The 67,677-nt window shown below is 35.1% G+C and overlaps 6 protein-coding genes across 10 annotated transcripts; 4 read left to right on the top strand and 2 right to left on the bottom strand.

Moving 5' to 3' along the window:
• The first annotated feature begins 473 nt into the window (after positions 1-473).
• On the top strand, positions 474-4,921 carry LOC112281837 (uncharacterized). Of its 4 annotated transcripts, none has more exons than XM_073533466.2 (7): positions 475-987; positions 1,331-1,367; positions 1,657-1,797; positions 2,379-2,462; positions 2,801-2,999; positions 3,307-3,580; positions 3,979-4,921. In XM_073533466.2, exons 3-7 carry the CDS (start codon positions 1,773-1,775, stop codon positions 4,195-4,197), a joined length of 801 nt encoding a protein of 266 aa, XP_073389567.1. In that variant the 5' UTR covers positions 475-987; positions 1,331-1,367; positions 1,657-1,772; the 3' UTR covers positions 4,198-4,921. The 4 variants fall into 4 exon arrangements, with proteins under 4 accessions (XP_024374543.1, XP_073389567.1, XP_024374544.1 ...); XM_024518776.3 differs by having other exon boundaries at positions 1,657-1,806; XM_024518775.3 differs by lacking the exon at positions 1,657-1,797 and having other exon boundaries at positions 474-987.
• An 11,595-nt stretch (positions 4,922-16,516) lies between these two features.
• LOC141045315 (uncharacterized) lies at positions 16,517-20,662 on the bottom strand. Its single transcript, XM_090250178.1, has 6 exons — positions 20,607-20,662; positions 20,360-20,498; positions 19,623-20,266; positions 18,851-19,343; positions 18,336-18,480; positions 16,517-17,945 (listed from the first exon to the last, which is right to left on the bottom strand). Exons 1-6 carry the CDS (start codon positions 20,660-20,662, stop codon positions 17,095-17,097), a joined length of 2,328 nt encoding a protein of 775 aa, XP_090106304.1. The 3' UTR covers positions 16,517-17,094.
• Positions 20,663-21,859: 1,197 nt separating this feature from the next.
• Positions 21,860-23,544, top strand: LOC141045297 (uncharacterized). The gene is made up of 3 exons (XM_073533347.2): positions 21,860-22,916; positions 23,015-23,084; positions 23,220-23,544. The coding sequence occupies exons 1-3, from the start codon at positions 22,743-22,745 to the stop codon at positions 23,333-23,335; spliced, it is 360 nt and encodes a 119-aa protein (XP_073389448.1). The 5' UTR covers positions 21,860-22,742; the 3' UTR covers positions 23,336-23,544.
• Positions 23,545-25,765: 2,221 nt separating this feature from the next.
• LOC112281301 (small ribosomal subunit protein eS1y) lies at positions 25,766-27,995 on the top strand. Its single transcript, XM_024517659.3, has 6 exons — positions 25,766-25,869; positions 26,036-26,141; positions 26,412-26,549; positions 26,771-26,956; positions 27,263-27,463; positions 27,754-27,995. The coding sequence occupies exons 1-6, from the start codon at positions 25,811-25,813 to the stop codon at positions 27,853-27,855; spliced, it is 792 nt and encodes a 263-aa protein (XP_024373427.1). The 5' UTR covers positions 25,766-25,810; the 3' UTR covers positions 27,856-27,995.
• A 2,581-nt stretch (positions 27,996-30,576) lies between these two features.
• Positions 30,577-35,247, bottom strand: LOC112281300 (uncharacterized). The gene is made up of 4 exons (XM_024517657.3): positions 35,205-35,247; positions 34,276-34,660; positions 31,285-34,067; positions 30,577-31,009 (listed from the first exon to the last, which is right to left on the bottom strand). Exons 2-3 carry the CDS (start codon positions 34,649-34,651, stop codon positions 31,504-31,506), a joined length of 2,940 nt encoding a protein of 979 aa, XP_024373425.1. The 5' UTR covers positions 34,652-34,660; positions 35,205-35,247; the 3' UTR covers positions 30,577-31,009; positions 31,285-31,503.
• A 17,009-nt stretch (positions 35,248-52,256) lies between these two features.
• LOC112280795 (nibrin homolog) lies at positions 52,257-58,128 on the top strand. Of its 2 annotated transcripts, XM_024516634.3 has the most exons (14): positions 52,257-52,564; positions 52,837-52,890; positions 53,032-53,296; positions 53,452-53,537; positions 53,798-53,928; positions 54,046-54,095; positions 54,265-54,385; positions 54,651-54,741; positions 55,059-55,229; positions 55,610-55,698; positions 55,944-56,633; positions 56,858-56,925; positions 57,413-57,512; positions 57,705-58,128. In XM_024516634.3, exons 1-14 carry the CDS (start codon positions 52,528-52,530, stop codon positions 57,747-57,749), a joined length of 1,998 nt encoding a protein of 665 aa, XP_024372402.1. In that variant the 5' UTR covers positions 52,257-52,527; the 3' UTR covers positions 57,750-58,128. The 2 variants fall into 2 exon arrangements, with proteins under 2 accessions (XP_024372402.1, XP_024372403.1); XM_024516635.3 differs by lacking the exon at positions 52,837-52,890 and having other exon boundaries at positions 52,379-52,564.
• The last annotated feature ends 9,549 nt before the right edge of the window (positions 58,129-67,677 follow it).

The following is a 67,677-nucleotide window of genomic DNA, read 5'->3' as shown; positions in this document are numbered from 1 at the left end:
AAAAATAATAAATTGGAGGTTTTTTTTGTAGGTTATGGAGGACTTTTTATTGGTTAACAATTAATTTGTTAAATAGACCCATACTTTTACTAAATAGACGCACCCTTGATGAAGAATATGATAATCATTATGAATGTGGTTGGTTTTTATTGGTTGCATATAGAATAGTGGGGAAACAAATATTGAATTCATTATTTGTTTTCATGATGGGTGAGTCTATTTAACATTCCCGTGTGTATATATATATATTTTCTCTCTTTCTATACAACATCTGAACAAATTCAGTTAAAAAAGCACACGAAAGAGACAAGCAAGAAAAGCAGAAAAACTATGCACTGACTGACACCAGAAACCTTTTTAGGAGGTGGTGACTCAGCAAGGCCTCCACGTGGATGGTGCCAGCTCAGCCGCAACCGCACGCCAGGCCAACGAGGAATTCGATCTCCATCCTTCTTCCTTCCCGGTTGAGATGTATAGATAGATAGATAGAAAGCTTTGACCGAGCACTTCATGTCGGTGCTTTGTTTTGTGGAGAGAGCGATCGTCACGTTGCCCGTCCGTTCGTCTGTCTGCTGTTGTGTGGTGTCTGCGCGGGGCATGAGCGATCGAGCTAATCCTGGGCTATCAGTGCGCGATTTCTTGTCCCGAACTTCATACTTCAACAATTCATCTGAGTGTGTTTTGGTCGATGCGGATTTCGCTGGAGATGCTTTTGCTGCGGAACTGGAGACAATGGATGCCATGAATCTCCAGAATTCCTCACTTGGTTCGGTTTAAGACGCGATCGTAATTTTACCCGTCCATGCCTGTCGATCCGAACAGCGAGTACGGGAATGTGAATGGTTGTGGAGATTTGGAAGTGAAAAAGAGATTTCTTGCGGTTTACGTTTCAGGAGTTTTGTCGGACCATTTTTAGGGTTCCAAAAGAGCGTTGCCATGGCAGGCGCGTATGCAAGTCTTGCGTCTGAAGCCACTGGCACTGTTCCGGTGCGCGTTTTCCTTCCCATTTTCTACCAATGTCTCTTCCCGCTGTAGTAAGAGGAATTCTATGTGATCGTGTTTGTGACAACAAGGCATATCTGAGAACACTGTGTAGAGCCTAGTTAAGGCTATGTTAGCTTTATTGTTTGGTTGTTTTTTTGGTTTTCATGTATGTTATGCACTTCAGCTATTTTCGAAAAAATAAATGTAGACGATTTTATGTCTAAAGAGGCAACGACTACAGGATTAACTTATACGCTATGTCGGACGTAGAATCGTGCAATTCTGATTTGAAAATAAAATTCACAGAGATCAACTCTTAATTTACTCCGCACTTCTCGTTTTGTAGGCTGCAGTCGAATCTGATCACGTCCCTCATTTTCAAGGTGGGTTATTAAATGTCATTTTCTATCTAGCCACATTGAATTGAATCTATGCTGTGGTTGTTATGGCTTGGCACAATGTGCGCAACAGAGATTTTCAGACATCACCGGGTCGTTCTGCCTGTGGAATTTGTTTTCTGATATAGAAACAGTGAATGTGTGCAAACCTGGAGAAATCTATGAATATTGTAGAAAGTGTCTGAACTACCAATAGCATGAGGGAGTGTTTTTGGATTAATGTGAAGTTTCCGTCTGTGATGTATGAAGCTAGTTCTTGTGGTTTTTTATGCAGTATGAAGTCATATTTTGAGGTGAGGGAATTAGAGCTTATGAACTCAGATAATTTCGTGATCAAGATAACATTATCTGATATTAGTCGCTTCAAGATTTTCTGGAAGAGACACTGCTATGACAACGCGGTTTGTAATGCCAAGTACTCGAAGTATTTCATCCTTTTCACACTTAACACTTATTGGTCATAAATTGCTGTATTAAGGTTAAGCTATTTGTCGGACATTTTTCGAGAGGGGCTTCGAACTGCCTGAAAAACCCTTACATGCCTAAAGCTGAAAAGATGTTTGAATTGGCCTGTTCATGCTTTCAGCGGTTGATGTTCGTGTTTCTTAGTTGATTCTTGACACGTATGATAGCTGACGTCAATATGGTAGATTCTGGTAGATGTCATAGGATAACAGTATCTGAAAATTGCCGAAGATAGTGTAAACACTTCAGTGATAAAATTCTGAAAAAGAATTTTTATTTCTGATTGGAGAAACGAAAGTTTATCTTGTGAACTGGGAGGTAAGGCACTTTGAATCAAATGTTATCCAAACGTGCCAAATATAGAAGTATGGGAGTGTGGTCTCATACATTAATAATGCGGCGAAGCAGCTCAAAATCTGTAGTCGAATATAAGTAGGGGTCTAAAAATGATTCTCTATCTCTGTCTGTACCCTTTGTGGGTTATCAGAAGTGTTTTGACACTTCTGGTCATGGGGCCATGCGATCATGCAGATTCAAACCTGCAAATATTTCCTCCTGCTTATGACACAAGAGAAAACATGACAAGTTTATTTCGGCCTCCTAATGATGCTGATGGTATGCATTTGCACATGAAGAACTTTTTAACCGGCCATGTCTTCATGCTTAATAGTTTCTCTTACATTAATATTAGTATGGGAGCCCACGACTTGTGCTACCTTTGGATTCTGGAGCACGAATGCTGATATTTTACTGTGTTGAAGTACTTCTTAATAATTCATGAGTTTGAATATTTGAAGAGCGAGTTTGAGTCGAGGTAAGAGCTTGCTCATGTGTGGTGTTACAGTAAGGTAAGGTGCTGTAAAAATATCTCTTAGAGGAAGGATTATGTCTAAAATGGTTACATTTACGCTCTCATTAGCTTATTTACGGTTTCCTATTGTTTGCGGTCACAGAGACGTTTTCTCAACCAGGACATGGTGGGCAAGGCGGGCAAGGAATTCCTGGACCAAATCAAGCTTGGCAGGGTTATTTCAATGTTTTATCATACCGCCCATACTTCAATGTTGATACAGTGGACGTGACCGATCGTATAAAGGATTCATTGAAAGTGGATGTAGGCTTCGTCGAGAAGACCAGCCAAAATCCTGACATGTAAGTTACCAGCGGTTAATGGCTTTTCGGGCCAACGCTCAGTATACATCCAATAGTCGTTTAGAATTTTAGGCGTATATTGTTTCAGTAATGCAGTGTTAGTGCACTCATTGGAGTTTCATCCTCCTGTTTCTGTAGCTTTTTTGATGTTAACATTCCTCACTAAGTTCTGTAATACAGGAAGTGATGCCCACTATTGACATACACATGTAATAGAAGCGGTACTGACTTATTTTTTCAGGCGAGCTGTGATGAGTGTAGCAACATTTCACTTATGTTACGAATGCTTGACGTCTTGCATATGCAGGTATGGTCCTTTCTGGATTTGTTCGACCCTGGTGTTTGTTACGGCGTCTTTAGGGAACTTGGCAGCTTATCTGTCTTACAAATCAAAGACTACAGGAGGACATTGGCATTATGACATCAACCTGATGTCCAGTGCAGCTCTGGTGTTCTATGGATATGTTGGCTTGGTGCCTTTGGCTTTGTATTTCCTACTAAGGTACTTGGGGGTGACATCAGGAGTTTTTCAGCTGTGGTGTTTGTACGGGTATTCACTCTTTGTCTTCATTCCGGCCTCGGTAAGAATTTTCACAACTTGATTTTATCAATTCCATTTTCCTGCTGGAAACTTTACATCTTGTGTAATGTCAGGCAATTTAAAATATTTTATGCTTTAGAATACTAATGCTCTATTCTGCGCCTTCCCAAAAATCATGCCACTTTGTTAATTCTATTCTTTGGTTGTCTTTCAATTGAGTGAGAAGGTAAAGTTGAGTCCAAGTTTGCTAGCCTTGATGCCTCTTGTAAGACTGATCGGTTCTTTCTTTCGATTTAATACTCGTTACAGTCTCTCAATATTTGAACAGTTCCCCTGAAGCCCATTTCTTCATTGCCAGGACTTCCTTGCTTCTTGCGATGCATTGAGTTACTTGTTAGTGTGCACGTTGCTTACTTCTCTGTTGGTGTTGCATTGCAGTTTCTATCCGTGGTTCCATGGGAGATAGTGCGATGGTTAGTTGTGGGTGCCGCGAGCTTCATGTCAGCAATCTTTGTGGGTGGTAACATCCGAACACAGATTAGAACTGCTAATGATCGATGGTTGGCCATTGTGATCGGCACTGTCGCTACACATCTAGCTCTGGGTTTGGTGTTGAAGTTCTACTTTTTCACTTATTTCCAACATGACGCACTTTAAGTCTAAAGTGATTTAGATACTTTTCTTTCTGTATACAAACGTATTCATAGATAAAGGCGACTCCAAGCGTAGTTAAACCCACTATTTCCAGGATTGTAGAAAACGTTGTTCCACAATTGATTTCGCTCCAAATGCGAGAACTTGCTCTTCTTTGCTACTGTAGGACTAGCTTCTTTCAAAAACTTTAGCAGACGATAACTCCAACAAGGATTGTGAAGGTTGTCTATGGCATATTATTGACTCTTAGTGTGTATTCATCCGGCGAACTGGAGAATTTTTGGAGGGTGGGTGTGCCTTCAGTCTAAAAATGGAGACAGACGGCTGAGTGATTTACAGCTGGTTCAGAGCGTGACATTGTTAGACCATGGGACAATGTGGCAGTGGTAAAAAATAGCCCGTTTGTTCTGCGCACAAGCCTAGGATGTCACATGAGGTGACTGGCCAACAGCCTGAATTTTGGGGAATTTGTAAATTGTGGAGATATCATCACATGGATAATTTTCAGAGAATTTATTTTCCTTCGTGTCGAGTAGAACAATTTCTTGAACCACTCTGCAGTTAGTTTAGGAAGCAAAGAGAGGATCCCTTTACGCCCCTCCCATCCATGCCAAGAGAACTCGCTTAGTAGAATTTTGGACCAATATAGGATGGAATTTTCCATCCCAATCTTTCTTGGTATTTGTGGGTGGTGTCCATGTGATCTAATAAAATTTTATTTAATGGAGATTGGGTTTATGTTTTTGTGGAATAAAGTTTTTTCAAGTCATCTTCTTTCTTGATAAAACCTAATGAGGAAATATTGTGCAGTGCATCCATATCATGAGTGTGTGTAGTATTCAGTTTTCAAATTGTTTTGGTCAATATCGATCTTAGCATGGCTTGGTCTATGCATACCTTATCATTGTCTCCACCAATAGTATTTTCTAATTTATAAAATAAATTTATTCTTTTATTATCTTGCAATTACAAATTTAATGAAATGTCTGGAAAAGAGGTATTACTAGCACATGTACGATATACTAGTCATTTTTGAAGTTAAAATTTATTTTACAAGTTGATAACACTTGATATTGTACATAAACCACCTGACATTGTATATGAACCAAATAATGTACACTATGTAGTAATTGGCTTAAGAAATACATGAAATATGCATAAAGAAAGAAAGAAAGAAAGAAAGAAAGAAAGAAAGGTTATAATTTTACAAAACCATATACACAAATAATATTATAAATTACAAGTTCAAATAAACATATACTTTTTGAGTACATGTGTATATCTATGATATAAGAAAGCTTGGGCATAATACAAAGAGATAAAGAAGTCTTTTGATTAGCCATGAAGAAGGGAATATGGAGAACTTAGAAAACTAGTGAATATGAGAACATAAGAATCAAGGAACCATAAAACATGAAAACCAAGGAATATGAGAATGTGGGAATATAGGAACTAAGGAACTATAGAACATATGAACATGAAAAAAAAAAAAAAAAAAAAACATAGGAATAAGGAAGTGTAGATCAACAAGGGAATGCATGGATGTGCTACAGATTGTAGTACCTGACGACACATGTTTCTCCAAATATATGTATATATATGTATGTATAAATAATCATGTGATATGTCTTCACCAAAATGTTATAAGATATTAAACAAATTAATTCTTCAAATTAATTATTGTTGTTGATATAATTTTAATATTTAAAAATAATTATAAAACATACTAATATTTAAAAAGAATTATGTATAAATATAATATATAATTTTTTTCTATTAATCTAAAAATAAAAATATCATAAGATAGAAATTAAAGATAAATTAATAAAAAAATTATTATTTTATTAAAATATATATAAATAATATTTATAAAACTATATTATTTTTAGATATTGAATATTTAAAATATCTTAAAATTTCAATTTATGAAAATTATATATATATATATATATATATTTTAAATAATAATTTCTTTAAAATATTTAAGTAAATAAGAATAGTGGATAAAATAATTAATAATCACCTATTAAGGATATGAACTAAAAGATGATGCATAAACCAATGAAATCCATGTTAAAGAAAGAGTAACAAAATAGAAATAAGGAAGTACGTATATTAAAAGGAAATTGAAATGGCTTATTGCCAAAAAACAAGAAAACTTGAGACTCTTGAAATTAGACTAAAAGTAAGAAAAGAGTTGACAAAAGTGAAGAAGGCTTCATTCTTGTTTCTATATATACTATCTAACTAGGGACTACGTGGCAATATTCTATAAGACCTCTAATATGTGTTGACTTTGTAGGACACATGCCTTGATTTATAAGGCAAGTTTTTCTATCTGTGGGCTACATAGTTAGCTTGGTCTTCTAGCTAACAACATCTGTGGTACATGGCTAACTTGTTGACCACGTTTTTAATCCAAAAAGTCAATTAAAGACACCAATAAAGTCAAAGCAACATCTATGAAGCTTCTAGAAAGCTTTTATAGAAGATATTCTATAGAAGACATTACGCCCTCTTTTAAGGATGAGTTCCACGAGGAGCGGTCATCATATGTTGAAAAAATCTATGATGCAACGAATTATATTTGCTACATACTGAGATCTTTGTTCTCTTCGAAGATGGTTGATAGGGCCTGTCAACTATTGATAGTATCCCATACTAGGGTGGCAAAACCACTATGTTATCTGATTGTTGTTGAGGCCTTCATAACTTCCTTCAAATAAAATATTTGGAACACCGTCAGAAGTTGTTTCTACTTCTAATAAAATTACCAAACATCGAGAGTTTCTTCCAAGGTCGTGATATCAAACACATTGTATCTTGTCATCCATTTGAGGAAAAACATGTCGTTCTTGAAGATCTTTATCTCAATTGCGTCAGCTTGAAGGTTGTCACAATTGCAATGTCTCATTTGATAGGTCAGCAAACGAAGGTTCTTTAGTTGAATTTGCTAGTTGTTGGTTCTCCATCTTCTTAGCGTCACAACTACAAAGAAGCTACAAACAAGAATTGAAAGTAGAATGTTATCTTGCCTAGATTTTTTTTCTTTTATAAGAAAGATTTTTTATTTTAATTTTGATGGATGTTGTCGATGAAAAGCCTCCACCACCTTTGTTGCATTTACAAGATTCTTTGTTGGCTCCCATGTGCGTTCACTAATATCATATCCATGCCAATGGATAAGATATTCCAATTTATTTTGGTGCCGCCTTGAATCTAAGACTTCTTCCACTTTGAACACTTCATTATTGTCCACTTCTATAGGAGGAAGTGGAGCTTATCTTCTTCTTGGTATGTTCATTGTCTTGTATGGTTCAAAAAGAGACACATGGAATATTGGATGGATTTTCATTGACTCTGGTAGGTGTAAATAATATGCAACTGGATTGATTTGTGCAGAAATAGAAAATGGTCTGAGCCTTTGATAGTCCAACTTGTTTTAAAGATGAGTGGTCTTGATATTGCAACAAAGTGACTATACCTTGTCACCCATGTGAAATGGTGGTTGTTCCTTTTGATAGACATCCACATTGAACTTTTGTTGTTCTTGAGCTTTTTTTAATTGTACTTTCATTCTTGCATGTAGCTCTAACAAATAATTTGCCAAATCTTTCGCAGTAAGATTATCAGCTTTTGAAAAGTCAAAAGTATCAAGTCGTGGATGATAACCATAATTGACAAAGAAAAGTGTTTATTTTGTAGAAGAATGTACCATGTTATTATAAGCAAACTCTGTCAATGGAAAAAGAGTTGTCCAATCATCTTATTGGTAGTTGATGGTATATCTGAAATACTTGATTAATAGGCTCCATTTGTCCATCAATTTGAGGATGGAATGTCAAAGATTGTTATATATCTACTTTTAGAATCTTAAAAAGAGTCTCCCAAAATCTTGATACAAACTGAGTTCTCCTATCCGATATAATATCTTTGGATAATCCATGATAGCAATAGATGTTGTCAAGAAAGAGATTAGCTATTTCTTCACCTGTGATAGATTTTGTACATGGTACAAAATAAGCCATCTTGGTAAAATGATCTATTATCACAAATATAGAGTCATAAGAATATGAGATTGAAAGATCCATGATGAAATCCATAGAAACAGAAGACTATGGTTGTTTTGGAATAGATAATGGTTAAAGAAGTCCATAAAATTAATGATGAGGAGTTTTTGGTCTTGAACAAACATCGCATGATTGAATAAAGTCTTTCACACCTTTTTACATTTGTAGCCACCAAAAATCTCTTGATATAAGTTCCAAAGTCTTGTTGTACCCAAAATATCCTACTGCTGAAAATTTGTGACGTGCTTGAAGAACACGTAATCATGCTTCTCTGTTTAGAACATATAATCGACCTTCAAAATAGAGTAGGTTGTTTTTGAACTCAAACTTAGAAATATCTTGGGACTTAAAAGAAGGATTCTTGATATTGTGAATAAGAGGATCAGAAGACATACTTGATTGGATTTGTTTTATAAAGATCGAATCAACAGTCAATGTTGATTTCATTACTCGAAGATGAAAATGCTCTGGCTTTAAGAGAATTATTCTTTGTTGATCAAAAGATCTGTCTCTTTCTTTTGGTATAAGATAAAAACGTCTAAAAAGGGCGTTTGACAAACCTTATTGTTTTTTGGGTTGATATGTGATCTTGAAATCAAATCTTGATAAAGACATGCTCCAATGGACTTGGTGATGATTTAAAACACGTGCTCACATGAAATACTTGAGATTCTTGTAATCCATATATATGGTGACTGGATTAGAAGCACCTTCTAGATGATGATGCTATTCTTGAAATGAATCCATGATTGCAAGAAGCTCTTTGTTGTGGATTTCATAGTTAATCTCGGCTGTTGAAAATTTTCTAGAATGAAAAGCTATTAGATGAAGTTTATCATCTGCTCCCATTTGTGATAATACAACAACCAAAGCAAAGTCTGATGTATCTGTTTCTACAAAAAATGCCTTAAAAAAGGTGACACGATACAAGATTGGTGCAAAAATAAAACTTGACTTCAAAATTTCAAAAGATGCTTCAACTTCTATACTCCACTCAAGTTTTTTTTTACAAATCAAACATGTAAGTGGAGTTGCAACTTGAGAAAAGTCTTTGAAAAAGATATGATAATAGTTGACAAAGCCCAAAAAGCATTGGACATCTCTTACCATTTTTCGAATCTTCCAATCCATAATTGTTTGAACTTTCTTAGGATCCATCATAAGTCCATTATTTAAAATGATGTATCCTAAGAAGTCAACTTAAGTGATGTGAAACAGACACTTTTAAATCTTGGCATAGAGTCTTGCATCTCTTAATTTTTGTAACACATGACAAACATGAAGTTCATATTCATCTATGTTCTAAGAATAGATCAAGATGTCATCTCACATAATAAACAACAAAATCATCTAAAAATTCTCAAAAAATATCATTCATTAGATCTTGAAAAGCTGCCGATGCATCTGTCAGTTCAAAAGGCATGACATTGTATTCAAAATATCCATATTTAGTTTGAAATACATTCTTCCATTCATCTTCTTCTTAAATATATACTAGATTGTATGCTCTCTATAGATCTATTTTTGTATAGATCTTAGCATGAGTCAATTGATCGAGAAGTTTGAATATCAAAGGTAGAAGATATCTTTTTTTCATAGTGAACTTGTTGAGTCCTCGATAATCAACCCACATCTGTAATGATCCATCTTTCTTCTTCACAAATAAGATTGGAGCTCTTGCTCGTGATTTGGAATGGCATTGTCATATGGCATGATTTGCTATCTAGGAATACACTAAGTATCCAGCTATACAGATTTTAGCTTAAATCTTTATATGAATCTTTTCTTAGCCTCTCAAAACTCCTTTATTTTGCATAAAACTCAAAATATAATAAAATCCCTTCAAAACATATTTTTCTCGCCAAGGATTTTCTTATTCCAAACTTTAAAAATTCATAACTATTGATCTACCAATTTAGTTTGTTTCAAATCTATAGGATAGGTAGAATTCACTCTTAACTTTTATGACAAAAAAAATCAATTGTAAATTCACTATCGATCTTTTGACATCTAAGAAACCCTAGTAGATGCTCTAAATCCTAATTTACAAGCATTTGAGCTTTATTTTCTTAATATCTTAAGAATCCAATACTCAAATGTCATAAAACTTATGTAAAAAGTTTATCAATATAAAATTACACATTCTCTGAAATTTTGAGCCAAAAACTTGTCAAATTGCTCAAGATATAGCTCAAGACACAACCACTAATAAATTGGGTCACTTACTACCCTTAGATTGCATGTGCTGACTTCAAAATCTAATAACTCTTTCACTATAACTTGGAATACAAGAAGTGTAGCCGCAAAAGTGTTCTCTCTAGTCGTTGTCGCCGATCCTCAATTACCCTTTGTACGCATGTGTTATGCCAAAAAGAGTGACAGTAGCTCCCAAATCAACACCTTAACTTTGAGCGCCTATATCTCCTTCATATAAACTCCAAATAATACAAAACTTATACCAAAACTATAGCCAAAAATCTAAAATTGTTGAAACTAGCCTTCAAAGCTCAAATGGCTCTAAAAAACTAACCCTAATCTCCAATATGGCCTTAAGTAGCCTCCTCAAAGCTATTGGTCATGATTTTTGACCAATAGGAATGGCAATTTTCATCATCCATTTCCATTCATCTACATTGGTGCCCTAATTACTCCCTTTGCTACCAAAATCCTTCTTCAATTCTTTTTTTTATAAGATTTACATAATTTATGCCCTAAACACCAAATAAAAGAACCAAAATAAGTTTCTAAAGGTCACCAATGTCTAACAAAGGTGACTCTAAATATTTAGAAGTTACTATCAACCAAAACCAATCTTAAAAGCCACTATCAAAAGAAAATTAAAGTTATACAAATTCTATAGTAATATTTTTAAACAACCTCTTCTCAAAGTAATAATCAAATTATATTCTACAACCAACTAAAATCTACTAACATAGCTCTCACCATGTTATTTAATAAATTATATATTAAGTACATAATTACATAATTTTCATATAGTAGCCGAACTACAACATGACAACGTATAAAATGCTTGGCTAGATTTTCTTTAATATATTCGTTGAGTTCAGCCAATTCATTTAATGATAAATTATAGATTGGTCCAAATGGCAATTATGCTCCTTCTTTAAGATCAATTGAGGAGTCATAGGGACAATGTTTTCGAAGAGTATTTGCATTCTTCTTCTCAAATACATCTTGAAATTCTTGATATTGGCTGAAAATGCAATTTGAAGTCTTTGCATCACTAAAAACAAGTGTGGCGTAAATGACACAAGGTGATCTTTCTTTTGCAGCATGTAAGAAAGCTCTTGCAGCTAGAAATATAGATTTAATTATACTAGACTTATGACTTTCTACTAGATTAATTTCACTCTTAATTATGCTTTAAGAAAAGTCAAGGGTATGAAAAATCTAATCTATGCAAGGATTATATTTTTCTAATCATGATAAACCTAAAATAATTAGATTAGAGGAAGATCTAATTATATTAAAGATTATGCAACTACTATGACCATTTATTACTACATCTATAGGAATTATTTTATGACTAACATCTCCAGAAGACAACGGATGACCATCTATGACTTCTACATGAACAGGTTTGATTTTTTGTATTAATGGTATTTTATGACTTTTAACAAATTTTACATCTAAGAAACAAGTTGAGGCTCTTGAATTTATTAAGGCGGAGACTTTATAATTATTAGAACCTAAAAATACATCTATTACAAAACCAGGAGAGGATTTTGAGGAGAGGATAGGTCCTTCATTAGAAATTATATAAGATTCTAGCCATACGGTCCCTATTGTAGTTGGACAAATTTATTTTTTGACACATTGTCTTTTTTGAGAGATGTGCTCATCATTTTTTGATTTTATCACTTCTTTGGAAAATATTGAGTAGTATGCTTATGTTCTCCACAATATAAGCACAATCCTTCTTAATGACAACGAGTCTTTTCTTACCTAGTAAGAGGTTTAAAATATACGACATCAATTTGCATATCTTCTAATTCTGAATGTAAGTGTTGAGGAGATGTTGGTCTTGCCATCGAATTTTAGTAACATTGAGGTGTATTTGTATAACTTTTAGATTGAAATTCAAAAAGTCGATTATCAAATTTCATAGCAAAGTCAATTGCTTGACTCAATGTTTGAAGATTAGGTAAGTTGAGGATCAATTTCTTTACTTTGTATTGTAATCCATAGAAAGATTGGCTAATAAGTGTAGTATCATCTTACTTGATATTAGTTGCAAGTTATTAAAACTGTGAAATATATAACGTTACAAATCAATTGTCTTGTTGCAAAATATGAATCTTGTTAGTTGCAACATGAGTTGCATCATGTTTTCTATATATGGATTAAAATTATATCAAAAATACCTCTAAATTATCTAATATTGGATCTTATCATTCAAAAAAAGATGAAAACTATGATAGTGCTGAACCTGAAAGTAGTGTATTAATGAATCTAACTTATAATCCTGAAGTTGGATAGCTTTGAGGTTGAAGTTCAATCATAAGTTGTACTGATTGATAAATCCTCGAAATTTGGATCTTGTACTATCAAACTTTTTGGACGTGGTAACTCTTGGTTCTCTAGCACTTGAAGGATGTTCCACCATGGATGCAAGGACATGATTTGGTGCAGATGTTGAAGCAGCTCTAATCATCTCTATATCCACACTTCCTACCATTCTTGTTGATCTTTGTGGTGGTAAGCTAAGTTCATGCATTGCAACCATCAACTCCGTCAATTGCTCTTACATTTGTGCGATTGCTTTCTTCATTTCAATAAGCTTTGCCATAATAACATTCAAAAAAATATCTAATATCACTCAAGCGAAGTAGAAGAAAGGACTTGAGGACAAAGAAAATATTAAGAATAATACTTGTTTAGAAGAGGATAATCTGTAACTTCTAATATGCTTATGTCTTATCATGAGAAAGAGATAATCTACTCTTAATCAAGACAAGACAAAGCTTTGATACTATAAGTGTACTCTTGTCAATCTGTCAAGGACATGAACTAAAAGATGATGCATAAACCAATGAAATCTGTGTTAAAGAAAGAATGACAAAATAGAAATAAGAAAATACATGTATTAAAAGAAAATTGAAATGGCTCATTGCCATAAGACAAAAAAACTTACACTCTTGAAATTAGACTAGAAGCAAGAAAAGAGTTGACAAGAGTGAAGAAGGCTTCATTCTTGTCTTTATATATACTATCTAACTAGAAACTACGTGGCAATGTTCTATAGGACATTCAATATGTATTGACTTTGTAGGACACATGCCTTGACTTACAAGGCAAGTTTTTCTATGTATGAGCCATATAGTTAGCTTGATCTTTATGCTATTATACAAGACATTACAAGATATTACAAGACACTACAAGATATTATTACTATTATAATGTGAAAATATTATAATTACTTATTTGCATATATTATTTATAGATGGTTTTATTAGATTGAACTAAAAAAAGAATGGAAAAGATAGATATTAATAATCTGCAAATATATATATATATATATATATATAATCAAAATAATTATAATTATTAATGTATATTAAATTTAAATTAAATTAAATTTTAATTTAATTAAGATATAAATATAATTTAATTTTTTGAAGAGCTAATTGTACTTTATTATACAATAAAGAATCAAAATTTTATTTTAAAATTCAAATTATTATATATATGTATATATTTATTATTATGATTATATTATCTTAAATAAATTAAATAAATATTTTTGATACTTTTAAGCATCGTTTAATTAAATCTTAATGGAATATTGTAGAAGTACTACTTTTTTTGCAAATTCTTTAAAAATTTAACTAGTAATTTTGTTTTATAAAAATATAAAATTTACTTGTGTTTTAGGAATTAAATAAATTTAACATCTATTTTTTTACATCTCAACATAATATTTTATAAAACTTGATACATAAGCATAATATTTTTTTATCTAATTTAAATAAATACCTGTTTTATTTTTTATGTATAAAATAAACAAAACTTAGAAATTAAACTATTAAAGATGATTTTGAATAAGTTTTACTATTCTTTTTATAATTCTTATAGATGCAATTATTGGATAAAACATTACAAAAAGTTTCTCCTATAAGAGTTTTTTTTTTTTTTTTTCTAAAATATTTAAATAATTTTTATTATAAATATTAAGAAAGATTTTGAAGTTTATATTTTTCATAATTAATATCTATTTAATCAAAAGTTACAAACAGATATCTTATATACAAAAATAATTTAGATCTCTTTTATAAATATGGAGTTTTAGGAGTACATATAATTTTTTTATATAATATATTATTGATTTTTTAAAATTCATTATTGAAATAACTCAAATAACTAATATTTTTAGAAAGATTAATAGAATTTGTCACAAAGAATGTCATAGATAAGAACTTGATGAATGCAAATAAATAAGTGAGATATTACTCAAAGAAAGATGAAAAGAAGAAAGTAAGTAAATATTTACATTCAAGAAAAAACTAAAGACTCTTGAAACTAGACTAGAAGTAAGAAGAAAGTTGATATGAGTGAGAAAAGCCTCACTCTTACCTTTGTATATACTATCCAACTAAGAATCACTTAGCAACATTCTATAGGATCTTCAATATGTGTCCAATTTGAAAGCTACATGTTTAACTTGCAAGACAAATGCCTTACATGTGAACCATAAGTTACTAACACCTACAACACGTGGCCAAGTCCTTAGCTAAGTTTTCAACCTATTAATCATCTATAAATACATACAAAGGCAAAGTCGCATCTATAAAGCTTCTAAAAAGCTTTTCTATAAGATATTATCAAATTTATTAATTTTTACTTACTTCTACTTACTTCTACCTATTCATATTATTTAGGTAATTATTGGAGTAAATATGGATGTCCATGATAAAAGAACATGTATCCAACTTGTATTATGATAATTTTTCTTCTTTATCGATAAATAGATTTTAGATAAATTTAAGATACTTTTTATATGTTTGTCATTGCTTATATTTGATTGCTTGCAAAATTTGGAACTTATAGCAAAAGAATAGAAAGGCCAAGGATGGTTTAGAGAAGAATTAAGAGACGATTAAGTCAATGGATTCAAATAAATAAATAAATAAATAAATAAATAAAATTAAGCATTAAAAAGTAAGTTTTAAATATAAATATAGCATGAATAGCTTAATATTTAAGTAGGTGGATTTGAACTCAAGACCAACATGAAGATATTGGAAGTCTTAACCACTACTATTAATCTTTATATTTGTTAATTTTATACTGTAATGTTACTCTACATATATTAATTTGGGTTTTGTCAATCCACCACCTATCTAATACACATGGATAACAATTGGAATAAATTGAGATTAGTACCTCAAATAAATGATATCTATGTTCAAAGATGAAACAATATATTAGCTAGGTATTTGTTTTGCAAAATTTATTAGAATTGGTTTATATATTTTTTTTATTATAACGTGATATTCTTTTATTATAATATATGTAACTTTTAAGAATATAAAATAGATAATTTTATTTTATTATATATATATATATATATATATATTAATTTATTAATTAATTTAATCACCTATATTTTTATAAGATATTTGTAATTCTACCTTAATTTTACTAATGTCATTGAAATTTTCCATCCATTGAACATATTTCTTTATGATTTTTATTAAATTTTAAAAAATTATATAGATATAAATTTAATTTTGGCAAAAATATTATAAAAGATTATAATAATAAGTTTTTTAAAGTAATAATTTAAGTAAAAAAGACTATTATATTAATATTTAAAATAATAATAATAATAATAATAATAATAATAACATATATATGTATATGTATATATATTATAATAATTATACTTTCCTATTTGACATTGACAAATGGTGTGGATAGCAATTTGTAGATATGGAATGTGGTAATAAAAATTGTGATGACATTAGGAATATCCTATTTATATTAAATTTTATATAATAATATTATAAATAATTATTTATTTTTTTATTTTACAGAAATTTGTAAATTTTAGAAGTATTATATTTTTACAAATGCTAAGAATTAATAAGTTGCATGACATAATTAAAGATTACACTAAAGAATCACTTAGAATTTTTAAAGATGGATTGAACTATGAAACAATTATTGGACGACAATGATTTAAGTTCTCCTATTGCATAAATTTTTACCAGTATAAGAAACTTCAAAAAACAAACAACAAAAACATATGCATTCTTAAATGTGTCATACATTTAAATGACACATTCTTAAATGTGTGGCCAATACATTTTATTGTTAAGTAGTGTGCTCAATTGTAGCATTTACTAAAAGGTTGAACTCTAGGATGCCCCTATCCTCATCCTAGTTCTTTCAATTAGTATTTCCACTACCCAAGCACAACTTAATGAATTCCATGCTTTATATTAAGACTCCTTTTTCCAACAGCCAGCTAGTGTATTGTGAAATCTATGAGATCCATTCTTTTCAGGTTGTTCTGCATAGACTGCAAGAGTGCTAGTTCTGTATGTGTGGAAGTAATAGTTTAGGTTTTCTTCATTGTTGGCAGCTCTTCAAGTTGTAAACAGGCATGGTATGTGCAGGAGGATCTTCGAACCGGAGGCACAATGTTATGAATCATCGCAGTTAAGCTACAGTTAATCTTTCTGTGGTTCTTTAGCTTCTCTTTAGCATTAAAGAATGGTCTACCTGCACAAGCCATTGGGTTGCAACCTTTGAAAACTTGCAACACGACAGGCTGCTCAATAAAGAGGTGTTCCTAGTCTCACAGTTATATCTTATCATCCCTGCTTGATGGGTACATTTTGTTTTGGGTGCAGGAAGTTTTATCTATTAAATCTTTCAAAAGCTCTTGCACCAAGCTACCGTAAATCATCTTTTCAATTACAGTGATCACTTCAACAGTCTCACATATGAAGTCCAGATCTTGAGTTTTTAGGTCTTTTTGTAGCATGCTTCGTTCTGTTTTGCAGGTATCACTTCGATTGGGGGAAGACCCGGTCTGCAGGTTGTTCCAAACTTTTTGCACCAATTCCTGTCCATTGCGCTCGTAGTCATGTAACAATGCAGTGAGGTTGATCCCTGGCTGCGCATATTTTCGTAATAAAAGCTCGTAGTTAAGTTGTTCCTCAATAAAGTCGTATAGGATACGTCGATCGACAAGTTTCTTCGGATTCTGCCCGAGTTTAATCCTTCTCTTGAAAGTAAAGTTTCCAGCATTGTCCAGGGCTCTGAGGTCCTCCTTTCGCCAGTGCTGTCTGTGAATGGTTTTTGAGGTCTGGTTGATAATGTGCTGCTTTGCATTCAGGAGTTGCTTGTCTGCCAAAGTGCCTTTGGTAAGCCCTGAGACTATCAAGAGATTACGGACGAATGCTCTTTCCTCCTCTCGACTTTCTAATACCCTACCCTGGCGGGTGGACTTCATGGCATCGTTATCATAGGGGAGAAATATCTCTGGTTCTTCACCCAACCGAATGTGGTCTTTATGCCTATGTATGCAAGACGAGTCCTGCAATTGATGGTTTCGGTCCACAGTTGCCTTCGAAGTTTTTGCAAGTTGGTGAAGAGTGCGCGTTCCCCACTCGTTCCAGCTATGGGCACACTCCAATGCCGCCAATGTATCTGCAAGCTCACATGTGAGGATCTGGTTGAAAGCTGCATTGACTGGAGTTGGTCTGTTCTGTACGAATTAGGTTCTGGTAACTTGACAAGTAGGGTCAGTCCAATTTGTTTAATTCTTTTGAATACAATTAAGCTGGATATTTGCTATCCTGTTCAATTACTGAAGATTCCAGATTGTGGATATGTATGGGTGAAATTATATCTTTGAAGAGAATCCACTTTTGTTGTAGCGTATGATTTCGAATGTTGTACTGATTCATCTTCCGGATGCAATGTAGCTGGAGATTTTGGGCAGTTTCTTTGGATCATCTTTGCAGAAAGATACATGTAAATATACAAAAAAAAAAAAAAAAAAAAAAAAAAAAAACTTTATGAAAACATGCTGCATACCTTGAAGGATGGCAGAGGTTCTGACTGGTCTGACAAGGGAGCGGCACTTTTCAGTAAGGGTGCTGTCCAACATTGATCTTAAGTTAGGTCGTTCGCGTCCAGTCTGATGTCTCAAATTCAGCGTTTCATTGCAATGCACGTCATCCTGAAGTCCAAATTTCTTCTCTAGTTAGTGGTCTTTAGTTGGGGTCTGCTTACAAACACTTGCTGAGCAGACCAATGATTCTAGTGGTGCTGCTAGGGTTTAAGTAGAACTTTGACTTCATTAGAATGGGAGTTCTGTAAAGTTCCTGACACACCGTTGCGTTGTAGCCAGACGACATGCAACTCTTACTTGTAGTAACTGATGACGAGTTCAAACAAACAAGGTTTTGTATGTCTGCGACTAGAAAGAGAAACGAAGTTCTAGATCCCAAAAGTATAGTTCATCTAACTCCTATCGTCTCGCTTGACAGGTTGTTTTGGACCAAAGCTGCTTCTTAAAAAATTCACAAGATTAGTTTGATCATTCTTACCTCTGAGTAGCTGGTAAGACTTCCGGATGTTGAATTCGATGAAAATTCGTCTGAAGAAAATCTGGAATTGATTGTGGTTCCACATTTCACGCTTTTCATTGTGTAATCATCGTTTATGAGAGTTCCCCTTCTGCTTTCATAGGTATTCCTGTTGCACATACGCTGCTGCTTGCTGGATCTAAGAATCACTATCGTGGCAGGAGCGGTAACAGATTCAGACACATTTACACGGTCTCTCTGCCTTACTCTTTGGCTTCCCAATCTCTCCACAGAACTATCGCGGTGGAATTGTCTTCTTGACGTCATGGAGGTTGATCTCGTCTCAAGTCTACTGGTAGGAGGAAGTATGTCTTGGTATTTACACTTCAGACGTCGAATCTGAAGAATTGTACCGCTACATTCTGTTGGGGTGGATTGCAGGAGGTGTGGAGATACGCGCTTGCGATGTTTTCCAAAGACGATTGAATTCTCCCTTATGGATGCTGGTGTCTCCCTGTCGAATGTCAATATTTTAGCTTTTGAAGACATCCAAACATGTTTCTTCGTTCTAACAATATTCCTGAATCTCTTGCAATCCATGACAAGATTGTTACCAATGGTTAATCATTTTGTGATCTCTTCACACCCAGAAGGTATATCTCGTATGGGCTGTACCCCCAGAGCCATCTTCATATCCATCATCCCTTCACTGAAACTCCATCAGCTTCTAAGAATTTGGCATTGGCAACCGGAAACAAGTGCATGACAAGTTTTTCCATGCGACGAGTCTTACCCGATTTCACTGCTACTTCGAGGGGTCTTGGGTGGAATCTGTAGCCGCCTTGCATCCCAACATTTGTCCACTTCACTTGCGGTAGAAGATGATATTGCAGTAACACGTGAATGTTTCTCCTGCCGTGTTCTAGGCTGTATGGTATTCCTCTCGGCTCCATCCTCGACTTTCTGATTCTTACACTTTGAGAAGGCTTGACACTTCAAATCTACGCCAAGGCTTGGTAAGTTATTGATCTGATGATATTTCGAGAGACTAGGCATAGTATTTCGTTCCCCGAACTGTTCAAGTTCTTGAACTCTCGTATCGTCTAGTCGATAATATTCATGACCAACTGTGCTATGACAATTTAGTCCGATCCATCTCTTTAACTCAGGAGCGTCTAAGTATTGCTTCATAGCTTTGCTTCGAGGTTCCTCAGCTGCAGCTGCTCTAGTGGTTGGACTGAAGCCCGCTTCTAGCTGGTGGCACTCAGTGAATCCTTGAAAGTTGTACTGCAACAACCCATACTTACTGAAAATGTAGCCAAAAGTTTTCCTATAATCTCCGACCTGATGATTCTGTTCCCAGATCCATGAAAAAATTGAAACCCCAGCTTCGGTGTCATTTCTACCTCCACAGTTCCCACAAATGAACAAGCTCTTCTAATGATTTTGGAATGGCAATACCACTATGGTCCGTGCCGCTTGCTATCATCGGTACTTCGTAGACCTAGAAAGTTGTTCTCTAAGACAGACCAATCTGAATTCACAAAGAACAAAGACCGAGACGCGGAAACACGGAATGAAGCAAAGACAGTAGAGTCTTGTGAGGGTTATAGAATGCTTGGAATTAGGGCTCTTCGAAGACGACCCCACTGTAAGCACTTGCGGTGAGCTGCCAGACATAGATTGTGCACATACCAGTTGCATTCACAGCAAGTACCGAGTTGCAGCAGATGGCGCAAACATGGTTGCATCATGTTGTAGGATTGGGAGGGGGCACCTGTACTCAACAGCAGATAGCTCATGAAGCATATTCGGATTTTCCACCCACTTCATCACTTCAGTTTGTGCCGAATAAAATCAATCTGACTTCAAGCAACGAACCACACGCTTGAGATTTCGGTAAGATTGTACAGATCCTTTGCGCATCTAGAGGCATCGCAATGCTCCTCAACCCGGCGTCGAGACCAGCTTTAATAATCTCATTGTTCGGCAGTCCAAATCCGTTGTTGTCAATGCTGCTGCCTTTGGCAGGCCGTTGTAATAAATCCAGCGCGGTTTTCCCGTTGATTCTCCTTGCATTCACTCATCGGGTACGATAGTGACAAACTTCTCCTCCATGATTGTCCTTCGGAATTGACTCCAATCTCACAAAATGTGACAAAAGTAGATACCTGCAGAGATAGTGACTAACTCAATTTCGTCATGGAAATTAAAAATGAGCGGGCACATGGTGTATATCCTCTCTGATTCAAAGATCGAGATGAAAGACTTACCATCCATCAGGCTATCAGTCTGGGATATTGATCATCGCATTGAGTTCCCAAAAACACCTTGAGCCCCTGAACCCAGCGAAGGAATTCTTACAATTTGTACCCTTTGATTTGAGTAGTAACTGGTCCAGTGTACAATTCCGAGGCGATGTGTATTATTGCATAGTGACTAATTCAGTGGTAATTGACTGCAAGCAATGGCGTTTTTGTTTCTTCTACCAAACCAGGAAAGTAACATTTCACCAAACAATACCCAATTGGACGAGTATTCTGTGGTTGTCAAGTGCTTAGCAATGCGCGGTACAAATGCAAGAACGACGACGCTAGTAGAATAGGTATTCATTAACTGGCTGAACGTATTACCATTATGCCTGCCCTTGCAACGCGTGGAGTTTGTAGCGAGGTATGAGCGCATGTACATTTCTCAGGGCTTCTGCTTCATTAGTTTATCTTCAGATCCCAGCATCTTTAAGGACTTACTTGCTTTGTTCTTGGATAATCTTTAAAAACAAAGAAAACCAAGCTGCAGATTAATCGATATTGGGGGAGTTGAGAGGTGAAATTGCGTGCACTTGCCAGAGTTGGAGCCTAGTAACATTCGGAACAAGCTGCGGAAAGCCGAGACAAAGCTCAATCCCTGCTTCTCTCTGCAGGTACAGGTTTTTAGCAAATGATGAGGAACATTTAAGACAATTTGAAATAGTTCTTCAAAAGAACCCAATATTAAATCTCAACTTAAATTTACTATCCTTGGTCTAGTGCTGTGTCAGGATTTGAAAATAGAGCTCTAAGACTAGAGCCCCCTGCTGGACCTTGATCCTTACACTCATATTCCTAGCATCAGCACAAAAAGAATTGGCCTACTGATCAAGAGTTCGTACGCCGACTTCGACAAGTGACTGCTTACCAGAAAACAAAATTTGGACTCGCAAAAGACGCTGATCGCAATTACAAGACAAGGCAAATCAGATTGCACGCATGTGAGTAGGGTTGCCCTGCCCCCTTTCCTCTGGGAAACTTCCAACAGTGTAGCGACACTCGGTGCATTTCCCAATTCACTTTTGACATGACATTGTGCGGTCACATCAAGTACTTGTATACTGCAGCCAAACTTAATGCTAATCCGATCTGCATTAATTAGAAGCATGAATGGTGGAATAGATTGTCGAACTTCGCGTATTAACCATTGTGTTCATATTGTTTCTCCCTTTCGAAACATACGTAATTATCTGGTCAGTTTCTCACCATATTTCACCATTGAATTTTCGCAGTTTGACTACAAAGATCTGCATGCAAAAAAAGGTCCTGTGTCGATTAGTCCGTCGCGTGTGATGCTGTTGGCTGGCACCCTTTACAGGATTGGCAAAGCAGTGATCGCCACGCTCTGTATGTTTCAAGGCTGGTACTCTAATTCAGTCATACCAGGTCGCAGGATGTCAAGACTGTCTAAGACTTTAAGATCGGTAGCTGGCGCAGAATTTCACTAGAGATTGGTTCGATGGAGGGATTAAATAATCACTCACCGCTCCATCTAGAATTTGCTTAGCCTTTCCATGCATTGTGTCCGTCGTTAATGCAATGCAATACTGTGTAAATTCTCATGATGTTTCAGTACTCTGCTAACACACTTTGTACTCATTTTGATGTCCATGAAGTGTCGAACTGGTGTACTGGTATGTGGATTGCAACAAGTGGAGTTCATTCGAAAAACCACGCTTGCCATGAGATGTGGGAACAATCGAAGAGGAAGATCGGGATTCTGCTTCCTACGGTGCCGCGTCCCTCGAAACTCATCCTACAACGATTCCTACATCAAGGTGAGCAAAGATTTCCCCAAGAAATCCCATTCTCGTGAACATTCTCTAAGCGAGAGATTTTATGTGATTACTCAAACATCACTTAGTCTGCTGCGCAGAAAATTGTGACATTATCTTCACTGGAAAGCGGCCTTGGCTCTTCGGGAGGCCAAGTTCAGGCACGAGCTAGTGAGTCCTTACCCTCAGAAAACACAGGGGAATCGAGAGAAGCATTTATTAGGGCAGACAATATCAATATCTGGCAATCTCAGTTAAACCCGACCGGTTAGCCAAGTGTTCATTCTGGAATCAATTGCGTTGCAGGTTTTCAAGCGATCGTCGCTGTAAGTACTGCAGGCTGCAAAATTGAATCTGAAAACGAGGAGGTTTCTGGTTATGACAGGCATGTACCGGTTGCTAGTTCCATGTACCAAGAGTGACAAACAAAACTTACATATACACAGACTCTCATCTCGAGTACTCAAACCTGCTCAAGCACTGAGCATCAAACTGTACAGGCTGAGTACTTGAAAGCTCAGAGCATGTGTGTGCAGAAGCGTATCCAGTTGGGTACATGGTAGAGTGCACAAGCGGGTACCGACTTTGTTGTTGTTGCCAGTCTGGCTTTGGATGAATCTACCATTGTGTTGTGGCTCATGTCAAGTTTGTGGTTTTCCTCCCCCCAAAAACATGGTCTCATGTGGACACCGTCATGAGAAAGATTTGCATGGAAATGGAGTGTGGATTTTTAACTTGTGTGGGTGGTGTCGAAGCAGGTAAAAAGCTCAGTTGGTGCCATTGATTCTGCAAGCTTCCCACCTGCATATTGCTTTGCGTGAAGTTCTGCAGCATTCGAAAATGTTGCACAGTCTGCAAAGTTGAGGATATGTGGGAGAATAGTACTAAGATATGGAAGGAATTGAAGTCCAGTTATCCGGTCCTTTTTTCAGTGCGGGACTGTATATGCGTACTGACAATGGTTCTTTTGCTTTTCCTTTTTCTTCTCAATTTTTGTTTTGTTTTGCTTTTGTTTTTTTGTAGGAAAAATTTGAACCTCAGGTAAGGGCTGCACACGTGAGGTCAGGCGAGACTGAAAGCAATTTTCTTTTTTTTTTTTTTTTTTTTTTTTGGAAATGTATTGAAAGATGAAGAAAAGATTGTTTGTGATAAATCTGGTGTTGTAAGAGTAATCTTCATAATAACACTAAAAACCCAAAAAATTGTAACAAATGAATTGAAATATTTGAAACGTGAAACATATCCAAATGGCATTTTTTTTTTAAATTAAAGTAAAGAACGTATAGAAGAACTCAAAAAATACAAAATTTTAATTCATGATTTTTTGAAATTTAATTAGATGTTCATCGAAGGATTACATGTATGTGTATCTATTTGTGTGTAGATGTATGTATGTATAAACAACTCTTTCCATCCTTCATTCATATTAAGAGACTTACACAACAATTCTTGCATTTATTTACATATTTAAAGTATGTGAATTCTTATCATCACACCTTCTATCTTTTTAGCATTTCTACATCTATTTGGCTCTGTTCAAATATTTCTATAAAGTAATCTCTAAAGTGAATTTTTAAAATGTAAAAATGTAAAAACTCATCCCCTCATTGAAGAAGAACCATGCCGAAGACATTTTTTCAATAAATATGCTTATCCAGATTGTCACTAGAGGTGTCAACAAGTTTGTTGTCTATTGTCATGTTTCAAGCTGCTCAAATTTTGATTGGTGACATTTCTACACAAGATGGGTGCATCACACAATTTGCACACATGGAAATGAGGGACACCTTTGATGTGAAGAGAGAATGTGAATTTGTTATGATTTGAGTGTTAAAAGCAACCAATTGTCAAGAACTCACATTCTCTGAGTACAATCAGACTAAATGGAAAATAGTACAGTAACCATTTCTCTGCAATTAGTTTTAATTTTTTAATTTTTGTTTTTGCTAACATGTTGTATGTAAGAAAACCCAAATTTGGGATGTGTAGATAGGTTATCAACACACACACTGCAATCTAGGGTTTGCTCTTTTATATCTTCAATTCAAAAACTGTCTCAAGTGGCAGAATGGGAATCTACACAAAGATTTTGTATGGGGACCCTTGAGCAATCATGCAGAACAAAATCTATGTAGCTTGATAGCAATTTGTACATTGCAGCACAAACAACAATGAGCCCAAAAAGTGTTCAAACATCCTAAAACCTTTTTTAAAAAAATTGGTGTGGGAGCTGTGTTTGCAGGGACTGAATGCATGATTGAGAAGGTAAGAAAGCTTAAACCCCATTTTTTATATTATCCAAGGCGTGATAAATGTTGCCACTTTGTATGGTTCACAACAACATGCCCTTGCATATGGATGTACTCTTTGACAATTTTGTGTCTTTATACATAGTTGATTTTGTATTTTTTTTAAGTGTGATAGACTTTTCATTCTACTAGGATTTTCTTTATAATTTTTAAAATTGTGAATGTGCAATTGCTTCACGTAAGGAACCACTTCACTTGTCAAGACTCATATTTGATTGAGTTGACAAAACAATTTTATAACCAAGGTTTTGTTTGGTTTTGTTTTGTTTAATGAAGTAATTAATTACAAGGGAAGTTGATAATAAACTATTAAAATGGGCAAAATGATATGATTTTACCCAAAAGAGAGATGAGCACAAGTCAGACAGATTTCCTTTAAAATGTCGTTCCTCAATTCGAAAGAAGAACAGGTCAGAGATGGCGTGGAGGGCAGGACCAGTTTTGGACCTGGAGAGTGAGTGTGAACAGAGCTCCGGAATTAGGGTTTCCTACCAGCGGCTTTAAGTTCCAACTCGGAACTCGTTGATGCCCTTTTCCCTCTGACGACTTCAGCTCGCACGGAGCTTGTTTGCTGCTTCGACAGCAGCCATGGCCGTCGGCAAGAACAAGCGTATTTCCAAGGGGAAGAAGGGAGGCAAGAAGAAAATGTACTTCTTTCCAGTACTTTTCTACTGTGAATTCACGGCTCCACTGCGTCTGCCAAGTGTTTGTGTACTAGCTGTCTTGAGTGATGGTTTGGTTTCTAGGGTTTAGTGTGCTTGTGTGGTATATGCGGAGGTTCTAACTAGAGCGACGATGATTTTTGCACTGCAGTGTCGATCCTTTCTCCAAGAAGGACTGGTATGACATCAAGGCACCCAACACCTTCACGCAGAAGAATTTGGGGAAGACTCTCGTCACTAGGACCGCGGGAACTAAGGCAATTAGCTCTTCAGATGTCTTATATATATATATATATATATATATATATATATATGTTTTGGGTTTCTTCGTTAGGGTTTCATTTTTGTCTCATTGGGTTGTTTATTGCAGACGTTTGATTTCATTCGTTTTCTGCATTTTTCCTTTTTTTTGTTTCTCTATTTTTTGTTTTAAAAGAATAGGTCTGTGTTTAATAAGCTTATTTTGCGTTTTTCTGCTTCCAATTGAAAGCGAGCATATGAATTTAACTCCTGTTTGGATGCGACAGATTGCCTCCGATGGGTTGAAGGGACGTGTGTTCGAGGTCTCGTTAGCCGACTTGCAGAATGATGAAGATCAGGCTTTCCGCAAAATCAAGCTGAGGGCCGAAGATGTCCAGGGCAAGAACGTTCTTACAAATTTTTGGGTATGGGCCACTAGATACCTCCGCAAACTGTTTTATTAGGGCTTACTCGGAATGCTGATTTCGAAAAGTCAATGACATCGATTAGGAAACGTAATTAATGTCAAATTTTGTAATGTCATGATGTTGTTGGAAAAAGGAAATATCGTGGAATATGTCTGTATGTTTCGGGGTAAGAGTGAGGACAGTTCTTAATGAATGGATCGTTCCTTGATTGGCTCTAGGGCATGGACCTCACCACCGACAAGCTGCGCTCCTTAGTACGAAAGTGGCAGAGTTTGATTGAGGCTCACGTTGACGTGAAGACCACTGACAACTACATGATCCGCATGTTCTGTATTGCCTTCACTAAGAAGAGGCCGAACCAGATCAAGAAAACTTGCTACGCTCAGACGAGCCAGATCCGTCAAGTACGTCTTGGGCGATGTTAACGGATAACAATGTCACAGCGTGTGTTCATTTCCTATTTTTTACTTCGTCTAGGTGTCACAATACTTACTTCTGTCTGCTTTTAGTTTGTAATCAAAGATCTAAAACTGCTTCAGCTGTAGACGAAGCGATGGGTTGGACTTACTTTGGATTCATATTGTACCCTAACTGTTAGGGCACTAGTTGGGATTTGAACTGTAGCCGCCGCTGATAGATTATGAGATCTAGCTAGTACACTTGTCCCTTTCGCATCCATACTCATTTTTAACGAACCATCAACTTTACAGATCAGGCGCAAGATGCGAGAAATTATGGTGCGTGAAGCTCAGTCTTGTGACTTGAAGGAATTGGTTGCCAAATTCATTCCTGAGGTCATCGGGAAGGAGATTGAGAAAGCAACTCAGGGCATCTACCCACTTCAGAACACTTTCATTAGGAAAGTGAAGATCCTTAAGGCTCCGAAGTTCGACCTTATGAAGTTGATGGAGGTACGTTAAGGAGTTGTTGTTTTGCATGTGGACAGAACTGTGTGACGGCTTTTTCAACGTTTTTTTTTTTTTTTTTTTTTTTTTTTTTTTTTTTGTTGACTTATTTTACTTCACATAAAGAAACGACCAGTAAAATCGTTAAATAGTTATTAAGTATAGTTAAGCAGCTGGGAGGGTTATCAGAGCTCCTCATATAATCATGACTTTGCTGGTCATACGTTTGAGGGATTGCAGTGAACCTGCTGCCATTTTGACAATTCGATTTTACTGGTCTTTTACGTGTCTGGTAGGTCCACGGAGATTACAGCGAGGAAGTCGGTGCCAAGATCGAGAGGCCAGTTGGAGATGAAGCAGAACCTGCAGCTGAGGCTGCCCCAGTTCCTGGAGCTTAAGTTTTGGTTTTGGTTACGTTCTTGCCTCAAACGTCCCTTTTACAGAGAAGGTTGGCTTATGCAAACTGGTAGAGCTTATGTTTTATACGGTTTGGGAAGCATTTTCAAAGCTTCTCTATCAATACAATGATTGAAAATGTCGTCAGGTGTGCGATGGACATGTTTTTCTGTCTGGTGCCACGAATCTCAATGCATGCTGAGAAGTATTATTCAATGTGTATGACAAAAGTAATTGCCACTGCTTAACTTATCAAGCCAGATTGAAGGATGGAGGGTATCCAAGTGAGAGTGAGTTTGATTGGTTTCTCCTGCAATTTTGTCGACGATGTGGCTTTCTCCTGTAAACCTTCAGACATAATTCCCAGAGTGAAGTTACAGTCTTCCAAGAAACCCGCATATGTGTTATTATATATACCCAGCCTCACAGTGCATCCTAAGAAAATAGGATTTGATTTCTGCTTATATAACCGTCACATTTTATCGTAAATTACAGGCTTAACATATCTGTAGTGACTTCTGTTCCACTCAATTTATTTTGATTAATGTTCTTCTGTCATGATAATATAGATGTGGTACATATCAAACTGTTAGTATGGGTGGGTGTATGCGACAGTGTGTCTGCAAGTCCAAATCTTGCATTACTTTTTAAATTATTTTTTGTGCAATTTGAAAAGTAAAGTGCAACTATCAATAATATCATTTCATACTGTTAAAACAGTTAGTAACTTTTTTGAATACAAGGGCTTCAACAAAAACACAAAATCTGAGATTACTTATTTAGAACAGTTTGTTAGTTTTTTTTTGTAGGATTTGTGTGGATATTTTGCTCCTCTTATTAATAATTATCCAATGATTATAGGGTATGTAATTTTTTTCCATAGATTCACATTTTGTGAAATAAGTACAAATATTTTTCAAAACAATTTTTCAAACCTCAGACTAATTTTATTCTACTACCAATCTAGATTTGAAAAGAACTGAAAGCATTGTGAAGCTAAAAATATCCCAAATTACAAACAACCAATTTTAGGTAGTTATAATGACAAAGTCTTTTGTTAGAGAATAAGATAATTAAACAAAATCTGTAAAAATATCTTAAATTCTTGGTTGATGTATAATAAGCTTTTGATCTGTTTGATGCTTTTAAAGTAAAATATATAAACTTGGATATTATAAACAATACTATTGAAATCATATTTAATTGTGTACAATAAGTCTATGAATCCTCCTTGACAAATTGGTGTAGCTAACTATCTTCACAATAGCATCTACAATAGCCAAAGAAAGTGAGGGAAGAGTTGAATAAGAGGATTTATACCCTCCACAATGTAACATATTGGGATAATGGGAGGATTGCAAAGGCTTGAGAGGTAGGAAAGTCAAGAGTTCAAGAGGCAGTGAGGAGAGGGGATTCACGAGGGGATCATGTTGAGAATGCTCCTCACAAAGGAGCATTGTGGGAGGAATTTGGAGTAGTGGGCTAGGATTTGCATTATTGATGTGGCCATCATAGTCTATGATCCATTCATGTAGAGAAGAGGGTCTATATGTATCAAGGTGAAGAACTACTTGAGAAGAATTTGAGACCTAGTTTTAAGTTAGGAAGGACAAATATTGAGATTTTTACATGCATTGCAAAAGAAGACTATTTTAGGATAGTATTAGTGAGGAAGATGACAAAGAGAGAACATGTTACTCTTGATGATAGATTTGGTCTTAATGTTGTACAATTTGCTTGAGAATTGTACAAGCCTTACATTATTTCTTTCATTTGCACTCTAAAAGATGAGTAGAGTCACATCTACCTAGTTGGAGATGGAACAAGATGGCACCAAGGGTCTAAGAAGACAAGAAACTAGAGAGAATCTGGCTATGAATAACTACCTTGGCCACCCAATTCTCCAAACCTCAACCCAATTGAGAATTGGATGATTCTCAAATAATACCATAAGAAGCATTTCTTGCAAAGAGAAAAGAGACCTCATGATACCCAACAATTGTTTGAAGCGGCACATGAAGAGTAGAATCTCAATTATTAGGATACTATAGATAAATGGATAGATGAGATGCCCAAAAGATTATAGGTAGTTCTTAATGCAATGGAGGTCTTAATGCAAATAGTGTTAGTGAAGTTTGGATGGTACTCTTGTGGTCCTATGAATTTTGTGAATACAGAAGCTGGAGTGTGGTTGTGTGCCTCACCAGAGCAAATTTGTTTTTCATAGGCAGGAATACAAAGACCTATTGCACATGACTAGATATAATGCTTTTATATCCCTATAACATGTTTTAGTGATGAAGAGGTTGCTATTCAATATTAAACAAATTTAATATATTAAATTTATATTATATATTAATACACTCAAATACCAATCTAAAATTTGATATTAAAATGTGCAATAAAATGTATGAAGTAAAGAATGTTTTTTTTTATTTTTTTATTTTACATTTTATAATTTTGTTCACGATCATCCATATGTTCAAATAAGCCATACTGTTTTAATCATAACTCAATCATTGTTGTAGTGGCCTTGTAGACTATGATTGCTGTAATTTAGCAACCATCTCCGTAAACTTCAAATTTATTTTCATTTCTTTCTTAAAACTATTTTTTTGCTTCTCTGGTTTCAATGTTTATTTTTTCCTTGTACTTTGGTGCATGAAACTTCTGGAATGGAGTTTCTCAAAAGCAAGTTCACAATTCGTAACTTCGGGATCGCCTTTGACTAATTTGATGCCGAATTTGGCAAATTGAAATTACTGTTGATCACCGTTCAGAGTTTAGTACAAGAACAACCATGTGGGTGTTTACAAAGCAAATGCAGAAGTACAAAAACCCAAATGAATATGCTACTTCACTACGGCCACAAATAATGACCAACTCAACAACTGAATTGCATTAATCATGAATACCATCCCATCAGAAAGTGGGACAGAACTGTATCCACGAGTAAAGTGTTTTAATCCGTCAAACGGTTATGTAATTGCTAATCTAAACCACAATGAAGCCTCCCACATTTTTATTCAAATTCTATGGCCCTCATTGCTACTAGGAACTTTAACTTAAAGACATTGCACCCGATCTGTAGCATAAAGAAATGCGGAGTCGAAGGCAACAGTAGTTAGTAACTTGACGGCCGGATGCATAGGTTACCTGCACAGAAACGACATACAAGACAATAAGCGACACAATTTGACTGTCCTACAAAGAGCTAACGTGAGGTTTATAAAGAGATTACAGAGAGAAATGTGTCTTAAATTATCACTCCCATTTCTACAACCTAACATAACTTTTAAACTACAACAATTGGTTTCATCGCCACTGTAACAATCTCGCATGAACACGGCTGGGGTTTGTCCCTGTGCTTCTACAGCGTGCGCCCAGATTTGGCAAATAGTATCATACCCAAAGTACATAATGTTTCGTACCATGTTTTCTGGAATCTGAGAATATATGCCTTCCTTGCAGACCTCCCCCATTGCACCAGAACACAAAAGGCGACTAGACTGAATCATGTCTAGTAGCCATGGCTAAATGGAAGTGCAATACTTCCAGCCTGGGCATAAGAGTTTGAGCCCCACAAGCTCCATGGAATGGATTATATACAAGCTTACAATCACAAAGTTCGGACGAGATTTCTTGGCAGCCTAAGCTCGAGCACCCCAATCCTGAAGCTTGCGGACCAGATTGGAATACGAACGAGGGCTGAGCTTGAGACCTCGTTTGCTCATCTCCTCCAAAAGTTCAAAGGCAGTATCTATTTGCCCAGTTTGCCCTAGAGCGCTGATTAAGCTTGAGTAACTGACAATGTCAGGTTTGCCTCCTTGTTCTTTCAGATCCTCCAAAGTGTTGAACGCTTCTGACACTCTACCTGCTTTAGCAAGCGCGTCAATGAGAGCGTTGTATGAACTAGCGCCAGGCCAAAGACCTTTCGAATTTGCAAACTGGAGCAACTCATGTGCTTCGTCCACGTTGCCCCAACTGGTGAGGATTTCTAAGCACTCGTCAAACTTCAGCGAATCGAATGCACAGCCTTGCTCAATCAGCTCTTTCAGTAGCCCACAGGCATCGTCCACCTCTTTAGTTTTCGAAAGGCCCAAAAGGAGAGCGTCATATGTTGCAACGTCAGGAAGAAGCCCACTTTCTTTCATGTCCTCGAAAATCTTACGAGCCTCTTTAAATCGACCGCCTCTTCCTAAAGAATTGAGAAATGCGTTGTATGTAATCACATCTGGTGACAGTCCTTTACCCCGCATTTCAGAAAATAAACGGTCAGCGTCGTCCACTTGACCTGCCTTCCCAAGAACAGTAATTATTGAGCAGTAAGTAAATAAGTCAGGTTGAATACCAACGCTTTCCATTTCCTCAAATAAGACACAGGCACTCTCAACTCTGGCAGCTTTTCCCAAGGCAGTGATCAAGGTGCTGTAGGTCACAACGTCAGGATTACATCCTTTCGACTTCATCCGATCGAAGAGACGACCTGCATCGTTCAAGAGGCCAGCTTTGCCAAGCCCATTTATCAAGGTATTGTATGTGATGGTATCAGGAGGACATCCCTCTTTCTCCATTTTCTTCAAAACTTGACACGCCTCATCTAGTTGGCTAGCTTTAATAAGGCCAGTTATCAAACAGCTGTAGGTCACCACATCCGGCTTGCATCCATTACGCTTCATCTCGTCTAAAAGATTATAAGCTTCAACCAAATCCCCGACTTTTCCAAAGCCGGCAATGAGGGCATTGTAAGTGACAACTCCTGGTTTGACGCCTCTCTCTTTCATTTCATCTAGAAGCTCCAGTGCATCATCCACACGACCAGCCTTGCCGAGCGCGTCCATTAAGGCAGTGAAAGTTATGGAATCTGGCTTCCGACCCCGACGTTTCATTTCTTGGAATAACTTGAAAGCCTTGACAGTCTCTCCATCTTTCCCTAAGCCTGTAATCAGCGAACTGTAGGTCATCACATCTGGCGGACATCCATGCCGTTCCATCTCCTCGAGGAGCTCCATAGCTTTCTGTGACCGTCCGACTTTGCCTAGCCCATATATGAGCGAATTGTAGGTGAAAGTGTCAGGGACACAACCTCTCTCCCGCATCTCCGCGAATAATGTGAACGCCTCACTCAATCGCCCAGCTTTCCCTAAGGTGCTTATCAAACAATTGTAGGTGCGAACATCAGGAACACATCCGTTATCCCGCATCTCTGCGAGAAGGCGCAGCGCCTCATCGAATTGACCCGCTTTGCCAAGGCAGTCAACCAATGTGTTGTATGTCCACAGATTTGGTTTACAGCCCTTGGCTTGCATTTCCGCCACCACCTCAAGCGCAGCTTCCCATTTCCCAGCCCTGCCAAGACTGTTGATAAGACAACTATACGACACAACATCTGGAGTCCACTTCGCTGCTTTCAACTCCTCGAACAGTAACTGTGCTTCTTCACATTGTCCAGCCTTAGCAAGGGCATTTAAGAGGCTGTTGTATGTCACTACGTTTGGTGATGGAAAACCCTTCATCTTCAGAGTAGAAAAAACTTTCTTAGCCTCCTCCCATTTTCCAGCCTTCCCAAGCATGTCAATTACTGCATTGTATGCTACGACGTTGGGAGTGAAGCCCTTTCGTATCATCTCCTCCAGGAAAACAGCTGCAACACCAGCCTGTCTCTTTGCCTTTCGGAAGCCATGGATCAGTAGACTATAGGTGTATGCAGTTGGTGCGCAATTCATCTTGACCATCTGCTGGTACATACGGATAGCCGTGTGGCGGTAGCCTCCTTGAAAGAGCAATTCGATTAACACATTGTAAATATTGGAATCAGGCTGACAACCTAAAGCTTGGGCAGTCTTGCAAAGTTGGAGTGCTTGTAAGGGCTGTCCTACCTTGCCAAAGTTCAACAGTAGGACCCGTAATGTGGCTACAGACAATTTAATTCCTCGGCGTTGCATGTTCATGAGCAAATTCTGTATACACTCAAGGCTCTGTACAGATGCAAGCCTTTGGATAACCAGATTGTACGTGTACGCGTTATGCATATAACCAGGTTGTGTACCAACCCACAGAAAAAACTTGTATGCCGACTTGGGATCTTTTATGCGCCGTAGAGAGTCTTCAACGATAAAAGATGAGAGTGGAATGCGAAGATTGCGAAGAGTTTCTCCTGTTTTGGGACCCCACCCCTCCTGATCCACGACTGAAGTCAACTTCTTGATATGATCTGCATTGCAATGTGCAGAAAATGCATCCTTTAGCATGGAACGAGTACGAGAAAATCTAAAGAGCTCCCGTCTGATAATGGATTTTGGGACACTGGTTTAAATCTCATGTGTGCTCAGAAAAGTTTACCTTCTCAACAGAAAATAAAAAAGCTCAAGTGAAAAGGGTATGAAATCAATGACCAAATCTACAACAATTACGAGAATTACCGATAGAGGCATTTGCAGTAACATGCAAGGGCAATGGTGCAGCCCTTGCTCGCCTGGCCTGAACATCTCCTTCCAACACCTTGGTGTTTTCAGGGACATTGAATTTCAAAGAGCGGGTGTCATAAGATTTGAAAGCTGGCACAGCTGTGACAGTAGCGGCAGTTGTAATTGCACAGTCGTCGTGCAATCCTCGCAACCATCGAGGACGTCTGAAAACTCCCAATGCCTCTCTTTGGTCGTTAACATCAAAGCTACATTTGCAAAAGGAATGAAACTCAGATAAATAAGCTTTTGAAGAGAACTCCCAGTTGTTGAGGAGAGTCCAGTGACGCGAGAACAGAGCTTTGGAAGACCTTGACGCCGAAAACTGCGCCATCGTCTTCTTCTGCTTCACGGAATGACACAGGCCTCATCAGTAGCTTGGAAGACAGAAGGCTCCACTTGTTCCAAACTCGAAAAGAATCTGCTCCGGACCCATGCAAGGGGGCGCGACATTTATATCGACAAACAATGCATCCTGTGAAAATTCCGATCAATCACCAAGAGTAGAACCTCAAATGCAAGAATTCGCAGCTAATTCTCAGTCACAGGTACAAATTGTAAAAAGAAGCGATAAAAAGTGCCACAGATTTCGACAGAGTAAACAAATTTTAAAAACTACCGAATTCCTCTCCAGATAATAAACAAATCGCAACCACAGGAAAATACAACTTCCACCTACGGCAGCTACCATTCCTCTCCATTTCCCACGCGTGTATGATATGTCTCGGACGCATTCTATCCTCCCTTGTCTCACACATTCTCCAATCCAATCCGAGAGTCCAATTTAAACTCAAACCTTAACTCAAACCTTAACTCAAACCATCCATATCTCGTAAACTTTCAAAACCATCAGCAGCAAGGAAAATGAACATGAAGATGCAATCTACCTGCTCCCTACGGTACAAAACCCTGGGGCTCTCTCCTGCAAACGCATCGCAAGGAAGGTTCAGGGTTTAGGGTTTAAGCCTCTGCTGCACTCCATCACCGAGATTCTCGTACATATTACGCTGTGTGAACAGAGCTTTTTAACATATACGTGATGTCACCGTGTGAATGCATTAGCCAGAGACGAATGGATGTCGTGCCGATTTGGATGGATGATTCAAAGCAAGGTTCAAGATGTATGAATGTGTCACTCCTACAACACTGTTACACTCTTTGAGGATTCTTCGTTTCACATTATTAACTTTAGGTTTTAGGCATTGATCCATAAGGAGGTGCACCGATTCAGCCTTTACACCAAAAATTCAGACATATATATATATATATATATATATATGTTTGGAAATTCACTTTTTTTAATATTCCTTAATTTTGAAGTTAAAAAAATATTGTGAAGAATTTATTACTTATTAAATTATAATGTTTCATAATATTATTATTTATAAATAAGTAAATCAATGATTTGATGCTTGTAGCATTTTTTTTTTCACATTTGAATGTGTGATTTTGAATAAAAGAAATATATAAGAAAATATAAATATATATATATATATATATATATATATAATCAAACAATGTGATTCTTTTATGTAAATAGTAACAAGTTGTCCCTTGTTTTATATATGATTTTTTATCACATGATATGTTTTGTAACAATGGCTTGTTATATAGAAGAACTAGCAAAAACATGTGCCGTTGGGTATGACAATTTTTGGCACATCCATCCATTCATCTATTCATTTGTACTCCTTTGGTTCCATGTTCTCATATTCTTTATTCTCATATTATGTGGTTTTCATGTTTAGCCAATCAAAAGCCTTCGTCATCTCTTTATGCAATACCTATGTTGTTCTTTTAATATATACAAAGTGAATAGTTATTAATTTCTAACATATTTTTTAACAATATAATAAAAATGAAATAAAAATCTAAATATAATTTTGTAATAGGATATTATTCAATTTCTAATAGAGTCATATCAAATTACACAATTATATATGTGTTTGATAATACTACTAAATCTAGATTATTGCTTTGAAATCATACCAATAAATCTAATGTAGATTATAGAATTACTTATTAGAAACTATAATTTTTATTTTTATTTTTTAAAATTAAATATTTATCAAATATTTTTATTTTTTATGTTTTATTTATTTATTTATACTTATTATTTTACTTTAAAAATGTACCAATATATTTTTGTATGTCCCTTGAAAATCATTAATATATTTATTGTAACCTATTGCTTATTTTATTTAAAAGTATAATATTGAAGATAAGATAGTATTTTCAATAATTATTTTTTATGTATTTGAAGGCTTTAAGAAAATTATATTTTTATTTATTTACTTATTTTAAAAAATTAAATATAAAAAATTATTAGGTATACAATTATATTTTTGTTGCATGAACACTTCTTATAGTATGCATCCTTGTATACACACAAATAAAATTTCATTTATACAACAAAAAAAAAAGTTAAGGTAATTTTAGAAAAAAATATTTGTGTATAATTACATATGATATTTTTTTAATGAAAATTTATAAAAATATTATAATAAATTTTATAAATTTTTTTTTCATTTGCTTTTAAAATATTATCAACCTCATTTAAATAATATTTTGATATGAAATAATTCTGAAACTTTTTAATATAAATAAAATTTTAATTATGGATATGCAAGGATGCATAAAAAGGGAGTGTCTTTTTAATGGTTACCTAAATTTGTAATAAGTAAGAACAAAGTTCAAATATTTTTAATTCCTTAAATTATTTCATTATTGCTTACTTAATAATGTTAATTGGCTATTTTAAAATATTTTTTGGCAAAGTATTAAAAACTATTGTATTGGATTTGTAAATTTTTTATAATTAATTCTATAATAAAATGATTGTATTTTAATATGATATATATATATATGAAAATATTAATTTTAATTTATTTTTGATATATATATTTACTAAAAAAATTCATTTAATAATCTAAATGATAGTATAATTATTGAAATAACCTAATTCATTCATATTTGTATAAAATAGAGAGGTTTTTGTATGATGAAAATTTACCAAAAAATATTGTAATATTTAATATTTTTACATTTTTTTTTGGCTGTGAATAAAGTTTTAATTACAATTTAAATCTTTTAAGTAACATAAAGTTATAAATAAACATACATAAATATATGAAGTTTATTGAATCAATTTATAGTTATTTTTATTTGAAATTATTTTTTAAAAAATATTATTAAAAAATCTAAATTAATATACAATATATTTGAAAGTTGTCTTAAATAAAAAAACATAATAGTTAAAATTATGGAAGTGATTGTATTTTATATGTATATTATAAATTGATTAAATATATATATATATATATATATATATATATATATTGTTATTCATATCTAAAGAAAATAAATATATAAAATTTTAAAATATATTTTAATATTTTATAATTTTTTTTTTTTTGCAACATGTATACAATTATATCCTAATTAATTCAAATAGTAATGGATCTTAAGTAACATATATTTTTTACCAAGCTAGTGATTATTTTAATCTTAGTTGGTTAAATAAAACATAAGAGCACTTCAAATGAAGATTGAGAATAAGGATGGATAGAGATAGGAATGAAACGAAGGAAGATAGTGGAAATAAGGATAGGAATGGGATCTAAAAATGGAGATAAGAGTTAGATATAAGATGATGAGGTCTTATAATGGACATGGATGATGGTTTAAGGTGAGATAGAATTAATTCTAAACAATTCAAATTTGTCATTTTGAATGAAGCTAATTATCATAGACATACATGTTCATCCCAATAATTATTTATAAAATTAAGTAGAAGTAGGTAAAAGTAAATTAATTTCATAATATCTTCTAAATTAGCTTCTTAGAAGCTTTATAGATGCTATTTTGACTTCATACATGTTTGTAGCTAATTAGTAGGCTAATAACTTGGTCATTAAGTTAGCCATGTTACACACCTATTAAGAGCTTGTAGATTAAGCTAACTACGTGGTGTACATATACATAACTTGCATTGTAAGTTAAATCATGTGTCTAGCAAAGTTAACACATATTGGAAGTCTTATAGAATATTGCTATAAAAAACTTAGTTAAAGAGTATATGTGGGGGCAAGAGTGAAAAAGGCTTCACTCTTGTCAATACCTCTCTAGCCCTTACTCTTATTTTAAGACTTTCTAGTCTTCTTATTTTTGACAGTAGCTATTCTAATTTAATATTATATCATCTTTGAGTGATTTTCTAGTCCTTTTGAGTAACACAAGAGTGTATTGATATTTTAGTTCTTTGAAGTTCATATCCTTGATAGTTTGACAAGAGTCCTAACTCATTATTTTTATCTTTTTTTGGAAGTGAGTGGATTATTCCACTTCTATTGTTGTATTTTGAAGGTTGTAGATTACCCACCTTTAAACAAACTCTGTAGTTTTTTAACACTATTTTTTTCCTTGAAAAAAGTGGATTATTTCTCTTTGTAAAATTTTTCATTTGATATTAGAGGTTGCAGATTATCTTTTTCCAATTTGACTTGTGGATTTGTAAAGTTGTTTGAAATGGAAGAAAAAATTATGGATGTTATGTTTGGCAAAAGTAAAAATAGATTTGTAACTATTACAGATCTTCACAAATTTGTCAATATTCTTAAGATAAAAAAACAAGTAGATTGAGCTTATAACCAAATCCAAGAAGTTTTATTTTTATGAGTACAATAAGACTAAGGATTAGTATGTCTAAAATTTTTGACAAAATAAGATCAAAATTTTGAAGATTTTTCTAACAAGTCAAGTTCTTTCTAAAGTTGCATACCTTCCAATATCTTAATGGATTTACTAAAATTAGATTCATAGGCATATTATTATTTAGAAGTACTCTTTTTTTATTTGTATCTTTAATAGAAAATGATTCACGATTCTTTTATGATTTGAATTCATTTTTAAAAGTATTTACAAGTATATTTGGAAAAAATAATTAAAAAATAATAAAAAATATCAAACTCTTATTTTTATGATAAAATTCATAGTCAGCTATCATATATGCTATTAAATTCTAAAACCTTGCTTGCAACATGGATTGAAATGAAAAAGCCCTTATTAATCAATTTTAATATGGATTGAAAGATAACATTAAAGATTTGTTATTAACAATGACAAAAGCAAAATCTTTGGAATAATTTATTACTCAAGTTGTTGTATGTGACTATTGATCATTTGAAAGGCATGAAGAATTGAAACTTGGTTAAAGAAGAACAAATTAAGTAATGATAGTAGCTCCTAAGTTTTTAGAAATTTAATCATTAAGGCTAAAATTAATGCAAATCAATACAATATATTTTAAACTTCTCACAAAGTAGAAAAAGATTCAATGTTGTCAAGAGGATTTGTGCTTATATTATGGAGAATCTAAACACACTTCTCAACATTGCCTAAAGAAGCAATACAATTATAATATGAAGAGAACGATTGCTAAAGAAGACAATGTGTTAAAAAACAAGTTTTTCTAGCTACAATAGAAACTATGCGGCTAAAATTGTGTATAATTCTCAGTAAAGGTCTTATTCTTTCATTCGATTTCTTCACCTTATTTGATAATAGATATATATTTAGGATCTAAAAATAATAAAGACTTTTTATTATTAGATTCTAAAATCTTAGCCTATTTTATAAATAAAGACTTTATCAAAAAATAAGAAGCATCTTTAGTTAAAAAAATTAAATCTATATATGTAGAAGTCATAGATGGTCGTTTGTTGTCTTTTAGAAATCTTATCCATGAAACTCTTCTTTGAGATGTAACAATTAAAGATTATAATAGCATCATAGTATTTAATGTAATAAGATCTCCCTACAATTTGGTTATTTTATGATTATCATGGTTAAAAAAATATAATCTTTAAATAGATTGGATTTCTTATAAGCTTAATTTTTTTAATAGTTTAATCCAAAATTTTGTCGGTCAAGTAGAAATACATAAGTCTAATACATCAATTCTTTTTGAGCCATATAAAACAATGAATATTTAAGAAGAAGATAAATGCCACCTCTTCCTATAGAAATAAATAATGTTGAAGAATTTGCAGTGAAAGAAGTCTTAGATTCAAGACTTTGCCAAAATAGATTAAAATATCTTATTTATTGGCACAAATATGATACTAGTGAATGCATATGATAGTCAAGAAAGAATCTTACAAATGTAGCAAAGAAAGTTGAGACTTTTTATCAATGACATGCATTAAAACCAAAATAAAGAATAAAAAATCTTTGTTGTAAAAAAAAAAAAAATACAAGAAAGATAGCATTTTACCTTATATTTTTATTTGTATCTTTTGTATATTTATGTTACTAAAGAGATAGAAAATTAACAACTAAAAAATTCAACTCAAGAGCTATTATTTGCTGAGTTATTAGTGTCATAGTAAAAAGAATTTTCCTTAAAATAGCTCTAGATGTTTAATTATCACAAATGGCTTAAAAAAGTTACAAATTAATAAAATACAAGTCTTATTTATAACTTGTCTTTACAAAGATATTTATATCAAATACATAAGTTTAAGATGAACAAGAATTTTTAAGATGTGAATAGATATTTTAAAACCACTACTATTCTTATGAGAATTATTTTTAAATATGTATTATCTAATAACTTTCAATCTACAATGACTCAAAAAACTATTTTAATGTTGACATATTTTAAAAAGAATGGTATATTATAAATAAATTATAGTAAATAATGATACATAGTTTGTATAGCAAATAAAATATTCTTTTATAGCTACCAAATGAGTCTAAGTTGAAAAGAATCTATTAAGTAATTGTGGAGCTATGATCAATCTAATTTGGAATAGTATTGAATTCTTTTTTGAGTGTGGTATTCAATTACATATCAATACTTTTTAGAACTTTTTTTGGCCTTGATAACTGCTTTCAACCTCTTATGCATACTTTCTATTAACTTTTGGCACAAAATTGCTTCAATATTATTTTATTTCATAGCTAATCTTTTCCATAATTATCAATTTTTTTTTTGTTTTATCTTCTAGGTATTGAGTTGATGTTTGAAGTGCTTTCAAAGATGTCCAATTAAATTAAGATCAGAAAATTGAGCATGCCAATCCATTACTTTAATTCCATGATGATCAAATCACTTCTATGCTAGTTTTGAGTTAGACTTGAGATTCTTATCTTGTTGAAAAATCACCTCCTCCTTAAAAATGTCAGATTCTTTAATACTAGGGAGTAGATTTTTTTCAAGAATTTCTACAAATTCCTTGGCATCTATCCTCTTCTCAACTTTTGTCATCCTTCCAATTCTATTCCATCTCATATAACTCCATACTATAATATTTCTACCTCCATACTTAAATGTTTCTTAGATATTCTTGTGAAGCAAAGATTGATCTTTTTGTTTTTACATCCATTTGCTGCCATCTGATCCACATCTGTTGATTTTTGTTTCACATGTCATAATAATCCTCTTTCAATCCTCTATAATCTATTCCTTGTACTTTAGAACAAAATCCAAAAGTTATTTGCAATAACTGGTAGATAGTAGTGGCTTTTTTTTTCTTTGCTACGATTTTCATATTCTATTTCTTGAAAACATTTTAAATGGTTTGGATTGACATAGGATTACTAATAATATTGCTAAAATTTTTAGCAACTTCAACAACATTTTTAACCTTCTCAGTGTTGATTTGGCAAATGATTGTGCTTTCATCTACTATAATGAATTTTTTTAGTCTATCTAATTTAAGTTTTTTTTTTATTAAATGTGATGTTTTTTGCTAGCCTAGAAATAATAGCTTTATTGCAGCCAAGTTCAGAAGCAATTTAGCTATAAGATTTTTGAAAATAAAGAAGAGTAGAGGTAATGTTGTCTTGGAAAGAATAAGAAATATGTATCATAGTTATTCAAGGAATTGTCAAAGACACAAGAATCTCATAAAGAAATATGTCAAGATTAAAGACAAAGAATGAGATTGATAGCAAAAGTGATTCCAAAGACTCCTATTTATACTATAATGAAGGTTACAAAAGTCTTTAGCACTTTCTATAGAAGTTTCTATAAGTCTAAAGAAGCTTCTAGAAGCTTATAGAACTTTCTAAAAGATTGTAGAAGATTCTACAAGTATCTATGTCACGGACATACATATAATTACCTATATGAATAGATAAAAGTATGTAAAAGTAGGTTAATTGTGTAATATCTTCTAGAGAAGCTTTTTAGAAGCTTCATAGACGCTGCTTTGACTTTATAGGAGTCTATAGTTGACTTTTAGGTTAGAAACTTGGTCAACAAGTTAGCCATGTGCCACGCATGTTGGAAGCTTAAAGAACAAGCTAACTACGTGGTCCATCCATAGAAAACTTGCCTTGTAAGCAAAGGCATGTGGCCTAGAAAGTCAACATATATTGGAGGTCTTATAGAACATCGCCACGTGGCTTCTAGTTAGATAGTATATATAGAGGCAAGAGTGAAGCCCTCTTCACTCTTGTCAACTCCTTTCTTGCTTCTAGTCTAGTTTCAAGGGTCTCTAGTTTTCTTGTATTTTGGCAATAGCCATTCCAGTTTCTTTCTTAATATACATATTTCTATTTTGTCCTATTTCTTTTTGAGAAAAGTCTCACTTACTCTTTAGCTTTCATCGAGTTCTTGTCCTTGACAGATTGACAAGAGTACACTTACAATATGAGAGCTTTGTCTTTTCTTGATTAAGAGTGGATTACCCCTTTTTCTTGATAAGACATAAGCGCATTAGAAGTTGCGGATTACCCTCTTTTAAACTGATATTGTTCTTAGTATTTTCTTTGTTATCAATTCCTCTCTTCTATTTGTTTTGAGCGTTATTAGACATCTTCTCTTTTCTAAGTGCTACTATGGCAGAGCTTGTTGAAATGAAGAGTGCAATGGCACAGATGCAAGAACAATTGAGGGAGTTAATGCTTGCGATGCATCAACTCAATTTACCACCACAAGGAACAACAAGAATGGTAGGAAGTGAAGATATAGAGATGATTGGGGCTGCTTCAACATCTGCACCAAACCATGTCCCTTCTCCCAGAATGGAACACCCTTCGAGTGTTAGAGAACCGAGAGTGGCCTTGCCCGAGAAGTTTGATGGTACCAGATCCAAGTTTCGAGGATTCATCAATCAGGTCCAATTAGTGATTGAACTTCAACCCCAGAGCTATCCAACTCCAGGGTCACAAGTTAGATTCATTGGTACACTTCTTTCAGGTTCAGCATTGTCATGGTTTTCATCTTTTCTTGAACGACGAGATCCAATATTGGATAATCTGGAGGCTTTTTTGGCGGAGTTTCGATCCATGTTTGGAGAACATGATGCAATTCGTGTTGCAACCAACAAGATCCGTATTTTACGACAAGGCAATCGATCAGTAACATTATATGCTTCGCAATTTCGACAACTTGCAACTGATATCAAGTGGGATGATGCCGCACTTGTGAGTCAATTTCTCTACGGATTACAATATGAGGTAAAGAAATTGATGCTTAATTTACCTGATCCTCAAACATTGAGTCAAGCAATTGACTTTGCTGTGAAGTGCGACAATCGACTTTTTGAATTTCGATCCGAGAGTCGCACAAGTAGGCCTCAACGTTACTACAATTCAATGGCAATACCGACGTCTCCTCAACACATACCTTCAGAAGTAGAGGATATGCAAATTGATGCGGTACGTTTCAAACCTCTTACTGAGCAAGAAAAGTCTCGTCGTCGACAAGAAGGATTGTGCTTATATTGTGGAGAACCTAAGCACACTGCTCAACATTGTCCAAAGAAGCGACGTAACTACAAAATGAGGAGTACGGCTGTCAAAGAAGACAGTATGTCGGAAAACGAGTACGTCCAGCTACAATAGGGACCGTGCGGCTGGAATCTTGTACAACTTCTAATGAAGGTCCTATCCTCTCCTCAGAACCATCTCCTTGTTTTATAATAGATGTGCGTTTAGGACCTAATAATTACAAAGCCTCTGCCTTGATAGATTCAGGAGCCTCAGCTTGTTTTTTAGATGAAGAATTTGCTAGATGTCATAGAATATCATTAATACAAAAAACTAAACCTGTACACGTAGAAGTCATAGATGGTCGTCCGTTGTCTTCTGGAGATGTAACTCACGAAACACTTCCTGTAGATGTAGTAATAAATGGTCATAGTAGTTGCGTAATTTTTAATATAATTAGATCTCCCTCTAATCCAGTAATTTTAGGCTTATCATGGTTAGAAAAGTATAATCCTCGAATAGATTGGATTTCTCATAAACTTGATTTTCCTCAGAGCATTAGTAACAGTTCTATTAACCAAGTAAAAAACCATGAGTCTAGTATAGTAAAACTCGCACCTATAGGTGCAAAAGCATTTATACACGCAGCAAAAGAAGGATCAACTTTTGCTATTTATGCTGCACCTATTTCTGAAAGCGTAAAGACTTCAAGTGGCATTCCAAGTCAATATCAGGATTATCAAGATGTTTTTGAGAAAAAGAATGCAGATATTCTTCCTGAGCATCGCCCATACGATTGTTCAATCGATCTCAAGGAAGGAACTCAGCCACCATTTGGACCAATTTACAGTTTATCGCAAGATGAGTTGGCTGAACTCAAGACATATATTGACGAGAATTTAGCGAAGAATTTCATACGCCATTCAAAATCTCCAGCAGGAGCTCCAATTTTATTCGTAAAGAAAAAAGATGGATCTTTACGAATGTGTGTTGACTATCGAAGACTCAACAAGATCACAATCAAGAACAGGTATCCATTACCTTTGATATCAGGACTCCTTGACCAGTTAAATCAAGCTAAGATCTATACAAAAATAGATCTAAGAGGAGCATATAATCTAGTACGGATCAAAGAAGGAGATGAATGGAAGACTGCGTTTCGAACCAGGTACGGGCATTTTGAATATAATGTCATGCCTTTTGGACTCACGAATGCACCAGCTGCTTTTCAACATCTCATGAATGATGTATTTCGTGAATTCTTAGACAATTTTGTCATCTGCTACCTAAACGATATCCTGATTTATTCTAAGAATGTTGAAGAACATGAAATACATGTTCGTCAAGTATTACAAAAACTCAGAGATGCAGGATTGTACGCCAAGATGGAAAAGTGTGTATTTCACACTACTCAAGTTGACTTTTTAGGATACATCATTTCAAATGATGGTCTTATGATGGATTCTAAGAAAGTCCAAACAATCATGGATTGGAAGATTCCAAAGACTGTGAGAGATGTCCAATGTTTCTTGGGATTTGCCAATTACTATCGGATCTTCATCAAAGACTTCTCACGAGTTGCAGCTCCACTTACACGCTTGACTAGTAAAGATAAATTCCAATGGAATCAAGAAGCGGAAGCAGCATTTGAAGCCTTGAAGACATCGTTTGTCTCTGCACCAGTCTTATATCGTGTTGACTTTTCCAAGGCATTTTTTATGGAAACAGACGCATCGGATTTTGCCTTGGGTGCAGTTTTATCACAAATGGGAACAGATGACAAACTTCATCCGATAGCTTTTCATTCAAGAAAATTCTCAGCAGTCGAGATCAATTATGAGATCCACGATAAAGAACTTCTTGCAATCGTGGATTCCTTTCAAGAATGGCGTCATTATCTAGAAGGTGCTTCTAGTCCAGTCACTGTGTATACAGATCACAAGAACCTCGAGTATTTCATGTCAGCACGCGTGTTGAATCGTCGTCAAGCTCGTTGGAGTATGTCTTTGTCAAGATTCAACTTCATTATCACTTATCGGCCAGGAAAACAACAAGGTTTGTCCGATGCCCTGTCTAGACGTTCTTATTTTGCACCAAAAGAAGGAGATGCAGCTTTTGAGCAACAAAGAACGGTCCTCTTGAAACCGGAGCAATTTCATCTCCGAGCAGTGAAATCAACATTGACTGTTGATTCAACTTTTCTCAAGCAAATCCAGTCCAGTATGTCCTCAGACCCTCTTGTTCATGATATCGAGAATAATTCTTCCAAGTCTCATGATTCTTCTAAGTTCGAGTTCAAGAATAATCTATTATATTTTGAAGGACGCCTATATGTTCCAGAAGGAAAAGCACGTTTGCGTGTTCTTCAAGCACGTCATGACTTTCCAGCAGCAGGGCACTTTGGATATAATAAGACTTTGGAACTCATATCAAGAGATTTTTGGTGGCCACAAATGTGGAAGTCAGTCAAAGACTTTGTACAATCATGTGATATTTGTTCAAGATCAAAAATTCCTCGACATCGACCTTACGGACTTCTTCAGCCATTACCTATACTAGAACAACCATGGTCTTCTGTTTCTATGGATTTCATCACAGATCTTCCAAACTCAAGATCTTATGATTCTATATTTGTGATAGTAGATCGTTTCACCAAGATGGCACATTTTATGCCATGTACAAAATCTATCACAGGTGAAGAAACAGCTAAGCTTTTCATTGATAATATCTATGGCTATCATGGATTACCTAAAGATATCATATCGGATAGGGGAACTCAATTTGTGTCGAGATTCTGGAGGACTCTTTTCAAGATTTTAAAAGTGGACATAAAGCTATCTTCAGCTTTCCATCCTCAAACTGATGGACAAACAAAGCGCGTAAACCAAGTCTTGGAACAGTATTTAAGGTATACCATCAACTACCAACAAGATGATTGGACAAACCTTCTGCCATTGGCAGAGTTTGCTTATAATAATACGGTACATTCCTCCACGCAACAAACACCTTTCTTTGCCAATTATGGCTATCATCCACGACTTGATACTTTTGATTTTTCAAAAGTTGATAATCCTGCAGCAGAAGATATGGCAAATCAGTTGTCAGAGTTACATGCAATAATGAAGGCGCAGTTGAAGAAAGCTCAAGAACGACAAAAGATAAATGCAGATGTATATCGTAAAGAGCAACCACAACTCAACGTGGGTGATAAGGTATGGCTACTTCGTCGCAATATCAAGACCACTCGACCTTGTGACAAATTGGACTATCGTAGGCTTGGCCCCTTTTCTGTTTTTGAACAGATCAACCCAGTTGCATATCGGTTACATCTACCGGAGTCAATGAAGATCCATCCTGTATTCCACGTGTCTCTTCTTGAACCATATAAGACAGTGGATATACAAGGAAGAAGACAAATGCCACCGCCTCCTATAGAAGTAGACAATAATGAAGAATTTGAGGTGGAAGAGATATTAGACTCAAGGCGGCGCCGAAATAAGCTGGAATATCTTGTTCATTGGTGCGGATATGATATTAGTGAGCGCACATGGGAGCCATCCAGGAATCTAGCAAATGCATCAGCTAAAGTCAAAGTTTTTCATCAATGACATCCATCAAACCAAGATGAAAATCTCTCTTATAAAAGAGACAAGATTGAGGCAAGATAACATTCAATTTCCTATCCTTGTTTGTAACTTCTTTGCATTTTGTGACGCTAATTAGATGGAGAGCCAACAACCAGCGGATTCAACTCAAGAACCTTCATTTGCTGACTTACCGGATGAGACATTGCGATTGTCACAACCTTCAAGACGACGCAACCGAAATAAAGACCCTCAAGAACGACATGTTCTTCCTCGAATAGATGGTGAGATACAACGCGTTTGGTATCACGACCTTGGAAGAGATTCTCGATGTTTGGTGATATTATTGGAGATAGGAACGACTCCTGATGGTCTTTCAAATCTATTATTTGAAGGAAGTTATGAAGGCCTCAACAGTGATCAAATAACAGGGTGGTCTTCTCGCCCTGGAATGGGACACTATCGATGGCTAAGAGGACCCATCAACTATCTTCGAAGAGAACAAAGATCAGAATATGTAGCAAATACAATTCGCCGCATATTAGATTTTCTCAATATATAATCACCGCTCCTCGTGGAACTCGTCCCTAGAAGGGGGGGTAATGTCACGGACATACATATAATTACCTATATGAATAGATAAAAGTATGTAAAAGTAGGTTAATTGTGTAATATCTTCTAGAGAAGCTTCTTAGAAGCTTCATAGACGCTGCTTTGACTTTATAGGAGTCTATAGTTGACTTTTAGGTTAGAAACTTGGTCAACAAGTTAGCCATGTGCCACGCATGTTGGAAGCTTAAAGAACAAGCTAACTACGTGGTCCATCCATAGAAAACTTGCCTTGCAAGCAAAGGCATGTGGCCTAGAAAGTCAACATATATTGGAGGTCTTATAGAACATCGCCACGTGGCTTCTAGTTAGATAGTATATATAGAGGCAAGAGTGAAGCCCTCTTCACTCTTGTCAACTCCTTTCTTGCTTCTAGTCTAGTTTCAAGGGTCTCTAGTTTTCTTGTATTTTGGCAATAGCCATTCCAGTTTCTTTCTTAATATACATATTTCTATTTTGTCCTATTTCTTTTTGAGAAAAGTCTCACTTACTCTTTAGCTTTCATCGAGTTCTTGTCCTTGACAATCTAGAAGGTTTCAAAAATTTGTAAAAGATTCTAAAAGGTCCTAAAATGTGGTAATTTGGAATATGTCTATGCCAAGAATTGTAATTAAGAATGGTACTTTTATAGCTACTAGTAAGTATTAATGATGTCATTAGATTAATAATAATATTATTATAGTAAATTTGATGATGATAAAATATTGTAAAATTGAGTAACTAATAGAATTCAAAAATTAGACAGCACACTCAAAAAATTATTTTAATACTATTTCAAATTAAATTGGTCAAAGCTCTGCAATCATCTAATAGATTCTTTTCAATGTGGACTCATTTGGTAGCTATAAAGAAGTACTTTATTTGCTATATAATCCACATGCCATTATTTATTACAATTAATTTATAATACACTATTCTTTTTAAAATTTGTCAATATTGAAACAATTTTTTGATTCACTATATTTGTCGAGTTGGATTCAAACTTTTCTAATAGTTATTTTATATTCTTAACTACTTTTATAAAAAAAAATTAACTATAAATTCATTATGGATCTTTAGATATCGCCTAATTTCTTGCAAATACTTAACATATCAATTTTTAGGTACCTATGCACTAATTCCATCATATCTCAAATATCCAATGTTTAAAAATCATGATTTTTTTATATAAAACTTTTTATTATAGCCATTTACTTTTGAAAAAAATTTGGGTCAAAAATTCGTCCAAAAATACAAAATGTGGCTCAAATCAAAACTTCTATGAAAAGAACTTACTTAAAAACTCTAATTTTAATGTATTGACTTCTACAACTCTTTTTTGTCATTTTAAATTAGAAGTTATCAATTTCTTCATAAAAAATATAGCTCTTTAAGTCAAATTTCCAATGCCACCTATTAATTATTAAATGCCTTCTTGGAACTCTCTATATGCTTATAAGAGTAACAATAGGTATTCAAAAATACTCCCTAACTTTAAACAATCATATCTTTTCCATCCAAAATCCAAATCACATATTTTTTTGATCCAACTTTTAATCCAAAATACAAGCTTTTTGAATCTAATTTCCAAACTTTGAATGGATTACCTTGCCTTAAATAATCTATCTTGCCTCAAATAATCTTGCCCTAAAGTAGTTCCAAATTCCAATGTGGTCCTAAACAACATCTCAAAGTCTATTGGGCATGACTTTCAATCAATGAAAATGAAGTCTTCTATCACTTATCTTATCCACCTACATGGAATGGCTTAGGAGTCAAAATATTATAATTTTGGCATTAAAATCCTTCTAAATTCTTTATTAATAAATCCTAAAACTTCTATATTTAATTACAAAATTTAAACTATAAACTTAAAAAAATTAAATAAGTATTTTATTTTATTTATATCCATATTTATTTTTATTTTTAATTATAATCCAAACTTTCATAATATTTTATATTATTTTTATATATTATACTATTTTCCAATATGACATTAAATGAGACATTATGATTGTCACAAACTTCAAAATAATATAATCAAGATAAAGATCTTTAAGAACAATATGTCATTTTTCAAATAAATGGCAAGATATAATGTGCTTAGTATCATGACTTTAAAAGAAATTCCAATCTTAGAAGAGATTTTTAATATTTGGTGATTTTGTTTGAGGTAGAAACGATTCTTGATGGTATTTCAAATATTTTATTTGAAAGGAGTTATAAAGGCCTCAATAATAATAAAATAATAAGAAAATCTTCTCACCTTGGTATAGGACATTATTAATGGTTAAAAGACCTATCAACCATCTTTAAAGAGAATAAAGATCAAGATATGTAGCAAATATAATTCATGGCATCTTAGATTTCCTCAACGTAAAATGACTACTCTTCATGGAACTTGTTCTAGAATGAAAGATAATATCATGGATATACATATTTATTTCAATAATTATTTATATGATTAAGTAGAAATAAATAAAAGTAGATTAATTTCATAATATCTTCTAGAGTAGCTTCTTAGAAGCTTTATTGTCATGGACATATATTTATTGTAATAATTACTTAGGTGATATGAATAGGTAGAAATAGGTAAACTTAGATTAATTTCATAATATCTTCTAGAGTAGCTTCCTAGAAGCTTCATAGATGCTTCTTTGACTTTACATGTGTTTATACTTGATTGATAGGTTAGAAACTTGGTCAACAAGTTAACCACGTGCCACACATATTGGTAGCTTGCAGAACAAGCTAACTATATGGCGCCTACATATAAAACTTGCCTTGCAAGTTAAGATACGTGTTGTGCAAAGTCAACACGTTTTTGGAGGTTCTATAAAACGTCGCCACGTAGCTTCTAGGTAGATAGTATATATAGAGGCAAGAATGAAGCCTTCTTCACTTTTGTCAATTCCTTTCTTGCTTCTAGTCTAGTTTTAAGGGTCTCTAGTTTTCTTATCTTTTGGCAATAGCCATTCCATTTTCTTTCTTAATATACATATTTAGTTATTTCTATTTTGTCATCTTTCTTTGAAAAAAGTCTCATTTGTTTATTTATTTTTATCAAGTTCTTGTCCTTGACATTCATAGATATTGCTTTGGCTTTAAACGTATTTATAGTTAATTAATAGACTATAAATTTCATCAAGAAGTTAGCCATATGATACACATGATAATAACTTATTGAACAAGCTAACTATGAGGCACATATATAGATAATTTGCCTTATAAGTTAGTTCATGTGTCTAGTAAAGTCAACTCATGTTGAAAGTCTTATAGAATATTGCCATGTAACTCTTAGTCACAGAGTATATATGGAGGCAAGAATGAAGCCTTCTTCACTCTTACCAACACCTTTCTAGTCTTTAGTCTTGTTTCAAGATCTTTTAGTTTTCTTATTTTTGACAATAGCCATTTTAGTTTAATACTATATTATCTATAAGTGATTTTTTAGTCCTTTTGAATAACAAAAGAATGTATTGAAGATTTTTTGTTTTTTTTTTTTGTTTTGTTTTGTTTTGTTTTGTTTTTTTTTTTTTTTAAGGTTCATGTCCTTTACACTAACAACCTTAATTAATTAGTTATTTTTGTGGATAAACACTATTTTTTTATTTTTAAATAAGTAGATATACATACATGTCACATGTGGCTTAGTCACAAATTAATTACTAAAATTTTATTTGATTTAATTTTTCTATGAAATTTTAGCATACAAATTTTATATCCCATTGATAAAACCTAATTGTGATAAAATATTAGCTTTATTGTATTTTTTTAATTTTTAAATTGAATAAAAAATTCCAGTAATTTTATTCAATTCATAATTTTTAGGACACGCTATCATGAATCCATACATGGAAGTACAATTTGAAGAAAACAAGAAAAAGAAGCTATGTAGCGCAAGTGCAAGTCGATGACACCAAAATGAATGAAGAGCAAATGAAGTTTCATTCATTCATTCATTCATTTATTTATTCAAGTATTCATCCATTCATGGATGTACTTCCGAAGAGCGAGCGAACGAGTTCCGCAGTGCTCCTCTCTTCTTTTCGAAGTTGCGAGGAGGAAATCTGCTGCAGAGGCGGGCAATCGATGCTGAACGAGTCCCGCACTGTGATTTCGGAACTTCAGTGTCTCAGGATTCATGCGTTACCCTTTTTATTCTGAAATACTGCGCGCGTTTTCTTCATATTTCGGACTGGAAATGGTGTCCGCAGGTCAAGAATACAGAGGAGAAGAAGGCTGACGAGCTCACGTTCCGGGTCGCGTGCACTGACAAATTTTTTCGGATTTTTCCTGGAGCGTGAGCTAGGCAGCAATGGTTTGGGCTCTAAGGGCTGTAGATCCTGGCCACGGTAAGCCTTATTCTCTCTTCGTAGAATATCTGGTCGATGTCTTGAAAAACCTTAATTACAAAATGCGCCACTGCCTTGGTAACTTCGCAGAATTACGATTATGAACTATTTAAAAAGAGCATGCAGTAGATGTACCATTGTGTGTCTAGCTTGTTTTCGAAACGTTGTGTGGATAGGTATGTATTATGGTTTTAGGTGTTTTGGTCATTAGCTCATCGCATATAAGTTTTTACAGTCAGTATGACGGATGTGCTGAAATGGCTGCCTTACAGTACCTTCTTCATACTACCTCAAATCTGCGACCACATATTCAGTGGGGCGGAAAGGTATAGTTTTCATGCCCGAAAAACTATATTGATGTATTGTGGAACAATATACCTGAATTATCATTGGTGAATAACATTTCTGAAGAGACATCAAGGTAGTTTCGTATCTTTCGATCAAAGATTACACTGTATTCGGTGCAGGTTGTTACATAACTATTCAGACGGACAAGACAATATCCCGATTGCATGCTAATCTTATCACTGAGGAGGCAAAGGCGCCCAAAACAGACGTAAATGACGCAGCTAATGTTCCACGGATGCCATTGAAAGTGCACGATCTGTCGAAGTTCGGAACATTTGTGAATAAGCATCCTGGCTCAAAACCACTGAACTCCGTGCCACTGTGCGAGGCTCCATTGAACGATGGAGACCTTATCACATTTGGAACGAATAAGACATCTTTCAGGTTGCTTGTTTTGTTTTTCTCTTTATTGCTACTCTGTACTTTAAAAGCTAATCCATTGCAGTCTCAATTCAATATCTGGTTTGTTTTAGAAGAGGAATTTCTTAATAAAAAGAAAAAACCTTGATTCTCGTGTGTGGTGCATCTTGTGCTTGCAGGGTGGAATTCATCCCCTTCTTCCTCTGTCTTTCGGGTCCACTTTTGCGTAGAGAGAATCCAACCATCACATTTGCCCTCCGTCATGGTAATGTGTACTCTTATATACAGAATCATCTGCGTATGCCTAAAAAGCTATGACTTGGATCCAGTGCTATTGTGTGTCCAACATTAATTGAATCTCATCTATTTTTTGTAAATACTGGGATGATGGATTGTTTGCTTTGGTCTTAAAGATATAATTAGAGATAGCTGGCCGGAATACAGGTGGCTATTTGTTGCAGGATGATGTTGCTCTCCTTCGAGATTGTCCTTACAAAGATGGTATTTCCTACTTTTCGGATTCAGGAGCCTATGCAGTTGAGTTATGGAAAGAAGGGTGCACTCATGTACTGGTGGACGAAGGATCAGCAGTCACTAAGATGGTCATAGCGGCCGTTGCGTTCAGTAAACCAGTACTCCAAGTTGACTGGTGGCAGGTTGATCATTTGCTTACCCTCCTCTCTATATTTGCGTGGTGGCATTCAGTTCAATTAGTCGTTTACTTGTTATCTTGTACCATCATGGAAGTCCTCAGAGATGGTTGTTGGCTCCAGAAATTTTCATTGGAGACAAAAGCCGTTACAGAATTGCCGCCTTACAGCAGGTTCACGCTGACCTAATGAACTTTACATTCATACTTGTTGTTGCATTGATGTAATGTGAAGTGTTTGAACATTATTTTGAGCACTACAATTGGCTGGATCGAGAGGGTATAATCTTACGAATCTTTGTCTGGTTTAGCTTGTAATTTTGACAGCGACGTGCACATGCAGCTACTTACCAACCTTGGTTTTTCAAGGGACGGCGTCTTCCATTCCCGTTAAACTTGGATTGCCAGAATTTCGCCAAAGCATTTTACAGGATTACACCTTCTTCTTGGTTCCATTGGATGCTGTAAGTAACTGTTTCATCGACTGTTGTCTGCTTGTTGCTGGAATAACCAAGAGGCAATTAATAATTTTCTTGTCACAGGGCCTGTTCAGACTGTTGTAGTGCATATGCATGTCCTTTCCTTGATGCAGAGTTGAGCACTAGATATCCTGAGCTGCATCATTGGTTTTGTTGCACTTTCTGGTGCAAAAGGTATCCATATCTTTAAAAGTTAAGGACTCGCTCAGTATTTGTAACTCTCTATAAAATGTGTGCTTGATATTGGCAGTATGAATATGGGGATTATTTGATCCGGTTGCTAAGGTCATCTGGTGGTACAGTGGAGTTAATATCAAATACATCATCAACTGTATCAAAAGGCATGTCTCTTTACAATTGAATTGCGTTAGATATTGGCCTCTTTCACACGGCAGTTACGTTCACAAAATACTCGCAATAACCTCGCAGAATTTAAATGCATCTCTTTTAATAATTAGAGTTTTTCCTAAAATGAAACGGTTTAATTTCATCATTGTAGCATTTTGTTCCAATTTTCATATCATTTTTGTACAATATTGAAGTTGGATAAGTTTGGTGATGTACGATTAATTTCCCCTCCCCGTGCAAACTGAAACATGCGTTGGAGCTTTTGAACGCCGGAAAAGCTCAACTCTCTTGCAATGGACTTGAACGACAGGAACAAGGGAGCAACTGGTGGTGAAACCAAGAGACGGAACATTCAAAGAAGGCTGGCCAAGCTCAGCCTTCTTAAATAATGTCAGACACCTACCACGGACTTCAGAAGATAAACTAGTGCTTGCAGTGCTGGCGGGCAACGTTGGTGTTACGAGTTTGCATTTTCCTCCAAGTATGTCCTTTGCTTTTCAACAACATAATGTTGGGCCAAGTTCCTCTCTAACTCACTTTGTTTGTCTTCATCTCTCCCCTAGTGGATAGGATTGGGGAATTTGCTGCAGTCGGGGGCACTTACTATTTGCACAAGTGGATAGTCTAGTCATAAATTGATAAAAAACTTGAAATACAATGGATTAAGTAGTGCTACGTTACCAAGTACTGTAAAACTACAATTTTGTATGCATGTTAGCAACTTTCGTTTTACGCATTACGCTTTTCGACCTATTTTCATGAGCAAAACACTTCTCGAAAAATGAACGCAAGATAAACTTGTGCGCTGAATGCTTCTGCACCTGCAATTGAGTTTTTTAGTCTTATTTTCGTTTCTATCAGGCCCGGTTGCGAGCGCAGATTCGGATGAAACCAAGGAGGAGTCAGATGGAGATGAGGTTGGAGATTCTGCTGACACTCTCTCTTTCAAGGTAACATGCTGGACCGTTTATTTTGCAATGCTATGTGTGCTACCTTTGAAATGGTAACGTAAAGTTTATTTGGAGCTATTCATTAATCTTAATGTGTCTGAGAAATTTTCTTGATAATGTCCATCGATAATCACTTGTTTCTAGGTCGCTCTATTCGTTGAGCCAACCATTCATTGGGGATGATTCACTTTTATTATGGCTATGTACAAGGATGTGCTTGTGATTGACAGTGTTGTCTGTGCCAGGATTTTATACCTACGCTACCCTCCTCGCCACCAAAGGCAGGAATGCAACCAGTAGGCACGAGTGCTCACATCTCAATCAAACTTGACGAAGATGATTCGCCTATCGTGCAATATATGCGGACATCAAAGCGGAGTAGACAGCACGATGATTACAATGCAGAGCCGGATGGAAACACTGAAGTGCCTGATGAAAACAATGAAAAGCGTCAGAAAACGACTCATCAAGAATGTGTGTTAGAGACTCCAGGTTCAGATTACTCACAAGATTATAAGCCATTCTTGCACCCTAAAAAACCAAGCAAAGCTGCCAGCTCCGACCAAACCACAAAAGAGCGAAAACGGGCCACTATGACAATCGACAAGTTCTTCAGCCAACCTGAGGCAAATAGAGCTAAGAAGTTGCACTTCACGCCTGAAATTTCAGGTGGAAAAATTGATAAGGAATTGACAAGTCGAAATGGTGAACTTCCATTTGTAGGTTCGAGTGCGAAGGAGCCAGAGGTCGAAATAAAGCCAATGGCTGCATCTGCAAGTAAAAAACCTCCACGTTTGAATGAGGATTTGAGTGAAGCAGCTGAACCGCTTATTGTTTATAGCCAATTGGTGGTGAGAAAAAACGCAGAGATTGTGTCTTTTCCTACGACTCCAACTCGGGGATCCGGTCCTAACTTCAAACGTTTCAAGAAGAAGGTTGGTCTTTCATGCTTGGGTTGAATGAGCATGGTATAACAAGGTGTATGAGACTTTTTACTTTCAATGACAGGTTTTTAAAGAAAAATGAAATTGTAGATGCCGTCTTCATGTGTGATCTTGACCGAATTCAAATTACTTCAGTGGTGACATACTGTTACTTATCCAGTAGTTGATTGAGCTTTGAATTCTACCGGTAGTAAGCTGACGCAAGCTTATTCCAGGAACTTGGCCCTGGAGCATCTGGAAACACATTCGCTACTCTCGTTCCGTTTGCTAAAGAACCCTACAGGTGACAAGTCACTGTCCTAAACCGGACCTTTTTAGGTCTATATGCAGGGCATTAAATCTGTGCTTTATCTACTTACTTATACTTGCGACGAAGTAATTTCATCCTGTTGCATCTGGATTACGTGCTCTTCCTTTTTTGATTGGACAATAGTGTGATCTTAAACTCGTATCGATTTTGAATATGATTTCAAACTTGTATTCCTGTCATGAAAAACTTAAACCAGTCTGCATGCGTAGTGAAGGTTTGCATGTGATTTTTACAGGTTTTTGTTTTGTTTTTTTCTTCTTTGATTAGTCAACTCATTGTACCTGAAAGGTATCCCTATTTTGCTAGAATCCTGAATCAGAAATTGTAGCAGCTCAATGTAGACAGAGCCAAGTGCAAGTTTGGGCATGACAGGTTGATGACATTCCTGTTTCAAATTCAGTTTCTGAACTTTGAGATTAGAAAGTTGACCGTAGTGATTGTGATTTTGTTTGCAATCTAGGGAGTCCGATCTGGGGCGAGAAAAGAATGAATTCATGCAGGAGGAGCGAAGACGCAAAGAGTCGGAAAGAATTGCGGACGACTTGTTTAACAATGAAAAGGTGAAGTTCAGAGTCTCTTTCATCCCAAACAAGCATCCAATGCGATCATCAACTGATTTCACTACAATGACATTTGGTAATATTTTAAAAGCATGAAACTTTGAACTTAAGCTTTCAGAATGTTTATTCCTTCAATTTTCGCCATCCATAGGTTTGATTGACATATTCTCCTTGTTCTGTTTCCACTTTTAGAAGCGCACCACAACATCGAAATCTCGAGGTGGTGCAAAGAGGTGAATCGCATCAATTATGTAAGAAACATCCTGGCTTTATGCACATTCGGCACTTGGGGTCATTCCAGGAACCAAAAGGAGCACTTAAGATTAATTTTTTTCATGTAATTCTCCTAGTGTGACGATCGTCAGTCCCAGTTCTAGCTTAAATTTAGTTGTTTCAATTTTTTTTTTTTCTTTTTTCTTTCTTTTTCTATTTTCTTTCTCTCGAAGAATTTCAGCTTTGAATTGAAGCCACAGAGCAGTTGCCTAAAACTAGATAGCATGAACAAGCGGCAAAAAGGCCCTCTTTTTTAAACAAATTTGATGATAGAGCAAGTTTGTACATTGAATGTTCGAAATACAAAAATATGTAAATTGTATGTATGTGACTTTAATTGGTATGTGAAAATTCGTCAAATAATGCTTTTGTCTCATATACCATTTATTTATTTTTATTTCTAAAAGCATTTGTTTTTGCTTGTGATTTTACTTGTATTTGATTGTAGTGTATCTACATTAATAATGACATAAATAAAATGTGAAGGTTTAATTTTATTGTTTTAATTTTTTTTTTGTAATAATTTTATTTTTCTTATTTATTTATTTTTGTTGATATGTGTAATATTAGTTAGATGTTGTCAATGCATTGCTAATATATTAGAGGTTGGTGTATTTTGGTTCATATTGCATAAATGAAGAAACCAAATCAAATTAGATGGTTTGATTTGGGAGGTTAAAATTTATTTAATTTAAATTTAAATTAGTTTTTATTATAGTCCAAATTGGTTTCAAATCAATTTAGGCTTTATAACATTATTGGTGATTATTATTTCAAATATTTCAAATTAATATTCTATTTCTACAAAATATATATATATATATATATTGATATGGTGTTATTATATTTTTTTTAGTCCTTGCTTTTTGTTTTCTTCTATTTCTTGCTATTGATAATCTGTTAATAACATGAATTGGAAGAAAATGCATAAACCTGGAAAATCTATGATAAAAAAAAAGTAACAAAATAACAATAAAGTAATATGTATATTAAAAAAAACTGAAATGGCTATTGCCAAAAAACAAGGAAACTATAGACTCTTGAATCTAGACTAAAAGTAAGAAAGGAGTTGACAAAAGTGAAGAGGGCTTCATTCTTGCCTTTATATATACTATCTAACTAAGAGTTACATGGCGATATTCTATAGGACTTCTAATATGTGTTGATTTTGCAGGACACATGTCTTAACTTTATAAGGCAAGTTTTTTATATATGAATCACATAATTAACTTGTTCTTCAAGCTATCAACATGTGTAGTACATGGCCAACTTATTGACTACATTTCTAACCTAAAAGGTCAATTATATACACGTATAAAATTAAAGCAACATCTATGAAGCTTCTAAGAAACTTTTATAGAAGATATTACGAAATTAACCTATTTTTATATAATCATATAGATAATTATTGGTTTATATGTATATGTCCGTGACATTATCTTTCCTTATAGAAACAAGTTCCATGAGGAATAATCTTCATATATTAAAAAAATCTTAGATACAATAAATTGTATTTGCTACATATTCCAATCTTTGTTCTCTTCGAAGATAGTTGATAGGCCCTCTCAGCCATCGATAGTGTCCCATACAAGGACGAAAAGACCACCCTATTATTTGGTCGTTGTTGAGGCCTTCGTAACTTCCTTCAAATAAAACATTTGAAACACTATTAAAATTTTTTCCTACCTCTAATAAAATCACCAATCATCGAGAATCTCTTCCAAAGTCGTGATACCAAACACGTTGTATCTCACTATCTATTTGAGAAAGGACATATCATTCTTGAGGATCTTCATTTTGATTTTGTCATCTTAAAGGTTCTAACAATTGCAATGTCTTATCTGGCAAGTTCGCAAATAAAAGTTCTTGAGTTGAATCTACTGGTTGTTGGTTCTCTATCTCCTTAGCGTCACAAATACACAGAAGCTACAAAAATAAAATAGAATATAGAAGGTAATCTTTTTTGGACCTTGTTTCTTTTATAGCAAAGACTTATTATTCTTTATCTTGGTTTAGATGGATGTCGTCGATGAAAAGCCTCCACTCCCTTTATTGTATTTATAAAATTCTTTAATAGCTCCCATGTGTATTTATTAATATCATATCTATGCCAATAGACAAGATATTCTAATTTATTTTGGTACCACCTTGAGTCTAAAACTTCTTCTACTTCAAATTCTTCATTATTATTTATTTTTATATTAGGAGGTAGAATTTGTCTTTTTCTTGATATCTTCATAGTCTTGTATGGTTCGAAAAAAAACACGTGGAAGATATGATGGATCTTCATTATGTCTGATAGATGTAATTGATAAGCAACTAGATTGATTTGTCTACAAATAGGAAAAAGATCCAAGCTTACAATAGTCCAACTTATCACAAGGATGAGTAGTCTTGATATTACGACAAAGCAACTATATCTTGTCACCTACATTGAATTGTGGTTCCTTTCAATAGGCATTTGCATTGAACTTTTGTTGTTCATGAACTTTGTTTAATTGCACCTTCATTGTTGTATGTAACTATAACAAACAATTTGCCAAACCTTTTGTTGCAGGATTATTAACTTTTAAAAAGTCAAAAATATCAAGTCATGGATGGTAACCATAATTGACAAAGAAAAGTATTTGTTACATAGAAGAATGCATTGTATTATTATAAGCAAATTCTACCAATGGCAAGACGGTTCTCCAATCATCTTGTTGATAATTGATAGTACACCTTAAGTATTGCTTTAAAATTTAGTTCACGTGCTCTATTTGAGGATGAAAGGCTGAAAAAAGCTCTATGTCGACCTTAAAAATCTTAAAAAGAATTATCCAAAATCTTGATACAAATTGAGTCCTCCTATCTGATATAATATCTTTCGGCAATCCATAATATCAATAGATATTGTTAATGAAAAGCTTGGCAGTTTCTTCACCTATGATAGATTTTGTGTATGATACAAAATGTACTATTTTAGTAAAATAATCTACTATTACAAATATAAAATCACATGATTCTAAGACTAGAAGATCCATAATAAAATCTATAGAAATAGAAGACCATGGTTGTTTTGGAATAGGTAATGGTTGAAGAAGTTAATAAGGTCGATGCCAAGGAATTTTTGATCTTGAACAAATCTCATATGATTGAATAAAGTCTTTTGCAACCTTCTACATTTACAGCCACCAAAAAATTCTAAATATTAGCTCTAGAATCTTGTTGTATCCAAAATGTCATGCTGCTTGAAAGTTGTGACATGCTTGAAGAATACATAAATGTGCTTTTCCTTCTAATATATATAGAATTCATTTGAAATAAAGTAAGTTGTTCTTGAACTCAAACTTAGAAGTATGACGAGATTTAGAAGAAATATTCTTGATATCATAAACAAGAGGATCAAAAGACATACTTGAGTAAATTTGTTAAATTTTTTTTGAATCAACAGTCAATGTTGATTTCACTGCTCATAGATGAAATTGTTTTGGCTTCAATAAAATTGTCTTTTATTGATTAAAAGCTGCATCTCTTTTTTTAGGTATAAAATAAGAATGTCTAGAAAGAGCATTAGACAAACCTTATTGTTTTTGTGGTCGATAAGTGATATTGAATTCAAGTCTTGACAAAAACATGCTCCAACAAGCTTGGCAAAAATTCAAAACATGAACTGATATAATATACTTGAGGTTCTTATGATCCATATATATAGTGACTGGACTGGAAGTTCTTTCTAAATAATCATGCCATTCTTGAAAAGAATCCACAATTATAAAAAGCTCTTTGTCATGGATCTTATAGTTAATCTTGGCCGCTAAAACTTTTCTTGAATAAAAATCTATTAGGTGAAGTTTATTATCTATTCTCATTTGTGATAATGTAGCACCAAAAGTAAAGTCTGATGTATTTGTTTCTATAAAAAATGCTTTAGAAAAGTCAATACAATACAAGATTGATACAAAAACAAAAATTGTCTTTAAAGCTTGAAATATTGCTTCTACTTTTTGATTCTATTGAAGTTTTGTCACAGACACAGAAATACAAACTTGAGATCTAAGAAGAAGTTCAAGAAGAAGTGGCAAGAACTAGATTAATCAGATGAGAACAACACCAAAGAGGTGAACTAGAGCTCCAAGAGATATATTGTCGAGACTGAGGAACTCTTCAGCCTCGATTCCAATATATACTCCTATTTAGGAAGCTTCTCAAGCAACTTCTACCAACTAGGAAGCTTCTAGAAGGTTCCAAAGACTTGCTTCTAGAAGGTTCTAGAAACTTGTCTCAAGAAGGTTCTAAGGACTATGTCCCTAACATCTTCTACCAACTAAGAAGCTTCTAGAAGGTTCCAGAGACTTGCTTCTAGAAGGTTCCAGAGACTTGCTTCTAGAAGGTTCTAGAAACTTGTCTCTAGAAGGTTCTAAGGACTATGTCTCTAACATCACCCCCTCCTTTAGCTTCGAGGTCTCTGAGAAGTAATGTTGTTGATCACTACCAACGGAAGAAAATGAAGATCTGTCGCATAGCGTCTGCTATGAACTCCAACTGTTGTTCACGAGGCACGTGGTTCATCGGCCCTTGAAGCCAACAGTAATGGCCCACTCCTTCAACTTTTGACCAAGCATGAACTTCCGTGTCTTCATTATGAAATTGTCCTGCAAATACGTCTTCTAGCTGACCATCGTAAGTAGACTCGGACTCAAATACAATCACCAGTGATCGGTTACTCGGTATCCTCCGTCGTCGTCATGGTGTAGGCGGTTCTTCATCTCGGGGTCGCCTTCGTGAGCTAGTCGGTTGAGATAATCTGACTGGCATAGTATCTATCTCTTGGCTATCCATATCAGAATACCAGACTATGGCTACTGAAAAAATTCTATTTTATTTTGGAGAAAATAACTACATCAACTACGAATTTTGGTGGTACTCTCTTCTTTTCTTATATTCTTGGGTGAGCAAGCTTCAGAAAGAAGCTATCATCGAACCGGCTTAGATTTATGAGGATGTTGTTGATGAAACTCTTGTATCTTTTACAACGCATTGGCGAGATTTTCAGCTGGCTCCTACGTTCACTCATTAATGTCATAGCCGCACCAATGAACAAGATACTTTAACTTGCTCCACCTTCGCCGTGAATCCAGTACCTTTTCAACCTCATATTCTTTGTGGTTCTCCATCTCAATACTAGGTGGCGGACATTGTACTCTTCCAGGAAAAGACAACTCTCGATAAGGCTGTAACAAAGAAACATGAAAGACTGGATGTACCTTCATAGAAGCCGGTAATTCCAGACCGTACACCACAAGACTGATTTGCTTCTGGATGATAAATTGTCCCAATCTTTGATAGTCAAACTTATCACATAGTCGCTTGGTCTTGATATTTCGTCGAAAAAGCCATGCTTTATCTCCAATTTTGAATGTAGGTACTTGATTCCGAAATCTATCTGTAGACGCCTTGTAGGATTCTTGAGCGGATTGTAATTGAAGCTTCAACGTATTTTGAAGCTCTGATAGTTGTTTCGCAAATCCTTCAGCTGCTAGATTGTTATTTGTTGACGGACTCAATAAATCAAGCTTCGGATGATACCCATAGTTGGAAAAGAATGGTGTGTATTGAGTCGACGCATGGAGGGTGTTGTTATATGCAAACTCGGCTAGCAACAGATATGTGGTCCAATCGTCTTGTTGATAGTTGATGCTGCATCGTAAGTATTGTTCCAAGACTTGGTTCACCCATTCCGTTTGGTCGTCAGTTTGAGGATGAAAAGCCAAAGAAAGCTTAATATCCACCTTCAGTATCTCAAAGAGAGATCTCCAAAACTTTGATACGAAGTGGATTCCTCGATTTGATACGATATCATCTGGTAGTCCATGATATCGATACACATTATCGAGAAAGAGCCTTGCTGTGACTTCACTAGACGATGTCTTCTTGCAAAGGACAAAGTGCGCCATCTTTATAAGCCGATCTACTACGACAAAGATGCTGTCAAATGAATTTAATGATGAAAGGTCTGTGATGAAGTCCATGGAAACTGAAGACCATGGTTGTCATGGAATTGACAATAGCTATAGGAGTCCATAAGGGCGATGCCGAGGATTCTTGGATCTTGAACAGATGTCGTAGGAGAGGACAAAATCTTTCACATCCTTCCACATTTGGGGCCACCAAAAATCTTGAGAAATAAGCTCCAAGGTCTTGTTGAATCCAAAATGTCTCGCAGCTGAAAAATCGTGGCAAGATTGAAGAACTCGGAGTTGTGCTGGTCCTTTTGGGATATACAATCGCTCCTCAAAGTATAAAAGATCTCCCTCCACTTTGAACTTGTCATCATTGGTACGCTACTTGATATCAATGGCTACTGAATCTTTAATGGTCGCGGCATGTACCTGATTCAAGAAGTCAGCATCAATTGGCACAATAATAGCGCAAAGCTGAAATTGCTCTGGCTTCAACAACGTCGTACATTGTTAATCAAACGCTGCTTCTATAGCCTTTGGTACAAGATATGATCTCCTCGATAAGGCATCAGATAGTCCTTGTTGCTTTCCAGGTTGATAAGTGATAACAAAATCGAACCTAGATAGCAACATACTCCACCGAGCTTGAGGTCGATTTAGAACTCGAGCTGACATGAAATACTCCAAATTCTTGTGATCTGTGTATACGGTCATTGGATGTGCAGCTCCTTCAAGAAATTGACGCCATTCTTGGAAAGAATCCACTATAGCAAGAAGTTCCTTATCGTGGATCTCATAATTGATTTCAACAGCAGAGAACTTTTGAGAATAGAATGCAACTGGATGGAGCTTCTTGTCTTCTCCCATTTATGAAAGTATAGCTCCCAAAGCAAAATCCGAGGCATCAATTTCTAAATAAAAAGCCTTTATAAAGTCTGGATGTACCAAGATTGGAGCCGTAGTAAATGTGATTTTTAGATCTTGAAACGCCTTCTCCGCTAGAGGTTCCCATTCCAGCTTATTCTTGCATGTCAATCGAGTGAGAGGAGCAACAACTTGAGAGTAATTCTTGATGAAGATCCGATAGAAGTTGGCAAAGCTAAGAAAGCATTGTACCTCTTTCACCGTCTTCGGAACCTCCCAAGACACGATTGCTTCCACCTTCTTGGGGTCCATCTTGAAGCCTTCCGTAGTCGCAACAAACCACAAAAACTCCATCTCTATTTGGTGAAATAAATACTTCTCCAACTTGGCATAAAGTCCTCACTCGCATAGTTTCTCCAAGACCAAACGAACGTGCTTTTCGTGCTCTTCCTCATTTTTGGAGAATATCAGAATATCATCCAAATAGATGACAACAGAATCGTCAAGGTATTCTCAGAAAATATCATTCATCATATGTTGAAAGAACGTTGGAGCATTGGTAAGACCAAAGGGCATAACATTATACTCAAAATGGCCATACCTTGTACAGAACGCTGTCTTCCACTCATCTCCTTCCTCGATTCGTTCGAGGTTGTAAGCTCCCCTTAGATCAATTTTTGTAAAAATTCTTGCACGTCCAAGTTGTTCTAAGAGACCAGAAATCAAGGATAACAGGTAATGATTCTTCTTTGTTACCTTGTTGAGGCCTCGATAGTCCTCGTACATCCGCAATGAGCCATCTTTCTTCTTCACAAATAAGATGGGTGCTCCAGCTGACGATTTTGAATGATGGATGAAGTTCTTGGCTAGATTCTCATCGATGTACTTCCGTAACTCTGCTAACTCCATCTGCAATAGATTGTACATTGGGCCAAAAGGCGGTTGTGCTCCTTCCTGCAAGTCTATGGCGCAATCATATGGTCTATGTTCTGGTAGCATGTTGGCATTTTTCTTTTGGATCACATCTTTAAAATCCTTATATTGCTCCGGTATACTTATTGTCGAGATCTTCTCCCCGGTAGTTGGAGCCGCATAAATGACAAACGATGTGCCTTCCTTGGATGATCTTATAAACGTTCTTGCTCCAATAAATAAGGATTTCTCTATTCGAGATTTTCTACTAGGCTTGCTCTTGGGTGGTTTTGTGGGAAAGGTCATCTTCCGCAACTTCCAATTTATGAATGGGTTATGCTTTTTCAACCAAGAAAGACCAAGAATAAGAGGATTTGATGGGATTCTAATAATATTAAAAATAATATGACTACTATGGCCCTTAAACGTCACTTCTATAGGTTCTGATTCATGGGTGACACTACCAGACAATAAAGGTCGCCCATCTATGACCTCAACATGAACAGGTTTGGATTTTTGTATTAAAGGGATCTTATGACACTTCACAAATTCTTCGTCTAAGAAACAAGCAGATGCTCCTAAATCTGATAATATTAAGGTTCTCAATTTCTGAGGGCCAATAAGTAAAAAGATTGTAAAACAAAAGGCAGGTTGAGCGGAAAGAAAGGAACCTGATTGTTGTTGCGATGTTTCACTGTCCAGCCGCACGGTTCCTATTGTGACTAGGCATCCTCGTTTTCCTGAATAAATGTGCCTCTAGTCTTGACAATACGTCAATTTTGCTTCTTGGGGCAGTTTCCAACTTTGTGGCCTTCTTCACTGCAATACAAGCATAGACCTTCCTCCATACGCCGCTTTTTTTCTTCTAGAGTAAGGGATTTGACACGTACCTCATTAATTTGCATGTCTTCTACCTTTGAATGTGAATTCACGCTGCTTGCCGACATAATTGGGGCGTGACAAACCGTATGTTGTCTTGAACGTTGGTCTTAGTGGCGTTGGAATAGGCGGTTATCGCACTTCACAACTTGGCTAATAGCTTCATTGAGCATTTGTGGATCAGGAAGAGTTAACAGCAAATCCTTCACATCATCCCTTAAACCCCAATAGAATTGACTCATCAACGCTTCTTCGTCTCAATTGATGTCGCATGCTAATTGCCTAAAGTTCGATGCATAGACTAATGTAGAGCGCATCCCTTGTCGTAGTGACCGGATCTTTGTTGTAGTCCATTGAATCTTGTCGTGTTCACCAAATGCTTTTGCGAATGCCTCCAAAAAGGTTTCAAAGTTGTTTAGTATGGACGATCGTTTCTCAAACAAAAGAGCAAACTATGATAGAGCTTGTCCTATAAGTAAGGTTCCAACAAGCCCAACACATGACTCCTCCGTTGGATAGCATTCGAGCTGTAAAACTGTTATCAACCTGATTTGGTTGACGAATCCTCGAAATTTAGTACGCGTACCATCGAACTTGTCCGGAAGGCTAACTCGGGGCTCCTTACGTTGTAGAACCAATGATGCTTGTTGAACCTGAGGCAAAGTTGCTTCTCCAAGTGCAGAAGTTTGAGGCTAGTTAAAGCTAGATTGTGCCATCCGAGATGCTCCATCATTATGAAGCCTTGCCACGACTCCTTCAATCTCTGCAGTTCTTTGCGATAACGTAGCGAGGGCATTCATGATAGCATCCAACTTGGACTCTGAACTTTCTGTCATACTAATGTCTTGGCCTCCGGCCATTCTAAGAGAAGGACAGAAATGACTTTACAAGAAGATAATATTGGTTTAGAGGAGGGTACTCCGCAACCTCTAAAATGCCTTAAAAGCTTCAAGAAAAGGAGTAATCCACTCTCTCCAAGAAGAATAAGACTCCAATATTGTAACAAAAGAAGTATCAGTTTAGAGGAGGGTAATCTGCAACGTCTAAAATGCTAGTACACTTCTAAGAAGAGGGATAATCCGCACTCTAATGAGGAAGAAACTAACTCTGATATCTGATGTGAGTGAAGTCTCGACAAATTGTCACGGACACAAAAATAAAGACTCGAGATCTAGCAAGAAGTTCAAGAAGAACTGACAAGAACTAGATTAATCAAATGAATATAAGAACAATACCAGAGAGGTGAGCTAGAACTCCAAGAGATATGTTGTCGAGACTGAAGAACTCTTCAATCT

Source organism: Physcomitrium patens, chromosome 4 (assembly GCF_059467195.1).
Source record: "Physcomitrium patens ecotype Gransden chromosome 4, ASM5946719v1, whole genome shotgun sequence".
NCBI classification, from domain to species: Eukaryota; Viridiplantae; Streptophyta; class Bryopsida; order Funariales; family Funariaceae; genus Physcomitrium; species Physcomitrium patens.
The sequence above is the reverse complement of the archived record's forward strand: the minus strand, read 5'-3'. Positions and strand labels throughout refer to the sequence as shown.

Coding starts and splice junctions, on each gene's coding strand:
- LOC112281837 (XM_024518775.3), top strand. CDS start 937: ATGGCAGGCGCGTATGCAAGTCTTGCGTCTGAAGCCACTGGCACTGTT. Junction 1,368..2,378: donor TCACGTCCCTCATTTTCAAG/GTGGGTTATTAA, acceptor GCGATCATGCAG/ATTCAAACCTGCAAATATTT. Junction 3,000..3,306: donor ACCAGCCAAAATCCTGACAT/GTAAGTTACCAG, acceptor TTGCATATGCAG/GTATGGTCCTTTCTGGATTT.
- LOC141045315 (XM_090250178.1), bottom strand. CDS start 20,662: ATGAAGTGGGTGGAAAATCCGAATATGCTTCATGAGCTATCTGCTGTT. Junction 19,344..19,622: donor CGAAGTAGCAGTGAAATCGG/GTAAGACTCGTC, acceptor GACATTCGACAG/GGAGACACCAGCATCCATAA. Junction 18,481..18,850: donor GTCTTACCAGCTACTCAGAG/GTAAGAATGATC, acceptor TTTGGACTTCAG/GATGACGTGCATTGCAATGA.
- LOC141045297 (XM_073533347.2), top strand. CDS start 22,743: ATGTCCATGAAGTGTCGAACTGGTGTACTGGTATGTGGATTGCAACAA. Junction 22,917..23,014: donor ACAACGATTCCTACATCAAG/GTGAGCAAAGAT, acceptor TCTGCTGCGCAG/AAAATTGTGACATTATCTTC. Junction 23,085..23,219: donor CCAAGTTCAGGCACGAGCTA/GTGAGTCCTTAC, acceptor ATTGCGTTGCAG/GTTTTCAAGCGATCGTCGCT.
- LOC112281301 (XM_024517659.3), top strand. CDS start 25,811: ATGGCCGTCGGCAAGAACAAGCGTATTTCCAAGGGGAAGAAGGGAGGC. Junction 25,870..26,035: donor AAGGGAGGCAAGAAGAAAAT/GTACTTCTTTCC, acceptor TTTGCACTGCAG/TGTCGATCCTTTCTCCAAGA. Junction 26,957..27,262: donor AGACGAGCCAGATCCGTCAA/GTACGTCTTGGG, acceptor TCAACTTTACAG/ATCAGGCGCAAGATGCGAGA.
- LOC112281300 (XM_024517657.3), bottom strand. CDS start 34,651: ATGGCGCAGTTTTCGGCGTCAAGGTCTTCCAAAGCTCTGTTCTCGCGT. Junction 34,068..34,275: donor TACTGCAAATGCCTCTATCG/GTAATTCTCGTA, acceptor ATTGCAATGCAG/ATCATATCAAGAAGTTGACT.
- LOC112280795 (XM_024516634.3), top strand. CDS start 52,528: ATGGTTTGGGCTCTAAGGGCTGTAGATCCTGGCCACG. Junction 55,699..55,943: donor CTGACACTCTCTCTTTCAAG/GTAACATGCTGG, acceptor TGTCTGTGCCAG/GATTTTATACCTACGCTACC. Junction 56,926..57,412: donor TTTGCTAAAGAACCCTACAG/GTGACAAGTCAC, acceptor TTTGCAATCTAG/GGAGTCCGATCTGGGGCGAG.